Here is a 72,089-nt window from a genome sequence, read left to right on the forward strand (position 1 = left end):
GACAGCACTCCAGTTATGCGAGTCATCCCACCATGTCTCAATTATTCCAATCACCTCATACTCCTTTGACTGTGCCAGGCCCTCTAATTCCTCCATTTGTTTTTCTCAGACTTTGTTTCTCTCTTTCTCAGGTATAACAATCCTCTCATACCTGTCTCATGACAGGGGGCAGTTGGGGAGCTGTGACACTCCATTTGCGAGGGCAGTGTCTAATATGAGGTGTCCTATCAGGTTATTACAGGTGACCTGCGGCTGATCTCCCTTCCTTTGGAGGTTCTGCACAAGGTTTTGGAAATCTGTCTGGGTGCTGTTCTTGCAGGAGCATCTGGTGCTTTGGGTGAGGGTACAAGATGACTCACCCAGCGGGGCAGGAAGAGGAATGCGAGGACACCCCACTGAGCAATTAAACTTTTGTTGCAGGTGTGGGGTAACTGGGCACTTCCTGAGTGCTATCATGACTCACCTGTGTATGCTGGGGAACCTGCTGGCAAAATCCCCAGGTACAGATAGTCTCCAGCGCATCTTGGAGGTGAGCCCAATGGATTGGGGTGGGAGGCAATTTTACCAAAATGCTGGGGAGGCCTGGACAGGAGAGACTGGCTGATCCATTTTCCACTCTGTCATCCTAGCTAGGATCCCACTGGGCCTTCCTTGTTCATGGTCATCAGTTCACTACAATAGTGGGATCTTCCTGCTTCAGGGACAGAGGAAGGAGTTGGGAGTTCCAGTCAGAACTCTTCATGGTTCAGTTGAGGACAAACCCCAGGGCTTAGAGAGAGGGACCCTTAACCCACACCCCATCGTCCTCACCATGAGATCCTGAAGATGATCCTCAGAGAAGTCACTGGCTCCATCCTAGAGAAACAAGAGGCTGCCCCAGGAATCAGCCCATCTCTCCTATGGGCACTGAGATACCTGGAGGACTGTCCCCAGAGCCACTCCCTTCACCTCAACAAGGACATTAAAATAGTGAGGAGTGAGGGGTTCTGTCTCCTTGCTGCTGAGCAGTGCATCGATCCAGGCTTCAGGGGGGAGAGTATCAGACCCAACACATTGAACGGTGTCCCAGTCTAGAGAGACAGTGACAAGTTGTGTTCCGCAGGATGCACACATTGTCCTGAAAAAGCAACGAGGGGTCATGGCACCTTATAGACTAACAGAAATGTATACATCAATGCATACATTTCTGTTAGTCTATAAGGTGCCACAGGACCGCTCTTTGCTTTTGCAGATCCAGACTAACACGGCTACCCCTCTGATACTTGACATTGTCCTGGTGCAACAACCCCCTTTGAAAGCTCTGTGATCCCTGAGAAAGATATTCCCCTCTCACCACACAGCCTCAGACCTTTGAGGATGAGATGGGGCTCATTTGCCCAGCCTATTCCTGACTCTGACTCTCTCCTTCCCTCACAGCGTGTCAGCTTTGGGATCAGGTCCCAGGAGAGCCAGGGCCATAAGGTGCAGCACAGCAGCTCTGCTCCAATTCACCAGTGCTCTTCCTGAATTTGACCTCTGGTAAGCGTCCTCTGACCCCAGCCTGCTAACTTTGGCTGCAGGATCTGCTGCTGCAGGAGCTGTGGGTTAGGAGTGTTCCCCTTGAGAAGGCAGAGTCAGCGCAGGGAATTCAGGGGAAAACTGACCAACTGACAGGCCAGGAAGTCAGCAGCTGGATTTAAGTTCAGAGGTTTGAGGGTGGGACCTGCAGGCTTTCATCTCTAAGCCATGGTAAGTCATTCCCATCCTGCTGCCATTAAGGCAACAAGCCTGTAGGGGAAAGAGAGTCAGAGCTGGTACCATTGGGACATGAGATGAGTTCACCTCCACAGGCAGGATGGGGGCAGCTTGTCCCTGAGCATTTACGAGACAGCTCTTTAGAAAGGCTGTTGAATTACAAGGGTTCCAGCCCCAAGAAAAGCTGTCATTGGCCATGGTAAAGGCAAGGAGAATCCATTAGCCTGCTAATGTTACCAGGGTGGGGGTTTGGTGGGGTGAGGAGTCTGCGGCCTCCTGACCCTCAGCCAAGCGGCAGCAGGAGTCAGATTCTCCTAGCACAGTGGCGCCATCTGGGCTCAAGCTGCAAACCTAGAATAGGAACCTGCTCCCTGGAACAACGTGCTGCTTACATCCTACTACTAAGAAGACTCACGAACTGAGCATGCTCAGTAACATCTGCTGAAGCCGCTGGCCTTCATTCTGCCCTTATTAGCCAAAAGATTCTGCAAACAGCTTTTTACAGGGGTTAAACAGCAGCAAAGGGGGCAAATAGGCGAGGAGAGGCCAGGATCTGAGCAGGGGGCAGACACTGACTGGGGAGGGGGTTCAAGCAGCTGGAGGTATGGTTAAGGTAGAACCTGAAGGCAAAATCAGGGAGGGGGCAAAAAGACCTGGAATAAAACCTGTGGTGAGGTGCTGCCAGGGGGCAAAACTCTAACAAAACAGGGCCAACAGGGTAACAGTTACCCAAGTGGGCTGAACAAAAAAGCAGTCATCTAGCACTTTAAAGACAAAAAAAAAAATTTATTAGGTGATGACCTATGGTGGGGCAGACCCGCTTCAGATCTGGAGATAGTGCTGTGCTGGAAATTTAAGATACAGACAAACACAGCTACGTCTCTGTTACTGCAATGAGGGGTCCTGTGGCACCTTATAGACTAACAGAAAAGTTTTGAGCATGCTCAAAACTTTTCTGTTAGTCTATAAGGTGCCACAGGACCCTTCGTTGCTGTTACAGATCCAGACTAACACGGCTACCCCTCCGATACTTGTCTCTGTTATTATTTCTCAGTGGACTGAGACTTCTGTGTTTGACAAAAAAAAAAAAAGGTGGGGGTGGGAGTGAGGGTCCAGGGCTGGGTTCTTAAAAGGCACAGGTGTTCCCATGTCTTTCCTGAAAGCCACAGCTCCCGAAAGGCTGCAAGTTGAACCTCTCTAATCCAGAACTCTCTCATCCAGCAACATCTGTAATCCGGCGTGATTTTAGTAGCCAGGTGACCACTTAGCAGGGGTGTGGCCAAGTTTCCCAGGGTCCCATGAAGGTTATTTCCAGCCACCAGTCCTGGCTCTCAGTGTTCTGTGCTGTTATTTAGCTGTAATTTACCCCCTAAGTGTGTGTGGCGGGGGGGGGCGTGAAATGACATTTTGCAAGGGCGGGGGCCCAGCACAATCAGCTGCTGGGGCTCAGGCTGATCCATCTCATTACAAATGTTGAAATGTGTTACTGTTTTTAGGGTCTGTGTGTTCACATTGTTATACGCATTGGTAAAGTTTCTGCATTCAGCACATTTACTTCTTATACACGCCAAAAGGTTTTCTTCAGTATGAACATAACCAACATCTCCATCAGTTTGGATTGCAGTAGACAGGCGGGGGAGGAGTTGGGGGGAGCTCTGCTAAATGCAGGGAGGAAAAGTTGGACCCCCCGCCTAAAAAGTTTGCTCTCCGCTGTCTGAAGGAGAATTGGGCTCTGGTTTCGGCGGACCAAGGATCTCTTAAAGGGGGCTTGGCTCTGGATAAGTGGGCCCCAGGATCAGCTAGAGGGGTGGTGCTGTTAAGAGGGCCCCAGGCTCTGGTACAGGGGGCTTTGCGCCGGCTGAGAGTGACCCGTGATCTCTTAAAGGGGCTTTGCTCTGGTTAAGGGGGACCCACGATCGCATCTGAGGAAGCGAGTCTGTGCTCACGAAAGCTCATGCTCAGAACTTTTCTGTTAGTCTATCAGGTGCCACAGGGCCCTTCGTTGCTGTTGCAGATCCAGACTAACACGGCTGCCCCTCCGATACTTGATCTCTTATAAGGGGCTTGGAGCTTGTTATGGGGAACCCATGACCAGTTAAATGGGGCTTGGGTCTGACTAAGTGGGCCGAAGATCAGTTGAACGGGGCTTGGAACTGTTAAGGGGGACCTAGGCGCTCGGAAATGGGTCTTGGCTCTGGCGAAGGGGGGGCCCAGGATCTCTTAAAAGGGGCTTGGCAGTGGTTGTGGGATCCATGCCCTCTCGAGGCAGACCAGGCTCGTAGAAGGAGCAGGAAACTCGGTGCCGGTGAAGCGCTCGGGAGCCCCCTTAAGGGACAGGGCGCGGGCGTGGCTGGTTTAAGGCGGCCTGGAAAGCCGGTCGGCCCCTCCCGCTTGCCCTCCTCTCGGCGCAGGCGCGCGCGCGCTGTAAGATGGCCGGGCGGGGCGCCGCCATCCCGGCGCAGCTCGCGGGGAGCGCCCGCCCCGTCGGCGCCCCCATGGCGGCGGCCCCGGCGGGGGGGGAGGCGGGGGGTAGGGAGAGGGCCGCGCGCCCCGGGCCCGCTGCCCAGAGAGAAGGTGAGTGAGGGGCCGGCCGCGCGCCCGCCCCCCCGCTCGCCACGGGCAGCCCGGCGGGGAGCAGCCGCCCCCGGCAGCGCGAGGGTGGGGCCGGGGCCGTGGTAGGCCCGTGCGTGGGAAGGGCCGGGCGCGCAGAGACGGGGCTGCCCGGGACAGGAGGAGAGAGCTTGGGAGGGGCACTGGGGCAGGAGGAGAGATGAGGAAAAGGTTGGGGGGGGGGGGGCTGCAGTGGGGGAGGGGACCACAAGGAGATGGGGCATCTATATTGGAGCTGGGGCTAGTTGGAGGAAGGGGGCTGTGGTGGGGGTACACAGAGGGGTTGGGGCACACGGGAGATAGAGTCTACACTGGGAGTGGAGTTCTATGGGGTAGGGGCCCTGATGGGGGCCCCTGGAGAGATGGGGGGTCTACACTGGGGCTGCGCAGTGGTTTTGGGGTCCACAAGGAGGGTGGGGGGCTTTATTGGGGATGGGCCCCAGGGGAGATAGGGAGCTGCACTGGAGGGAGCCTCGGGGTGCTAACACTTCTGGGTGCTGTTGTAAAACAGCTATTAAAAGTAGAGGTAATAAAAGGGTGGGAGTGTTAGGAGAGGGGAGGGACTGGCGAAGGGGAGGGAGAAGCAAGGGATATTTAGGGGGAGGTCCAAGCAGTAGGTGTTGAACATAAGACCAGCCATACAGGGTCACACCACTGGTAGCTCTTGCTGTATTTGGTCTTCTGACAGTGGCCAGTGCCTGCTGCTTTGGGGTGGGTGGGACACAGCAGGTCAATTTACACAGATCCAAAAGTTGGGCCTGGACAAGAAGGGATGGAAGCCGGAGGCTAGGGACACCCAGCGCATATGGTTGTGTCCATGACCATCCTAGCTGTCCTCCATCAAAATCTTTTCTGAACCCATTTACTTTGTTCTGGCCTTCCAGTGGCAATGAGTTCCACAGGTTAGCTGTGTGGTGTGTGAAGAATACAACAGCCTGCCTTTCCTCATCATTCAGTGACCTCTGGTTCTTGTGTTATGTGAAGGGGTAAACAACACTTCCCTGTTTTGTTTTGTTTTTTTTCCAGCACCAGTCATGATTTTATAGACCTCTGTTGTGTCCTCCGTCTCTTCTAAGCTGAACAGTCCCAGTTTTTTTAACCTCATATGGAAACTGTTACATACCTCTCATCATTTTTGTTGTCCTTTTCTGTACTTCTTCCAAATCAAGTATATCTTCTTTGAGATGGGATGACAGAATTGCACATACTCGTCCGTATGTGACCATACTGTGCATTTATATAGTGGCATAATGGCATTTTCATATTATTTATCACTTTCCTGTTGGTTCCTAACATTTTTTTCAACTCTTGACTGCCATTGCACAGTCAGCAGAAGCTCTCGGACAACTGTGCTCAGTGACTGTTTGTGAAAGGCAACAGCTAATTTAGATCCCATCCTTTTGCACAGATAGTTGGGAATATACTTTCCAGTGTGATTATTTTTAACTGAGCAGTGTTGAATTTTATCTGCCATTTTGTTACCTGACCACCCAATTTAGTGAGATTCTCTTGTAAGTCTTCAGTTTGTTTTTTGGCTTGCTATCTTGAATAATTTTATATTGTGTGCACAGTTTGCCACCACACTGATTACGCTTTTCTGGATTATTTATGGATACATTTAACAGCACTGGTCCCAACATAGATGCTTGGGAAACAACACTGTTTGTTCTCCTCACTGGTATTTTCCTACTCTATCCTATCTTTTCTCTAGTTACTTAATCCATGAGAGGACCTTCATTTTTATGCCATGATTATTTAATTTGCTTAAGAATCTTGTGGACGACCTTGTCAAAAGTTTTTTCTGAATGTCCAAGTGCTCTTTCTGGCCCATCCTTTTCCACTTGTTTGTTGCTACCCTCAGAGAATTCTCTCAGATTAGTCACAGAGAGGTAGCCATGATAGTCTGTATCTTCACAAAATAAAAAAAGCAGTCATGTAGCACTTTAAAGACTAACAAAATTATTTATTAGGCAGTGAGCTTTCATGCGACAGACCCACTTCCTCAGATTTTGAGAAGTGGGTCTGTCCCGAAAGCTCATCACCTTATAAATTATTTTGTTAGTCTGTAAAGAGCTATATGACTGCTTTTTTTGTTCTGTCAGATTAGTAAGGCATGATTTCCTTTTATAAAAGGTGTGTTGACTCTTTCCTAACATAGCATGTTCATCTGCATGTCTGAGCATTCTGTTCTTTAATGTAGTTTAGCTGAAATTAGGCTCACTGGCCTGTAATTGTCAGGATTATGGTGGAGTCTTTTTGCAATCAGCATCCCATCAGCTCGCCACAAGTCAACTGATAGGCTGATTTAAGCAACGTTACATACCACGGTGGTTTTGCAATTTCATATTTGAGTTCTTTGAGAACTCTTGAGTGAATCCTATCTGATCCTAGTGACTTATTACTGCTAAATTAAACAGTTTGTTCCAAAACCCACTCTGCTGACATCTCAGCCTGGGACAGCTCATCAGATTTGTCACCTCAAAGATAGCTCACATATGGGAATGTCCCTTGCATCTTCTGCTGTGAATGCCAATGCAAAGAATTCATTTGGCTTCTCCACAACAGCCTTGTCTTCCTTGACTTCTCCTCTAACATCTTAATCTTCCAGTTATCCATTGGCCCCACTAATTGTCAGGCTTATGGGGGTAGGGTAGAAAGTCGGGGGAGAGAATGCTGTTGAGAGAAAGAGGCTAGCAGGGGTAAGAGTTGTTGCTGGCTGGGGTGGTGGAGGCAGAGAGGCTGGTGGGAGTGTTAAAAGGTAAGTGGGGGGATTTAAGGGAGGAGAAGACTGACTGGAGTGGGTACTGGAGCGGGTGTCAGGGGTGGCCACAAGAGTAGTAGCAAAAGCTGTGGTGTAGTTGCAAAGCAGGTTCAGGTGAGCTGAGGCTTTCAGGCCCTCCTGTGGGGAAGCAGAAACTACACTTTATAAGGGTTTATTATGAGGCCTCTTGGGCTGCGAGAATTTAAATGAGGGAGATTTCAGAAAACAATGCGTGAGATTTTAAATCTCAGTGAAACACACACAGCAAAAGCCTCTGTCACGTGTGAGAGAAATTTCAAACACTGCCTTGAAATACATTTATTTAACCAGTAACAGAGAGTAAGCCGTGCTAGACTAGCACGGCTTACTCTGTTACTATTCAACATGCAAGGCATTTCTTTAACCAAGGAGTCTCCCACCCTCCCAGTTCAGCAAGTCTTGTCAAAAGATCTGCATTTTGGCTCTGGGAGCATAGCAAGCTTGTAGTGCACCTAGTGTGTATGTCAGTATGTACCCTACCAGGCCTGCCAAGTCATATTCATTGGGGGAAAAGGTGATTGATGCATTTTAAGCCAGAGTTTGAAGTCTCTCCTTTGTGAGGTAGGATTTTGTTGTGTGTTTCAGTGAGACATTTAAAATCTCACTCATTCAAATTCTCACAGCTTGAGATTCACATCCGTTACATATATTGATGATGCCTAGTCTGTCTTGCGATAAGCTCTCCATGCTGCTTCTGATGTTTACCTCCCTGTAAACAGTTTTCTCATACACGCTTACGATATCCATCACGCGCGCACGGATAAAAATCATACTAAGCTGAAGAAAATGGCAGGAATGTAGCAGTGAAGTTCATCTGTGAAATAAAACATTTCCCACCCTAACAAAGTTGAAAAACAAATAGCATTTAAAACCTAAGGGAGCAATTAATAATGAACAATCTATGAATGAGAGGTTGTCGTGCTATGTTCTACTGTAAGTGAAAAGGCACCTGTTTGTGAAAGGAGAGTGCTGAAGAACAGGTATGTTATGTAAATAGAGCCAAATAGCTTGAACCTGAGTTCTTAAAAATTGTGGGAGGTAAGCTACCTGTCAGACATAGAGTTCTTCAGGAAGTGCATCTCCTCACTGCCCTACTTCTTTCAGAATTTCTTTAAATCACAGAACAAATAGGAATCACATCTTATGCATCAGACCTGTGACAGAGTCCTGAAATTTAATCTGGATTTCGTGACTTTCTGGGGCTTCCGTGACTTCTGCAATGGCTGGTGTGGAAATCTGATCAGTTTGGGGCAATTGTGCCCCTTTCTCACAACAGCAGCAGATCTTTGGGAATGGGAAAGGGCTTATGAGTGGGGAATGGGAGGAGGTGACAGCTCTGAGTGATAGCTTCTTCCCTACCTCTGCATGGCTCCCCAGAAGCAGTGGCAGCTCTAGCAGAGGTGTGGTTGGGGGACTCTGTGTGCTGCCACTGCCTGCAGGCACTTCCCTTACAGCTTTCATTGTCTGGTTTCCAGCTAATGGGAGCTGTGGCGCAGACACAGGGCAGAAGCAGCATGCGGAGCCCTCTGGCTGTGCTTCTGCCTAGAAGCTGAGAGGGAGATGTCGCCACTTCTGGGAAACTGTGCAGAACTACACAAGGAGCTTACCAGACCCCTTGTGCCAGCAGGAGTCCTGGGATGTGTGCTTCCTCCTTCCCTGAGCACCCATGGTACCCTCTGGTTCCCTTGAAAGCACATCTTCACTCCCACCCAAGATTTAGTTAGGGTATGTGATAAAAGTCATGGACAGGTCACAGACTGAATTTTTGTTCGCTGCCCATGACCTGTCCAAGATTTTTACTAAAATGCATATGACTAAAATGCAGCCTTATTGATTATGTAGAGAATCTACTGCGGAGAGCATTGTGTGTGCTAGAACATAGCTAATCACAAATAGCTTACTCCCTCATGTGGGCAGAGGTTCAACAACAGAGAGAAGTGAACCTGACATGGCATTCTTATGTGTTAATTTACGAAGTACTTGCTTAGGACATTGAGAATTAAATGAAAATGGAACTAAAGTGGTCTGACCAAATGCAGGCTAATGGTGTATAATGATTTTAATAAATTTTTGAAGATTGAATTAATGATTAAATTAACAATGGATCTTCCCTTTGTTAGTGCAAATCATCACAGATCTGCTGGCATGATGACAGACATAATACTAACAAAATGATTCCTTACAAGTTTAACAGAACTAAGTATGGGTGGTAAACTGATACTATACCTTTTTAAACAATCAAATGCTTGAAGATGAGCATTTACTCTCTTCAGATGAGTATGTCTGAGGAAAATATTATTTTGTTTTTTCATATTAAGGTCTTTTTATTTATTTATTTATGGTAAACACACAGGGCTTCAACTATCAGAGCAGTAGCCGAGTTAGTCTGTATCTTCAAAAACAAGAAGTTGTCCTGTGGCACCTTATAGGCTAATAGATATTTTGGAGAGTAAGGTTTCATGGGCAAAGACCTGCTTTGTCAGATGTATAAGGGGTCTTTACCCACAAAAGCTTATGCTCCAAAATATCTGTTACTCTATAAGGTACCACAGGACTTCTTGACTTGAACTAAAATTTTGCATTCTATATACTCATTAGCACCAAAGCCCTCAGGATGAAACATTAGTAACATACTGAAGGTATTTTGCTAGAGATTACTCCTTTGTATGAACTAGAGGGTAGAGCTGTTTGAGGGCCTCATTTCACAAATGTCCCTTCAAAAGGTTAATTTCGCAAACAGTACATTCTCCATTAAAATATCTCTTAGCAGTTATGTGCAGTAGACTTTTATATCCAGGCACCCCAGGACCAGGAGGTTGTTGGATATTCAAATGCTTTGGATAATGGAGAGGTATAACTAGCAATGCACAACACTAAAAAAAAATTAGATATTAAGAAACAAAAATTTACCAACAGTAGCGTTGCACACAGTAAACTTATACTGTATTTGCTGTATTTGTGTTTACTTTCACTACACTGGACTTACGGAAAACATAAGTAAAATTTATTTATGTTTAAAATGCCAGTTATTAGAGAGTTCCAGATGATAGCATGCCTGATATGAAAGAGTTTACTGTACTTCATAAATCTAGTTGTCGGCATAAATAATAGGAGCTGCTGATTATGTGTTTGAACATGAGCTAATAAGTGAGAGTATTAATAGTCATGTCAAAAGTATATTTACACAACTGTGACTGTCTACACTGCTTCGAAGGAAGGATAGTAATTAGGGTGTTGGGAGTTTACTAATGAAATGCTGCACTGCATATGCAGCACTTCATTAAGCAAATTCCCCCCCTGCGGCAACTTCAAAGTTTTAAACTTGGAAGTACCGGCTTGCATCTAGCTGTGGCTCACCCACCGGTACGTCGAAGTGACAGTGCAACGTCGAAGTCCGTTTACTCCTCAAAATTTTAAAACTTCGAAGTTGCCACGGGGGGGGGCGGGGGTGGTATTTGCTTAATGAAGTGCTGCATATGCAACGCATCACTTCATTAGTAAACTCCCAACACCTACTTCCTTCGAAGGAGGGTGGTAGTGTAGGCAAGCCCTATATGAATGTCACTTGTGGTAACACTTCTCCTGTATAGGAAAAGGATTCTTGAAATTGTTTTTTGAAAAATGACAGCCAGTTTTTAGCTTTGGAGACCTATTTTGGCATCTCTCCTTGCCACAACCTATATCTGAGATCTTTCATTGCATTCTTAAGATTTCAGCTCATTCTGATTTGTTGCTAGTTAAACAAAACATTGGCCTTGTCTACACTTAGGCTCTGGCCACACTTGGCCAAAACTTCGCAATAGCCATTTCGAAGATTACTAACGAGATGCTGAATTGAATATTCAGCACCTCATTAGCATTAGGACACTTCCAGCCACGGCACTTCAAAAGCACCGCTTTCAAAAGCTTTCAGCTCAGCGCAGCTACACGGGGATCTTTTTTGAAAGGACCCCACACCTTTCAAAATCCCCTTATTCCACTTACCTGAGGGGAATAAGAGGATCTTGAAGTTGGCTGGGTCCATGTAGATGAGCCACACGGTAGCAAAAAGCAGCAATTTTGAAGTGCTGCTGCCGGCAGCATGCTAATCAGGTGCTGAATATGCATTTCAGCGTCTCCTTAGTATTCTTCAAAATGGCCATTAGCATGGCCATTTCAAAGTTTCTCTAAGTTTAGATGTAGCCATTGAGTGCTAAAAAGTTTCTTTGTGGGGATTGACAGCCTCAAGCCACTTTTCTAGTATAAAGACTCAGGTTGGTATATTAGTGTCTGCGCCGAACAATTCATCTCTCCTCCTACCAAAACACGTAAGGAGCATAAAATGAGAGCTGTTACTCAGGCCACATCTACACACTATGCCAGGATCCACGTTCCGAGAACAATCCACCAACGGTTGATTTAGCAGGTCTACTGAAAACCTGTCAGATTGTTCTCCAGGGCCGTGTCTACACTAGCCCCAAACTTCGAAATGGCCATGTAAATGGCCATTTTGAAGTTACTAATGAACCGCTGAAATATGTATTCAGCGCCTCATTAGCATGCAGGCTGCCGCGGCACTTCGAAATTGATGCGGCTTGCCGCCACGCGGCTCATCCCGACGGGGCTCCTTTTCGAAAGGACCCCGGCTACTTCGAAGTCCCCTTATTCCCATCTGCTCATAGGAATAAGGGGACTTTGAAATAGGTGGGGTCCTTTCGAAAAGGAGCCCCGTCGGGACGAGCTGCGCGGCGGCGAGCCGTGTCAATTTCGAAGTGCCGCGGCCACCCGCATGCTAATGAGGCGCTGAATATGTATTTCGGCGCTTCATTAGTAAACTTCGAAATGGACATTTACATGGCCATTTCAAAGTTTGGGGCTAGTATAGACATAGCCCAGTTGACCCAGGTACTCTTGACAAGAAGAGTAAGGTAATTTAATGGGGGAGTTTCTCCCTTCTGTGCTGTAGATCCCACAGTAACTTGGCCTAGTGTATGCTGATTCCAGCTACGTTATTTGTGTGTAGGGATGTTTAACTGGTAAGCCTTGCCCTAAACAGATGAGGTTTACCAGTTATGGTTAACTGGTGGGGGCTGGAGCAGCCCCAGAGCCGCCACAGGAAAGGGGCCTCATTCAGCCCCATGGTGCCTATCAAGGGTGGGAGGCACACCAGAGCAGTCCTTGTCCATGGCAGGCCTGCACTGGGCATGTTGCAGGCAGGGATGTATACTGTACCGGGGAGTGCTGCAGGGCAGGGGCTCTCCAGCATGGCTGGAGCAGCCCCTGTTGGTGGCAGGAAGGAACTGCCCCGCCTCCTGTTTAATCGGTTAACTGGTTAAACTTAACATTTAACTGGTTAAACAAACAAGATTCTACAACCCTAGTGTAGACTTCCCCTCGTTTGTTCTAGAAGCCATTTTTAAAGGCGCACTTAGGGCTTGTCCACACTTGCCCCCAATTTCGACGGGGGCATGGTAGTCATGACCACGGAAGATGACTAATGATGTGGTGTGGAGAATATGCAGCACTTCACCAGGCTAATTTTGCCCCCGCGGCAACTTCAAAGTGTCAAACTTGGAAGTACCGGCATGCCATGTAGCTGCAGCGAAGTGCCAGGAGCTACTCGCATGCTGGCATTTCAAAGTTTGATGCTTTAAAGCTGCCATGTGGGAAAATTAGCCTAAAGAAGTGCTGCATGTTCTCCACACCACATCATTAGTCATCTTCCGTGGCCCTAATTACCATGCCCCCTTTGAAGCTGGGGGCAAGTGTAAACCCAGCCTTGGTGTAGTATGAATCTGCTAGAAATATTATTGCAATGCTAGTGAATGTGGTATCAGTCATCTGTAGGAATTCTTAAATGCTGGAAGAGAAGAAAACTACAGCAAACTCTTTCATATCTGGCACACCCCAGGGCTGGGAGGTTGCTGGATACTCAAATGTGTTGAATGGTGGAGAGGTGTCTTCCCTGATCTCTGATGCAGCTCTGCCTGCCTGCAGGCCACTTCTGCTACAGCGCAGTGGTCTCGCTCGGCTCTTCCGCCTTGTGGTGGGCCAGCAGCTCCTCCTGCTCATGGCTCAACTGGTGCAGCAGCTTGTCCCACTGCCAGGCTGCCCTTCTTCCCTGGCGGCACCTCCTCCCAGGCATCCAAGGGCCCTCACTGTGCCACTCCTTCTCCCATCCTGCCTGCCCCAAATGGTGGGCTTCCCTTCCCTGAGGTCAGTGTGCTGCTCTCCAGCTGTCTACAGCTTTCAGCAGGCTTGAGCATGCTTATGGGGGGGTCTCTGTGGCCCTGCACTAGTTGTAGCAGCCCACCGTCCCTGGCTAATGCAGCACCTCCTCCCCTAGGTGAGGCTGCCTTGTCCCAGGCTGCCAGCTAGGGGCGCCCCATTGCTGGGGGCCACCAGGCATGCACTACTCCTTGGATGGCAGCTGGATTCTGTTTCCCACGTGATCAGTGGGTGGAAAAGGAGTGGGACAGGGAGGCAGCTGTGAGCAGCGCAGCCCCCTGCAGGAGGAGGCCTAAATGCCAGGATGGTGCCTGGGTTGGTGTCTGGTGCCGGGTTTTTTTTTGAGAATACCAGTTAAAAGAGAGTTTACTGTGTGTAACAAATGCACATTGACTTTCATCTTCGAATGATTGGTATCAACAGGATATGAGAACCACAAAGCCACATGGTTCTGCCATCCAAAACAAAGTGAGACTTCCAGCAAGAGACCTCACGTGGTCTGGTATCCTGCAGTTTTTTAGAAGTTGTTTGTAAAGTAAAGTTGTTTGTACTGCTAATTCTCTAAGTCTACTTTGGGCGGCCTCATATGCAACGCTAGAAAATAACATGTAGAGTTTGCTTTTCCTTTAAGAAGTTGATTCCTGCTGTGACAACCGTGCTGTCTGTCCTAGTAACCTGAAACAATGCAAACAGATTCCCAGGACAGAAGGTACCATGTCAGCTCCTCTTTGCAGATGTCCAAGAGACCAAAGAGGCAGTATGTGATTCCAGGGATCCTGAGTAGCATGTTACAGTGGAGGTGGCTTGAGGCTGGCAAGACCTATACATTTCACTGTTATGCCAACTTTAAAAAAAAACTTAAGTTTCAGTTTGCTTCAGCTGTAATGCACTGATCCAACTGCCACTGGTTTGATTGAATATAATGTCGTATTCACTGTGGCTGCAATGATGTGTATACAAGAGGCAGAGAAATGAAAACAAAAGAACATGGACTGACATGGTGTTACTAAGGAAAATGGCGGATGAGATATGGAAATTGAGTCATTCATGGAGTAACTCTTCATGAGTAAGAGTAGATCCTTTGTTAGGAGATAACAATGATAAAAGCCTACCCCCTAGGTAATCCTAGGCCATCCTGGGCTCAGTGAGCTAACCTCGATATTGGGCTTAGGGAGGTAAATAGTCATTAAAACAGGTAACAGGTTAAATGATGAATATTGTACTGGTTAACCATTGGGATCCTGCTAGGGTTTGAGTCCTGCTACTCAGTGGGATAGAAGTCTCTTCTGCCAGGCATATCAGGGGCTGCTCCAGGCCAGCCTGCCTGCAGTAGAAGGGGCTGTGGCCACTCCAGAATGTCTGTGTCTGGAGTCATTACTGCCCATTGCATGACTGGGACCCCACCTGCCTGACATGGATGTGGCCTTGCCTGCTGCCCCAATACAGCTGGAATCATTAACTCTTTCCTCAGTAAGCGTTCCAGTAAGCCTCCAACCTACCAGGTAACCAGAGGTGTCTTAAAACTTTCTCAAAGTCTTAGCATTCAGGACCTGTCCCTACAGTTTTGTTAGGAAAAATATGAAAAAATGTCTGAAAGCTTTTCTCGTGTCACAAAAATGAATTAGTGCATTAATATTTCATTCAGAGCTTTTTTTGACAAAGGAGAATAGTAGAGTGCAAGATAGTATACAGCACAGCAGAGCCCTGAATGAGTAGCTGGAGTTTTGTTCAACAGATACAAAGAGAATGACTTTCTTTCAAGATCACAGTTCTTGGGAAGTGGTATTAAGAAGAAAAGTGTGTGGTTTTTTCCCCTCATTTCTTGCTTCTGTTCTTTGCAAACTCCACCCTTGCAAATTTGTTTTATGTTCCTTGTAGCTGCCACTCTCTGTTATCTCTGTGCATTAAGCAAAAACTATATAGACTTTGTACCTTCTGTCCTGGGAATATCAGTTTGATTGTGAAAATTCAGACTTTGAATTGAGTCTAAGATGCTTATCCTTGCTCAGCATGTAATCAAAGCTGGTTATACTTCCACATGGGGCCCCCTGCATTTAACAGTTCCAATATACGCTACTCCTTTTTCATTCAAATGGTCTCTGTTTATTTCAAACCAAAGCATTGCATGGTGGGACTTGTGGTCTTCACAGTCTGCAGTTCTGTACTGATGATGAGGCTGGCTACCATCTGCTTTATTTCATGTCAATAAGGAACAGTCCACTTCAGGAATGCTGCCAATACTGTTAATGTTCGTACATGAGACACTTAATTGCCAAAGCACATCCAGCATTTGTTTAAATCCATCTGTAATTTTTAAAAAAGAAAATTCTGGTTTTTAAAAGTCTAAAACCTCATGTGGATGTTCTCTGATCTGTCTGAAATGTTTGGTTTCAGTCCTTTTCCTAACAGAATTGTCCATCTTCTCACAACAATCAGGGATGTCAAATAGACACCTTTCTGTGTAGCTCACTAGACCAGCTGAGCTTCATCTCCTGATTTCTTAGGCTGGAGGAAACACAGCTTTCAGTCCTTTCACTTATGTACGGACTTCCATGAATAGCCAAGCAGTGCTAATGTGCAAACATTGGGGTGTGTGTGTACAGTAATCTCCCAGTACACGTGATTTCGATTTGCGCTTTACTCACGAGTTAAGTGCAAATTGAAAGCACTCCAGCCCCAGATCCCCCAGCTGCGGAAGGCAGGGGAGAAGCTCCACCACAGCGGCTGTCTGCCCACTGGACTCCCCCAGCTGGGAGAGCCTGGCAGGCAGAGCACTTCTGCAGTGCGGCTTCTCTCTGGTTTCCCCCAGCTGGGGGAGCCAGGGAGAAGCCGTGCCTGGCTCCTGCAAGACCCGGGGAGCCGATAGCCAGTCTGCCACCTTCACCCACAACTTATGCAGAATTTTGAGTTACGCATGGGTACACAGGAACACAACCCTCTCATAACTTGTGGGACTACTGTACATATACGTATATATTTGAATTTGAAAGTGATTACAATTTTGATCTTGAAAGTGCTTACTCATTGGTTTTTTAAGACAAATGAAATCTGAGCGGATGTTAAGATTTGGACTGAATATATAATGTAAGGAATTTAAATTACATTTACTTAAAAAAAAAAAAAAAGCACGATAATTCTTTCCCCTCATGGGGGCATCTAACCAAAGCTTGTGCTTTAATAGATCTATTCGTCTGTAAGGTGCCACAGGACTTCTCCTTGTTTCCCCATCTTGTTGAAGGTCTCAAAGAAATCTTTCAGTTTAACATGGTAACTATTTTGCTCATACTACAGGTGAGGAAGTACCTTTTTACACTTAAAGTGAGGTGCCTAACTATAGCATGAATTTAGATAAAGTTAGAAAATCAGTTGCATTTGAAAATCCTTGCCATAGGGAAATGTGACTTGCCCAAGGTAACAAGCCTGTGATGGAGCTGAGACTAGGACCAAGTTGTCCTAATGAAAGTCTTGTGCTTTAACCACAAGAGGATTGTTTCTCCTTTTTGAATACAACTGAGTTACAATTAATTTACCTTATTGTGTCCTATTTTGCGTATGGCTTGCGTATTTCTAGTACATCACATGCTGTAAAATGAGTGAAATGTCTTGCTTTTATCTTGTTGTCACTAATGTGCTATTCTCTTAACAGCATTAATACATCAAAATTAATATTTAAACACAGTCCATTAGCATATGCTGATGTTTATACACATATTTAGTAATCCATTTTTAACACAGTTAGTAGTCATGATAGTATTTTGGATGATGTGATTGGTAATGGGATCTGGAGCATTTCACTTCTGATCATGTTTTGAATGATGATCTGGAATGGACTAAAATCTCTTCAGTTGACGACTGTTCAGGGGTCTGTGTGAAATTAGTTGTTTTTATGGTCCAGAACTACTCTGGTTTCAGTACTAGGAGTTTACATAAACTCTTTCCAGCATTCTGTCATCCAGAGCTCTGAAATAACCAGCATTTTAACCATAAGTAAGTTTTAATTACATTTTCCATAACTGCAGTATAGTGAATTTAAATACAAATAAATACAGCAAATAGAGTATAAGTTTACAGTGTACAATACCACTGTTGTTGGTAAATAAAGTACTCTGCATACATGTTTGTTTCTTAATATCTAATCTTGTTTTTCTTTAGTGTTATACATTGCTAGGTATACCTCTTTATCATCCAGAATATTTGAATATCCAGCAACCTCCCAGTCCTGGGGCTACTGAATATGAAAGAGTTTACTGTAATTGCCACTGTTTCTTAGCTTTCTCAGCAGAAAGAAGTCATGCTAAAGAGAACTGGTCTAAATGTTTGAATGGAGGGGGGAACCTACCAAAATGTGCTCTGTGAACTGTTTGCCACGGAGCTTTCTGAAGTTGGTTAGTAACCAGTGTAAAGAGCAAGTTTGAGTCCCCGGCCATCACTTCCTCTTTCGTTGCCAACGATGTGACTCTGAGTATATGGCTGCAGAGTTTTGTGGACGAATAACTGGAAGAAAACGGTCAATACCAGCTACATTACTATTGCTATTACTATTAAATTGAGGGATTTTGGGATTTTCTCCAATACTCACCAGTCTCATTCTCCATCCATTCTACTGTAGTTTAAATAAAATTACCAACATAATTGAAACCAGCGTGGCATTTTAAGAAATAAGATGCGCAGAATTTTGCAGAATTGTAAAATATTGTGGGCAGAAGTATTTTTGGGTACACTTGCTACACTTGCCCCCCAACTTCAAAGGAGGCATGGTAATAAGGGTGATGGGAGATTACTAATGAAGTGCTGCAGTGAATATGCAGCACTTCATTAGGCTAATTCTCCCCTGCGGCAGCTTCTAAGTTTCAGACTTCAAAGTGCCGGCATGCATGTAGCCGCGTGCACTTGGAAGTGCCGCTGTCCCAGGATCCCCTGAGGAGTACACAAAGAAACTACAAGAAGTCCTGTGGCACCTTATAAACTAACAAATGTTTTGGAGCATAAGCTTTCATGGGTAAAGACCCACTTCATCAGATGCATGAGTCACGCATCTGACGAAGCGGGTCTTTACCCAGGAAAGCTTATGCTCTAAAATATCTTAGTCTATAAGGTGCCACAGGACTTCTTGTTGTTCTCGAAGATACAGACTAACACGGCTACTTCTCTGATACAAAGCAACTACAGCATCTGCTCAAGACCCTCCCTGTAAAAACACAGGAACAAATCTGCACAGACGCACCCCTTAAACCCAAACCAGGTTTATTCTACCTTCTGCCCAAGATCCGTAAACCTGGGAATCCCATCATCTCAAGCATTGGCACTCTTACTACAGGATTGTCTGGATTCGTGGACTCTCTACTCAGACCCTATGCTACCAGTGCTACCAGTTTTCTTCAAGATATCACCAACTTCCTTAGGAGACTACAGTTTATTGGTGACCTTCCTGAAAACACCATCCTGGCCACCATGGATGTAGAGGCCCTTTACACTAATATCATACATGAAGATGGACTTCGAGCTGTTAGGAACATTATGCCTGATGAGACTGAGGCACAAATGGTGGCGGAGCTTTGTGACTTTGTCCTCACCCACAGCTGTTTCAGATTTGAGGACAATTTATACCTTCAAATCAGTGGCAGTGCTATGGGCACCCATGTGGCCCCACAGTATGCCAACATTTTTATGGCTGACCTGGAACAACGCTTCCTCAATTCTTATCTCCTAGTGCCCCTCCTCTACTTGCACTACGTTGATGACATCATCATCTGGACTCTTGGGAAAGAGGATCTTGAAGAGTTCCACCGTGATTTCAACAGTTTCCACCCCACCATCAACCTTAGCCTGGGCCAATACACACAAGAGATCCACTTCCTGGACACTACCTTGCCAAATAAGTGGTGGTCACACAAATACCACCCTATACTGAAAATCCACAGACCGCTAGGCTTATCTACATGCCTCCAGCTTCCATCCAGGGCACACTACATGATCCATTGTATGCAACCAGGCACTAAGGTACAACCACATTTGCTTCAATCCCTCAGACAGAGACAAACATCTACAAGATCTTTACCAAGCTTTCCTGAAACTACAATACCCACCTAAGGAAGTGAAGGAACAGACTGACAGAGCCAGACATGTACCCAGAAGCCACCTGCTACAAGACAGGCCCAACAAGGAAAACAAGAGAACACCAATAGCCATCGCATACAGCCCCCAGCTAAAGCCTCTTCAGTGCACCATCAATGACCTGCAACCCATCCTGGACAACGATCCTTCACTCCACAGACCTTGGGAGGCAGGCCTGCCTTCACCTATGGACAGCATGTTAACCCTAAACAAATTCTCACCAGCAAGTATAGACCACAACACAGTAACTCTAAACTTGGAACCAATCCCTGCAGCAAACCTCGCTGCCAACTCTGCTCGCATATCTACACCAGCAGTATCATTACAGGGCCTAACATCAACCACACCATCAAGTGCTCTTTTACCTGCACATCTACTACTAGAATATATGCCCATCATGTGCCAGCAATGCCCCACTGCAATTTACATTGGCCAAACTAGACAGTCTCTACCTAAAAGAATAAATGGACATAAAGCAGACTTTAGGAATGGTAGCCTACACAAACCTGTAGGAGAACACTTCACTGTCCCTGGGCACTCAGTAACAGATTTAAAAGTAGCAGTCCTACAAGAAAAAATTTCAAAAATAAAATGGAAAGAGAAATTTCTGAGCTGCAATTAATTTGCAAATTTGACTCCATCAACCAAGGATTGAACAGAGACTGGGAATGGTTCGCCCATTACAAAAGTATTTTTTCTGCTCTTGATGTTCACACCTCCACATTATCATCTGACGATGGGCCACATCCCCCGATGAACTGACTTGTTTCATCCTTTCTTGATGTTCACAGCTCCACATTAACTGCTGATACTGGGCCATTTCCACCCTGACTGAATAGACCTTGTCAGCTCTGGTCCTCCCCTTTACTGAGACCCCCTCTTTAAATCCTCCTCTGAACACCCGCCTCCCTCCACTCATGCATCTGATGAAGCAGGTCTTTGCCCATGAAAGCTTATGCTCCAAAATATCTGTCAGTCTATAAGGTGCCACATGACTTCATGTTGTTTTTGAAGATTCAGACTAACATGGCTACCTCTTTGATATTTGGCACCACCATTGTTATTTGTCAGTCTTTAAGAGCCCTTCCTTGTGATTAGTGTTTACACATCCATATCTGCCATTATCACAGTATTCCTGCAAGTCTTTCCTCATAATTAGACATAGGAGGGAAGGTTGTGCCACTGCGTGGGGGTGATTTGACCAAATACTAGAGCCTGAACTCTGGGTGGGAAGGAATAGTTTTGAGACGTGGCACAACACACTGAAGTTTACCAGGCATCAGTAACACGGGTATAAAAAGGCAGTAGACATTTCTGGTGACTAGGCTGTGTCTGTAGTTCTATCAGCATTAGAACCACAGCAGTGTGTGTACTCATGAAGGGTATTGTACAGAAATGGCAAACAGGATGTGGCACCAGGGGCAGTGCTCAGTCAAGTAGAGCTGAGGTTCAGCATCGTTTGTACTATGGGGTGTTATAGTGTGATTAAAATGCCCTCGCTGAGGAGGCCTCATACTTCTTCATAGCGTGGAGCATGATCACATCTTAGGCATCAGGAACACAAACATTCTCGTTCCTATCAAAACAAAAAAGCCATCATGTGGCACTTTAAAGACTAACAGAATAATTTATTAGGTGATGAGCTTTTGTGAGACAGACCCACTTCTTCAGATCATAGCCATACCAGACTGGTGTGGCTATGACCTGAAGAAGTGGGTCTGTCCCATGAAAGCTCATTACCTAATAAATGATTTGGTTAGTCTTTAAAGTGCCACATGATGGCTTTTTTGTTTTGATAGAATACAGACTAACACAGCTATCTCTGTCACTATTCTCATTCCTGTCATCTAAACCTCTTCCTCTTCCATTCACAATTGTACATCATCACTGTGGCAAGTACACCAATTAATTATGTGCATAAGAAATCCTACAAAATACTGTTTAATGTGCCTTTAATGTTACAAAGAAAGCTGTCCTGTAGCACCTGAAAGACTAACATTATTTATTAGGTAATGAGCTTTCATGAGACCTTTAATGTGCATAGCACCTGGAAAGTATGGAGGAAGCTTAGCAATGTGCAGTTAACCAGTTTTTTGGGGCCTATTGACAAGCAATCACAGTTGGAGGACAGCTGTTCTGTTCCTTCCATTCCCCGGTGTTTTTTTCTCTCTCCTGGGCCCATTTTTAAAGTGTTTTATTAATGTATCTGGTCTGTGGTTATTCAACAATATCGGAGAAAGACAGAGCAGACTGAGTAATAGTGCATTGTTAAAAGCTGGCTTGATCCCATGCTCCCGGATTCATTAACCTCGTGGTCCCTGCACACATGCATGCTCTCTCTCTCTCTCTCTCTGTCTCTCTCTCTGTGTCTATATATATATTTGGTGCTTTTCCTCATCTGTTTCCAACTCTCTGGAACAATTTTCTCACCTTTCTGTCTCTTCTCGATCCATCTCTCGATTCCTCTCATCTTTCTGCTGCAGGACTCCAACCCCCTCTAATAACTTATCTGTTAACGTTTGATTAGTTTCAGCTCTTATACTGAAATGCCCAAATATCTGACAATTGAGTCTGCATAATTGAACTAACACTTGGATTTTTTTCTTCCTGTGTGTGAATTTCAGTTCCTTTGACACAGCTGTATTCATTTTGATATATAAAATGATACCAGTAAGCATCCATCTAGTGCATTAGATTGCTTTATCCTTAATTCAGATGCATAAAGCAGTCATTAGATAGATCTAGATAAACTGCCCAAATCTATTTGAATATATCAAGAGAATCAAACTCAGTTATTACCTCATTTTCCCTATCAGCTGTCACCTCTAGCAAAATAGGTGGATTCTGTTAGTACTGCCCTAGAAATGAAAGTCTGTATCAACAGAACAGGTATGGTATGTATAAGAGCAGGACAGGCTTCCTTCCCCCTGCTGATCTGGGCTCTGCAACCCTAGCAAGGGAGGTGTTTCTCTGAGCCTGGGCTCCAGCACTAGCTAAAATGTCTACAGTGCGGTTTTTATCCCAGAATTGCAAGTCAAGCCACTTGCCCGGGCACTGACTCTCTCAGCCAAGGGATCTCTCTTTGAAATGTAGAACCATAGATACCATATGCAACCTGGTGTTCCTGTAAAAGTTGCTTTTGTCTTCATACCCCTCCCATTATGTTGAACACCCACATGTTGTGTCTACTACTGCTTTAAACAAGAGAAAGGAGTGTTACATTTGTGCAGAACCCTGCACAAAGAGGCTATTATCCTGACTGGGTCACTAGGACTGCTGTAATACAAACCACACACTGTACTGTTAACTCTGCCTTCATGTGGCCAAAGCTTTTTGTCAGGCAGTTGTGAAAGAGGTCATCTGACTTTGTTGAAGCCCCTAAATGCTGTCATTCAAACCTGGTACTCTGGACCCTGTGACTTCTACAGGTTGAATTTCTCTACGCTTGTGCTCTCTCATCTGGCACCATCTGTAATCTGGCATGATTGTATTTAGCCAGACGACCACTTATCATGGGTGTGACCAAGTTTCCTGTGGTCCCATAAAGATTTGATTCCAGTCACCAGTCCTGGCTCTCAGTGTTCTGTGCTGTTATTTAGCTGTAATTTCCCCCTAAGTGTCTTCTGAGAGCCCAGTGGAAGTGTCACTAGTGCTGCTGGACAATATTGACCTCCCGTGGCCTGGCAAACTCTCTCAGCACTGGTCAAGTCCCACAGGTGCTAGACTAGAGAGGTTCAACCTGGAGTGGCAGCAGTGACTGACTGTACCAGCTGTAACTGCACTGCCAGCAGTTGCTTGTTCAATTATATATTCCTAAGCTTCACTGAAGTTACACAGATAAACTGCTGTTTGATTTAGGAGGTGACATCAAAAAGGGGCATTATCGGAGAGGGGTTGAGCTCTGTAGTAACCAAAAATAGTAAGCGCTAAAATCACAAGCAAGATTTATTGCTGTGTCATCTCAGACTACTGCAAAATGTCACTGAGATCAGAACAACCCGGAAAAAATGGTACTGAGGATAAATTGATCAATGATGGTGAGGCTCTCCAAATCGACTCTTTAAACATACACACAAACACATGGAAACACAAGTGAAAGTCCAGCCCCACTGAAGTCAATAATAAAATACTGATATCAACAGAGCCAGGATATTGATGTGGTATTGGAAGATGATGATGTTTAGGAGAAACTTACTTGCCCTTCTTCTTTACTTCATTCCCCACTCCTGTACTCACAGTATAGATATTTTCCACTTCTTTTTGAGCATCTGAGTGGATTTTACAAAACACTGAGCCTTACAGCCTCTGTTTGAGGGAGAGGTGAGTAAATATTACAGTCTCCATTTTACAGGGGGAAAACTGAGACAGACACTTAAATGTCCTGTCCAAGGTCACATGACAAGCCAGTAACAGCGCAGATAGGAAGTGCCATGCTGGCACATTGTCCTGCTTCTAAAAATCGCAAGTACTTCAGATGAATGTATAAGAATCTATAGTGGACATTAATGGAATAACCTATCCAGAGAAGGAGTTTCTTTGTGACCCTAGTCCGTTTCTGATGGTCAGTAAACAGGAGGGTTTATATACCTCCTAAAGGTTTTCATCTTATCTAATGTAAGTCTGGATGTTTTCCTTGGCTGTATAAGTGTCGAATAAAGGAAGACCAATCCTTTTTTGTAGGACAATTTTCTATAAATTACAAAGTTATCTGAGCCACATCCTCAAAAATTTTTTGACTTCATGGACAAAATGTTGAATTCAAAATTACACAGCTACCTCTTTGAATTCAATATTGCTGTAATTTTTCTGCTTAAGAGCGCTGTCTGATGCAAAGGTGGATAGTTTGGAATCTTTTAAAAGTGAACTTAGTTGTCATGAAAGTGTACTCTCTACTGAACAGGTTTAGCATAGGCAGTGGCAAGTATGGTTTTCCACTCAATGTCCTCACTGTATGTCAGTGGCATTTTTGAGGGATTTCTGAAAGGAGAAACAGGTCAATTCATTCTCTAGCCCACTCAGTTCTTGCCATTTCTTCTTGGAATGCCAACAGGAGTAATAAAGCACTGGTTTTGTGATGTGCTCACTTGCCTACGAATAATTGGACTAAGATTGTATAGACCACGCTGAAGAGCCTTAATATTAAATTGTCTGGATAAGATCAAATTGGAAGCTGCATCTATGCCTGAATTTTGGTCTGTATGTTTGGTCTGCCTGATCACGTTACACACTGGATAGTTGAAAGCTAGAAAAAAATCTTCTGTTATAGATTATTTCCTAATTGGCCATTACAATGTTTCTTGCATCTTCCTGTGAAATTCCTGGCATCCTGTCTCTGACAGACTCCAAAATCAGATTAGATGAACAACTAGTCTGATCTGGTATGGCAATGCCTATGTCCTAGTCATTTTTTAAATGAAGAAGGGAAGCTCACTAGTCCTAGTAAACATCCTTTTGGATGTTTGACATTTCTACAAGGAGAAACCAAGTAGGATTAGTCAATTTCCCTTTTGCATGATTTAGTAGCAGAGTGAAATTAGTAAATCAACAAGCCATGGTGTGCTAGTGTATGTGCATATAGCAGAGTGGTAAGGTGACTAGCAAGATGCATCAGTAAATTGTGTTCACCGCCAACCTGCTTTGAAAGGGGAACGAACTAGATCAAATAATAGCTCACTTCTAACTTGAATTTTTGTTGTTCTTATCTGTGATATAAGGACTGCAAAAGGACCTGTCTTAGTGCTGTGGTTGATTTACGGAACTCTTCATTCTGTGATTGAAAAAGTAAATGTTTAAGAATACTAACATGAAGCAGTTCTTGGCAATCACGAGAACAAAATGTTCACCTGCAGTTGCCCATGGTGCCTCTAATGTAAAATTAAAGTTGGCTGACATCAGAGAATAGCCAGCCAGCAGGAGTTAGCTGTTTGCCTGCACAAGAAGGGGAAAGCATACAGGTGTGCTTGATATGTAGTAGCTTTTCTCAGGGTTAGCTGTTGACACTGCAGCAGCACAGCTATATCTCTTCATGGCTATAGATAATCCACCCTCACGAGAGAGGGCAGCTAAGTTGATAGAAGAATCTGTTACCCTATCTGCATCTAGAGCATGGCTTCGGCTGGCTTAACTACATCACAAGAGTATGAATTTTTCCTGCCCCTGGACAATGTTCAATCAAAATTTTAGTGTAAGCCATATTTCTGTATGATTACCTTGAGGATCAAGACACTTCAAAACCATATCCTCTTTATTTAGCTGAAATGGACTATCTAGGAATAAGCAGAACCATAGAAATTATAAGTGGCAAAAGATCAATAGCTCAAACTTCAGTTCCTTGAAACATGAGCTATGATCGTCTTTGCACATAAAAACTTTACACCTGACTGATTGCCAGCATTCATGATAAGGAGAGTTGTAGTCTTATACTCCCAGAAGAAGGGAAAGAGGAAAGCATTTTAAAATCAAGTAATAATGTTTATTAATTTTGTGCAGCACTTAGATACCATGGCTGCAGGCATTTATTATCAAATCTAGCATGTACTGAGTCTAATAATTCAGACTTCTACAAGATAATTAAATTACTTAAACTCTGGATTGAAGTTCAGAGCTCATGCAGAAGTCCTACATTTATATTTTGACTTTTGTTTTATCCCACTGAAGTCAATAAGGGCTGCTGGGCATTTGGCACTTTTGGAAAAACAGTGCCTTTATTTCTGAACGTGGATGTGGGAATTTCAGCAGACATTTCTGAAAATTTTGGCTACAGTATTTTTAGGTGATCTTAGTGTAGTGTTGATGTCATATAGACTCAAAGCTTCTTATGTAGTCAGTATGCTTTGAAATGGTAGAAAAATGAGAATCTAGAATAAAGAAAGCTATGGTAAAAAAAAAAATGCTACTTTTACACAGATCCCACAACCCCCTACCCCCACCCATTGAATTGGATTGACAAGAGATAAAAATGCCCATTGCAAATCAGCATCTGTGTATTTCAAGCAATACAGTTTGAGTACTGTGGTTAAGATTTACAAAGCAGTCGGGAAGATTTAGACACATTTTCCACTTGTGGAAGATCTGTGTCCTAATCCCCTCACTGCCTTGAGAATCTCAACATCTGTTTTTAAGAAGTGACTGCCTATTAATAGTACAACCTCTTGTTGGCCTGGAAACTCAGGGGACCTGCTGTTCCTTATAAAAGCAAATATCAAATCAATGATTGTTTCTCGTAGGCATACAATGGTAAAATATAACTTTACAGCATCCAGTTAATTGTTTCCAGTTATAATTGATGTTCTTGAGTAGTATAGGAAAGACTGTCCAATTTTTTCTTCAAGGCTGTGTCTACACTACAGCGATCTGTCAACAGAAGTTGCTGGAAGATCTCTTCTGACAGTAAAACATCTGTCAACATATCACGTCCACACACAAAAGCAGATTGAGTGAGCTGCTCTGTTGACAGAGAGCAGCCAGGATGTCTGCTCCTCTTTCAACAGAATGGCCACCCTGAAGAACAGCAGACAGGGCTGCCTGATCCACCAGAGAGGACCCCCCAGAGTGCCACTTGGTCTTTGTTTTGACAGAAACTGTTGTCAGAGGCGTGATTCCTCATCATGGAGAGGCAAAACACTGTTGATGGAAGTGCCGAGTTTTGTCGTCAGACTGTTGACAAAGCGTACTTCCTGTGTAGGCGCTCCGAATTTTTCGACAAAACCCTCTAGATGTAGCTCAAGTGATTGCTCATGCCCATTCGACATAGGTGCGTGTGCCCACCACATGCCTTGGTGTCAGAAGATTTTCCCTCAGTAGTACGCATTGGGGAGCCAGCCTAGACATCCCCTGGAGTGGTGCATGAATGCATTGTTACATAGGGCACCTCAGGCTCCCTCTCTCCTCCCTCCCTTCGTGCTGTGCTTAGAATTGCGTGCTTATCTTAGGATTTAGTCATAGCATATTGTTCCCTAGTTTTTCCTCTGTAACTAGTTCCTGTTTTGTTAAATACCTGTAAATAGCTGGCTAGATAGCTAAGGGCATCGACTTCATCCAGACCTGTGGCTGCTCCATGGATGAACCCAGAAGAGCAAGCGTGTTCTCTGAAGGTCCACGGGGTGCTTCTTGAAAGCAGGAAACCCTCCACTCAGTTTGCTTCTGCTGTCAAATGGAAACAGTTTTCCATCTGGGTCTCCTGAGAAGGCTTAAACCCAACTGAGGCCCCACTTCCCCCCATTTTGGACTATCTGTTTTACCTCAAGTGCGAGGGAAAGGCATTAGCCTCTATTCAAGTACACTTGGCAGCTATCTCCACATTTTATCCCCCAGGTGCAGAGCCTTTCTGTCTTCTTCCATGATGTCACAGCCAGCTTTCTTAAGGGACTGGACAAGCTCTTTTCACAGATCTAAGCCCCAGATCCCCCGTGGGACCTTTAATGTGGGCCTGTGTAGACTTATGAGACTTGGCTTCTTGCTGCTTTCTGCTCCTCTCAGCAAAGTTTTCTTTTCTAATAGCCATCATGTCAGCCAGAGGGGTCTCAGGCATGGTGCTCTTGATATCTGAATGTCCTTACATGGCCTTTTTTAAGGATAAGATTCAGCTTTGGCCACTTTCTGCCTTCCTCTCAAAAGTGGTTTGGGGTTTTCATGTTAATCAGGACCTGTTTCTCCTGGTTTTCTACCCTAAGCCTCAAACAACCAACGAGAAAAGACATCTTCACACCATCAGTGTTTGTAGGCGCTTGCCTTCTATCTGACACTCTATCTGGAGCGGATCAGGCCCTTCCATGGATCACATCAACTCTTCGTAGTGTATGCGTAGCAAATTAAAGGCCTCCTGGTGTCCTCTCAGAGGATTTCCACATGGATCACTGCACCTGTCCTTATTATGAGTTAGCGGAAGTTTAGCCGTCCACTCTCATTAGGACTCATTCCACTAGGGCTCAGGCCTCTTCTACAGCCTTCCTTGCTCACACCCCCATTTAGGGTATCAGCAATATGGTCATCCATCTGCATGTTTACATCCCATTACTCCATCATGCAGCAGGCAAGGATGACACAAGCTTCAGGAGGGCTGTCTTGCAACTGGAATGCTCTCAGTGAAACTTCTTCCGGGTCCACAGACACTGTTTGGAGTCTGTACTGCTTGAGATGCACTGCTTATGTCTATTCAGCTTCCTACCCTGGTCCCCTCTGTTGGAGTTTCCAGCACAAAGGAACTGAGGCGGGGCCAGAGGTGCCCTATTTATTGCAGCTTTTGCACACCACTCACCTTATTCATGTTCACGTCCACGCACCTTCTGGGAACTGCTGAGGGAAAATCTGCCACTGGTGCATGTTGCAAGCATGCACACCTATATTGAATGGACATGAGCAACACATCTTAAAGAACAGTTATGGAAACAAGTAACTGCTCTGAACATAGAAAAAGAGAAAAATATAGCAAATGTATCCCATCAAAAATAAGGCAGTCATTGCCCTTCGTAATACTATCTCATGTATTCAGTTATATTTCAATTCAGTTTTTTAAAAAAGGAGTTCTTCATATTTATTTCCCATGGTATAGGCATCCCCTTATAGTTCAGTGCTCTCGTTAATTAGGCAGCATAAGGGGCCTTAAAGCAAACTGATGCAGCTTTGTTGAAAGTCATAATTTTTGTAGACCTATGTTGGCTTGTACTAAAGTGCACAGTTGAGAATTCATGAAATCTTGGCTTTCTTCCCAGTTCTGCATTGGACTTCTTGTGTGGCTCAGAGTAAGTTATTTTACTCTCTCCATTTGAGAGCAATGAGAGTAAATACATCGTGAATCTCCAAGTGGTTTACAGTAATTGGATTGATAGTGCTAGAGAAAAGACAAGCATGATTACAATTAAGCATCTGGCCCATGTAACCTGTGAAAAGTGTTTTGAAAATAAGTTTGTATCTGGAAATAACATTTTTGAGCCAACAAAGCATGGTGTACAGCTTGCAGGAGAGCAATGTTTGTCACGTAGCCATTGTGGGAACCCAACCCAAGAGACTGTAAGGGCCACATTTTTTAAAGGCCCCTACTCATGAATTGCAATTACAGATCAGCAGTGGATTTGTGCAAGTCAGGACTCTTCATGTGCATAGATAAATATTGGTGTACTTGCAAATCCACATGCTGAGCAAGTGCATCAAGACTTTGTTGTAGAAGCTTTTCTTGGGATTGTTAAACTGATACTAACACAGCATGAAAAGTGGCTTTATAGTCCCATTCTTCAGATTGCCATCTTGCAAGAGTCATTTTTTAGTAAGGTGACTGCAATTGTCAGTTCATTCATACATTTTTACTCCTTGTAATTTGTTTCATAGAAGTGTTCGAATATATCTAAAAACACTCTCTTTAGAGAGGGGTATTTTGACAACGCACAGGTAAGCTGTTGACTCTGTTCTCCCTAGTGTTAGCAAAGGGAATATTATTCAAAGCCATGAAACTTTTTTAGCAAGGGGTTTCCAAGCTTTTTCATAGGACTTGTCTCTGCTACAGATTAGATTGACACTAGCAGTCTATCCACTGGGGGTTGATTTAGTGAGTCTAATGAAGACCCACTGAATTGAGCTCCATTCACTCTCCTGTACACTTCAGTACTCCAGCAAAAAGAGATGAGTAAGGTGAGTTGACAGGACAGTTTTTTCTGTTGACCCCCTGAGCTGTGGACCACACAGTAAGTAGATCTGAGCTATCTGTAGATCTGATTTGAGTTGTGCTACAAAAATAACTCAAATTGCATAGCTTAGATCAACCTGTACTTGTAGTGTAGACCTGCCCCTAGTGTGGACCATTGCTTAACAGAGCATCTCCTAGACCCAATACCTCCCATCCTGTTTATGGTCATACAGGCCATCTGCTGACCCACATGGTCCTGTTCATCCTCTCTGCTGCTAGACATATTACCTAAGTATTGCATTCTTTTTTCATGCTCTCCTGGATATTCCTTTCCTGTTGATGGATGGCAGTTGCAGTTCCATTGGTGACTCCAATCCCCAAAGGGCATTGCCTCCTCCTGTCTGTATGAGAGCACCCTTTAGTGGAGACATTAAGGCTTGTTTCTTGTTTTCTCCGATCTCCTCACCAGGATTTTCAAGGCCCTGCCATCTGACTGCCTATCTGTGTCTTCTCTCCTCTCCTCCTCCACCTTCTTTCCAAGCTGTCCTCCAAACTGCACTTATCCTCTTCCGTGCTGTCCATTCAAGGCCTTGCTGACACAGAAAGTTGCCTGTGTTTAAACTGACATGTGAATTTAATTCCATTTGGTTAAACCAATGCACTCCATCATTGGGTCAGTCTTATTTCGTTTTAAGAGTGGCTTTTTTGTTATTTAGTTCAAGCACTTATCTGTACTTGAAAATTAATTCAGATTAAGCTAATGTGTGAATTTAAAGCACAGTCAACCTTGAATTAAGACAAAGTGGAATAAAATACTCTTATTCTGAGACAAGAGTGTCCACACAAGAAATAGCTACTGTGCTTTCCGTTCCTACCCGATCTAAGCTTACTTTCAAATATAGATCAGCCTAACTCAACTAGGAGCAGAGTTAAACTGAACCAGAAATCTCAAACTGAAAAAAGCATTCATGCAGGGATTTGTCACAATTTAATTAATTTAGTTTAAAAGCCAGTTTCATGTAAACTAGTGCAACTTTCCTACTTCAACAAGGCCTCGCTCCCTTCCTCAGCTTCCTTCAAACCTCTCCTTTAAAATTTGCTTCTTTTGCCAAACCTTTCCACACAGATGGTGAAATTCACACCTCCGCAGAAGGCTAGCACAGGACCTATGTATTACTTTAATCCTAAATAAGTGCCTTTTCTCATCCCTTTCAAACAGTTTCCAATCCATCTGAACTAGACTTTATTGTCTTGCTGTTTTCATAAGGTCCAGGTACACTTACTGTTTTCTATAACTAGTAGGGTTCCTAGAGCAGCAGTTTGGTGGATGTGATGGTTTAGGTAGCTTTGCAATAGTCCTTTGAAAACATAACTAGGCTCTGTGATTTTTTTTCTTTAATATATGACAGCTCATTTAATGGAACTTGGTTTCATCCTGCTGCATTGCATGTAGATGCATGAACATCAACAGTGTTTGGTATTTTTCTTAAGCAAATGAAAATCTTGTCCTACTTATTGACTGCTATTCTCTTTAACCTCTGATTTTAGGCGGTATGTTGGATGAGGCAACGAGGAAAGACCTGTTCACAGACACCTTCTGTAAAGTGTGTGGGGCTGTGCTGCAGTTTGAGTCACAAAGAATTTCACATTATGAGGTAGGACAAAGGGTTTGACATTATTTTCCTGTATAATGCTACCTATTTTTTTCAATGACAGTTGCATTGCATAAAAGTCACATACAGTTTTTGTTGTGAGTTTTCCAAGACTGACCATCATGGTTGGACGGTGACCAGAGTTGCATGCTGTGATTAGTTACTGCAGTTAAAAGGCTGTACACATATTTTAAGGAGATCACAAAGCACACAACGAACTACATATCATGCTGAAGGCTATTAGTCTTGAAATTAATAAATACCTTGGATGAATATTGTATGGCTACATCTACATTCCTCTTTCAAAAGAGGAAAATGCAAATGAGGGAAATCAAAAATGCAAATAAAGCTCTGATTTTAAATCTCGCTCTTCATTTGTATAATCTCATGCAATCTCTTATTTAGAAGAGATTTTTCTAAAAAAAAAAAAGCAGTGTAGATGGGGTTCTTTCAAAAAAAACAAAACAAAACAACCCCTTTTTCAAAGGAACCCGCTAACCCTCATTTTTTTTCACAATTAAGTGTTGTTTCGAAAAGGTGTTTGGGAGGAAAAAAAGAACCACATCTTACACTGTTTTTGTTTTTGTTTCTTTTGTTTCTTTTGCTTTTTCAAAAAAATCTCTTCCAAAAAAGTGATCACATGAGATTATGCAAATGAATGGTGAAATTTGTAAATCAGCACATCATTTGTATTTTCGATTTCCCTCATTTGTGTTCCTCTTTCAAAAGAGGCATGTAGTGTAGATGTAGCCTCTGTGTTATAAAGTGTACTTTGCCTTTGCATGGTATCCTTTATATGTTCAGAGGTACCCAAGCACTGGAATTTCTTCCAATTTCAGCCAAAGCAATACAATTTCCTTACACTCAGTCTTCACAGGATAAAGAAACTGCTTTGAGGGGTTCATTATTCTTATCTATAATAGAAACTGAGGACTTGGTCCAGCAAGGTGCTACATGTCTTTAACTCCTGTTCCTTTGAGTTAGTCAGAGGGAATGTCTGCCCTTACTGGGAGACAGTTCAATCTTCCAGACTTTGATTTCATGCATCTAGTAAAGACACACAAAATCGACCTATCTGGGGTCCGTATTTGACCTCCTGTACTTCTGCTCCTACAGGAAGTAAAGGAGGTTGACGGGAGAAATGCCTCCGTTGACCTCCCTCTGTGAAGACAGCCTTTACAGTCAACTGCAGATACGTTGATTCTAGCTTGCAATTGTTGTAGCTAGAATTGCATATCTGGAGTCAACTGTAAGGTCTAGTGTAGGCTAAGCCTGAGATACTTAGCACCTCAAAGGGATTAGGTTATAGCATGAGTTTCTCTTTTGGGATAGGTCTTTACTGACCAAAAAAAGAATGTTCTTAATTTGGATTAGTTAATTTGGGTTAAAATAGCAGTGAAGACGTGGCAATTCAGCTTTTGGCTTGGGTTATCAGGACAATTTAAAGCTTTTAAAGAAGTTTGGGATTGAACTGGAGCTGCTTACCTGAGTTAAAAATAGTCACTATGTCTTCAGTGGTAGTTTAACCCAGACAGCTAACCTGAACTAAGAACACGCCATTGTTTAATTTTTTTGCAGTGCAGACGTACCCTTTGTTGAATCTGACTCAGCTGAGGGTGCAAATAATATCTTCAAACAGGGAAGCACAAAGTGGGGGGTGACCCCCCTTGGAGGGACCATGAAATTTCCTAAGGGGGCACAGCACGATTGGCAGCCAGGTCTCAGGCTCATCCATCTCATTCAAAAATGTTGAAATATGTTACCATTTTTATATATCTATATTCACATTTATATATTGATTAATAATTTTTTTACATTCTCCAGATTAATTTTCTTACATGTGCCAAATGTTTTTTCTTTTTTTTCCCCACATACACATAAGCAAAAATTCTTTCAGTTTGGATTACATTAGGCTAAGGATACTGTCTGTCCCGTTTTAGCCAGGACAGTCCCATATTTCTGGCATCCCGACTTATTTTAACAAAAGGGCTAAGTGTCCCATATTCACTCCTCCTACTGCTGAGCTGCCCTTCCCCCAGGTCAGTACAACTGCAGCTGCAAGTACCAGGTGCTGGCTGGAGAGCATGTGTAGTATGTACATGCGTGGCCAGGGGTGCAGGCAGTGGCAGGAGAGGGAGCCAGCAGGTGGCCGTGCCACAGGGAAAGGAAGGGTATGCTGGGGTGTGGGGTAGTGTGTGTTCCCCACAGTCCTTTTTACTGCCCCTCCAGCCAGTGTGACCCTCCCCCCAAGACAGGACATGCAACCCTGTTCCTGGCTCTCCATGGCATGGGGCAGCCAGGAGCCACACCCGCAGGGCTGCAACCCCGTTCCTGGTGCCTTGTGGCATGGAGCAGCCAGGGAGTGCCCTGTCCATGGGACAGTAGTTCCCACATGGTAAGTGCCACTGGAGCCTGGGAGCTGCCTTGCAGGATGGCAGCCTCAGTTGCTGGCAGCACAGGGCAGACAGGGAGCTCCCCTGCAGCAGGGAGGCAGCCAGTTCCCAGCACCCTGCATCATGGAACAGCTGGGGCGTCCTTCGATGTGGGGCAACTGTGGAGGAGCCCTCCCTCATTCCTCCTGAGAGCAGCAGCCCCATTGCTTGGGGCAGCCTGGGAGCCCCCATTGCGTAGGGACTGCCCCCTTCTCTGCCAGGCTGCTTTTCTGGTGCTGAGTGCCTGGGCAGCCAACCCTATACCCAGGGAGGACACGCCGCCCACCCCTTCAGGCTTGCAGGCTACAGCCTTCATCCCTGGGATCCCCTACCCTCCCTGGGAAGCTGAAACCCCTATGCTCAGGGCCACCACTGGAAGGCAGTGGCCCCCCGCCACTGTGGGGCAACAGCTGGGAGTAACAAGGGTTAATCCTGCATTCCCCACATGCTACCTGAGGAGGAGAAGCCTCTGGAGCCCATAGGGCAAAGTCAGAGCCAGATGAACCTCCTGTGGGCTGGGAGCTCAAACTTTTATGTGGAGCAATAGAGCATGGCACAGGACTGAGAGGCCGGCCCTTCTAAAGAGCAGTAATCATCTGCTTGTAAATATCTTTTTAATATTTTTACCTATTATTAGTTATAAAAATGCAGCACGTCTTTTTAATGGGTGCTCAGTAGACAATACTATTTTGACTGTTTGTGTGGCATAGGTCTGATTGATTTCCGTTGAACTCACTGAAGTCCGAGCAATTTTGCCAGGTGTCCTGTATTTGGCATAGGGAAATATGGTCACCTTACATTAGACAGGTTGTGGCGGGGAGGCTTCTAATTGGAGGGGCAAAAAGTGGAGTCCAACATAAAAAGTTTGCTCACCCCGGCCAAAAGCATCACTAGTGATGTCACCATCACAAGGGAAAAGGCTGTTTTCCGTACTGGTAGCATTCTCTTAGTCAGTGTTTTAGCCAGCATCGAGCTGGAGCACAGGAGGATTTTGCTTTATTTGGTGATGTTGTAGGGAAGCCTGAGAATGTTCCTCTGAAGCAGTGGCATCCAGTTGGATAGTATCAGTTCAGAGCAGCCAAATCACATTTTGGCCAACAGGTGATTACCATGTCATGGAACATACATGCAGCTGTATTACCAGGGCAGAATGTGGTGTGAGATGGTACCTCAGAATTAAAAAGGAGCTGAAAAAAAACATAAGATCCTATTGTGAGACATAAGGGCTTTCTAGTTAAGACACAAGACTGGGAAGTAAAGCAGCTGGGTTCTAGTCTTCATTGTGCAATAGGCTTTCTCTGTGATTTTATGTGTTTTTTATGCTGTCCAAGCATTCCCATCCATTATAGAAAGCTGGAAGAGATACTTATTTCACTAAGTTGAGGATTGCCTGGTAACTAAAGACCGCTTTTAGATTTTTGACGAGGAAGCATATTATGTAGCATTATGTATTAATAAATATTATATTATACAAATAGGCTTTGTCCAGTTGTCTGTCTTGTGAAATCAATATAGTCTGTAAGTATAAAAGCAACTTTTCATAGTTTCAAAGACCATTCAATCATCTAGTACGCCCTGCTGTCTATCACAGGGCATTAACTTTCTAGCCAGTGGACAGTGTTATACTTTTCTCTGCTACCAGGAAGAGTCTTCACGTCATCTGTAAATGTTATCAGCAATGATTTAATGATCTCTTACAGATCGTTAATAAAAATGTTAAATATCATGGGTCCAAGAACCAGTCTTTGCAGGAGCCCACTATAATGCACTCACTGTATGGTGATTCCCTCCTTACAATTGCATTTGAGACCTATCAATTAGCCAGTTTTAACCTATTTAATAAGTACCATGTTGATTTTATATTCTAGGGTTTTTTTAATCAAAATATTGTAGAAGTCTGTCAGCAATGTTATCTTTATCAGCCTAATTTGTAATCTCATCTAAAAGAGTTATCCAGTTAGTTTGAAGGTATATATATTCTGTAAACCTATGTGATTGGCATTAATTACTACCCTTTGGTAATTCTTTATTAATCAAGTCCTATATCAACAGGTCTGTCGTCTTGCCAAGGATCAATGTCAAGTTATCCCATTTTATCTTTTTAAATAGTTACACCGTATTGGCTTTCTTCCAGTGTTCTGGGACTTCTTCCTCAGTGTTCCAAAAGTTATTGAACGTCAACACTAACAGTTCAGTGCACATGTCTGCCAGCTCTTTTAAAACTCTTAAATGTCAGGTATCTGGGCCTGCTTATTTAAAAATATCTGACACTAGTAGCTGCTGTTTAACATCCTCCTGAGATACTACTGGAGTGGAACAAGTGCACTGACAGTCTGATGTGATATGAGTACATCATCTGTTTTTTCCCAAATATGGAACAAACCTTTATTGGACAGTTCAGTCTTTCCCTCACCATCACATTCTACCATTTCCATCTTGTAATGGACCAATACCATCATTAGGCTTACTTGACAAATCTGGAAACCAGGTTACCCTGAGCATGTGGACAAGACCCATCTGCCAAACCTTGAAGACGATTATCTGAACCACCTCAGATCATCAGGATCTTGTGTCCAGCTGTGGCCCATCCCATATGCTTTAGAGGAAGGCAAAACAAAAGACAAAAACACAAACACCCGCTTCCCTTTGCACAAATCCAGAATACATCTGGCTGAGTGTGATTTGGGGATACAGAGGAGCAGGATTCCTTCCTGGCCTCAATCAGCTGATGCCTCGAAGCATGAGATTTAGATTAGTCATGGCCTGCAAGTGTTATGAGCATGCTGAGGGAAGTGCAGAGCGTCCTGTTCTCTCTCTGTTCCATGAAGGGGGATTCTCCAATTTTGACCAAGCGAATCTTAATGTTTGAGTAAGTCAGTCCATTTATCCTTGTTAATGGACTAGGAATAATTCTTCTTTTTCCAGGGCAAAAAACATGCTCAGAAAGTTCGCCTTTATTTCCAAATGCGCACTGAACAAGATGGTGGACAAGAGCCTGGCAAACAGAAGAGACCAGATTATGTGAACTTTCAGGTAATGTTTCCTCTTCAGACCTGTAGTTAAGATGTTAAATGAGCCCTTCATTGCTGAACCCTTGTAACTGAGGTTGCCTTTGGTTTCAGTTGGATGGGAGTGGAGCAGTGGACAAAAACAAATACTGCAGTCTTTGCAACATGATTTTTACTTCTCCAGTTGTTGCTCAGTCTCATTACCTGGGAAAAATACATGCCAAAAAGATGAAGCAATTATCAGGAGACCAACCTCAGATGCCTACACAGACCACTCAGTCACAAACAGGTGAGAACTAGAGGGGCGCTGAGTCCTACATGGTGCATATATTTTACTATCACTTCTCTGAAACAGATGAAGTGAGGCATTGATCATCTTCCCAGCTCTACTGCTCTGTGCTTTTATAGTGTATTGATGGAGTTTAGATGGGTCTACAATAAGGTGGGTGCAAAACTGGCTAGACAACCGTACTCAGAGTGTAGTTCTTAATGGTTCTCAATCCTGCTGGAAAGGTATAACAAGTGGGGTTTTGCAGGTGTCTGTACTGGGACCGGTTCTGTTGAACATCTTCATCAACAATTTAGATATTGGCATGGACAGTATGCTTATTAAGTTTGCAGATGATACCAAGCTAGGAGGGGTTGCAACTGCTTTGGAGGATAGGGTCAGAATTCAAAATGATCTGGACAAACTGGAGAAATGGTCTGAGGTAAACAGGATAAAGTTTAAGAAAGACAAATGCAAAGTGCTCCACTTAGGCAGGAACAATCAGTTTCACACATACAGAATGGGAAGCGACTGTCTAGGAAGGAGTATGGCTGAAAGGGATCTATGGGTTATAGTGGACCACAAATTAAATATGAGTCAACAGTGTGATGCTGTTGCAAAAAAAGCAAACATGATTCGGGGATGCACTAACAGGTGTGTTGTGAACAAGACACAAAATGTCATTCTTCCGCTCTACTCTGCACTAGTCAGCCTCAGTTGGAGTATTGTGTCCAGTTCTGGGCGCCGCATTTCAAGAAGATGTGGAGAAATTCAAAAGGGTCCAGAAAAGAGCAACAAGAATGATCAAAGGTCTAGAGAACATGACGTATGAAGAAAGGCGGAAAGAATTGGGCTTGTTTAGTTTGGAGAAAAGAAGATTAAGGGGGGACGTGATAGCGGTTTTCAGGTATCTAAAAGGGTGTCATAAGGAGGAGGGAGAAAACTTGTTCTTCTTGGCCTCTGAGGATAGAACAAGAAGCAATGGGGTTAAACTGCAGCAAGGGAGGTTTAGGTTGGACATTAGGAAAAAGTTCCTAATTGTCAGGGTGGTCAAACAGTGGAATAAATTGCCAAGGGAGGTTGTGGAATCTCCATCGCTGGAGATATTTAAGAACAGGCTAGATAAGTGTCTATCAGGGATGGTCTAGACAGTACTTGGTCCTGCCATGAGGGCGGGGGGGCTGGACTCGATGACCTCTCAAGATCCCTTCCAGTCTTAGCATTCTATGATTCTAAGTACCCAAGGGGTAGCCATGTTAGTCTGAATCCGCAAAAACAACAAGAAGTCCTGTGGCACCTTAGAGACTAAGGGCTTGTCTACATTAGCCCCCTTCTTTGAAGAGGGCATAGTAATCAGCCCAAGCAGGGAATAGCAGTGAGGTGCTGCAATGCATGTGCAGCACCTCATTAAGCTAATTCTTGCCCCGGGGACTTTGAAGTGCCAGCAAGCCAAGTACTGAGGGCACTTCAGCGTGCATGTGCAGCTTTGAAGTGCCCTTACTCCCAAAACTTGTAAAGGCACTTCAAAGTTGCACGGGTACTTCTAAGTGCCCACAGCTACGCGGCTTGCCAGAGCTTCGAAGTTGCTAACTTTAAAGATCCAGCGGCGAGGATTAGCCTAATGAGGTGCTGCATATTCATCTCAGCACTCTTTGCTATTTCCCACTCGGGCTGATTACCATGCCCCCTTTGAAGAAAGGGACTAGTGTAGACAAGCCCTAACAGACTTATTGGAGCATAAGCTTTTATGGGCAAAGACCCACTGTGTCAGATGCATAGAGTGGAAATTCTAGAGGTGGGTATAAATATACAGGCACCTGAAAACAAGGGATTTATAAATCAAGAGAAAGGCCAGAGTTGTTAAAGGTCAATTCAGTAAGGGAGGAGGCGGCCTACTCCCAGCAGGTGATGTGGAGGTGTGAACACCAAGAGCAGAGAAACTGCTTTTGTAGTTGGCCAGTCATTCCCAGTCTTTGTTCAGTCCTAGATTGATGGTGTCAAATTTTCAAATGAATTATAATTCTGCAGTTTCTGTTTTCGAAGTTTTTTTGTTGCACGATGGCTACTTTTAAATCTGCTACTGAGTGTCCAGGGAGATTGAAGTGTTCTCCTACAGGTTTTTGTATTTTACCATTCCTGTGTCCATTTATTCTTCTACATAGAGACTGACCAGTTTGGTCAATGTATATGGCAGTGGGGCATTGCTGGCACATGGTGATATATATTACATTAGTCGATGTTCAGGTGAATGAGCCCCTGATGTTGTGGCTGATGTGGTTGGGTCATCTGATGGTGTTGCTGGTATAGATATGTGGGCACAGTTGACACCAAGGTTTGTTGCAGGGATTGGTTCCTGAGTTAGAATTACTGTGGTGGGTTGTCTGTAGGTGAGAACTGGCCTGTCACCCACGTACTGTGAGAGTGAGGGGTTGTTGTCCAGGATGAGTTGTCCACTGATGATGTACTGGAGAGGTTTCAGGTAGGGGCTATAGGTGATGACCAGTAGGGTTCAGTTATTTGCCTTGTTAGATCTGTCTTATAGCAGGTAGCTTCGGGCACACATCTGGCTCTGTCAATCTGTTGCACTGAAGTGTGTCTGATGGTATGACAACTCGAGGCAACCGTGAAGTGAAAGAATGAAGATGATGTTACTTAATCAGGGCACCAGCAAGTGCATAGCAGAGGAGCCAGGGCCCAGCTCTTCCACCGACTGGGGCTGTAGTCAAATGTCTCCGTTTCTCCCTCTGCAAATAACAACACTTCAGTTCTGGGATATTGTGAGGGTTGATTGCAGCCCTTAGCTGGCATTATACTAATTGCTAAATTAGTGTTGCTAGTTATTCAAAGAATCAATCCAGAATCATGTAACTGTCCAGCACCTTGAACAGGTCCTAGGATTGAAACTTAACATGTCTTTCCTGGTCTCATGCCACTCGCTCAGTATATGTGTAGGAGCTGGAAGAAGGTGACTTGATGGTGAGGGAAGCTCATTTGCCTGGTGAGCCCATTCTCCTTTGTGGGATGAGAGATCCTGAGGACTATGTTCTCTCTTGAACAGTGTCATCTGGAAGCCACAGGATCGCTTTTCTGCTCTTCTCACCTTTCAGCTCCAGTTGTGCAATATTTATAATTCTGTGGTTCCATAAAACTGTTCCAGACTTTCCTTTGTTGTGCCATTAACAGGTTCCCCTCCTGGCCCTTCTGCATCTCTGGCACTACAGGAGCCCTCAGCTGAGAAGCTCTCTCAGAATCCAGATACTGAGGAGTCCACATCAGCCTCTAGCGTTGCTTTGGATTTAAATGATCCAGACAAGTACTGCAAGCTCTGCTCAGCTCCCTTCAATAATCCACTGATGGCCCATCAGCATTATGTTGGCAAGAAGCACAAAAGGAATGAAGCACGGAAGAAGATGATGGCGGAGATGGGAGATGAAGCTCTTCCTGTGGAGCCCTGTACAAATGGTAAGTAAGCTCTGGGGAATTATTCCAGGGTTGACACTGATTGTAGATGGGTGTTTGGTGTCATAAAATCACAGTTTGATTTGTGATTTGGACTTTGTTTTCTCCTTTCCCTCTGTGCCGTACACTGCTTGATTTTATGGTCTCTGAACATCTTTGCTTTGGAAAGTATTTCCTGATGACACTGAGGTCCGAGTCCAGTTCTCACCTGAACTCAGCAGCAAAGCTCTCATTGACTTTAATGGGAGTAGGATCTTATCCTGTGTGAAAGAACTGCCAGCACTTCCTACACTAGAACTCCAGAACTGGATCTGACCCCCTGAGCCCATTTATATATTCCCAGGTTTCCTTAAACGAGCCAGGCTGTGAACTTAAGCAAACTCAAGGAGTATGCTTTGACACTTAACAGTAGCCCTGTGGGGGTAGAGTGTTTGCTTATAGATAAGCTTGTTGGATTTTGGGGTGGAGTATTTACTTATTTTGCTGGATTGGAAATATTAATGCTTCAGTGGGAGAAGTGACATGACTTGGCAAGGTACAAGCCTTTCCTCCTCTGAACTCACTCAAGGCAACATGTATCACAGCTATTATGTACCACACAGAGATTTCTCTTGGCATCATCCAGCATTCTGTACTCAGATATCCTTGTCTAAGCTAATATGACTGTATTTAGACTTGATGGTCCAGTTAATATTGTGAATGCTTATACTCCATCCACATGGTTTCCGGCATAGTTATCATTCTTGTCAGCACCTAGGTACCAGGATATAAAAACAAAATACTCATCATCTGTGTCCATAAATAATCTTCTCATTATTTAGACTGTGCCCACACTGTTCTGCATGCTTTAAGGTATACTTTCACAGGCCCTGGTTTTGAATGTAACTCTAGCAAAACAAAGTCTGTTTACTGCCGAAACTTTGCATCTGAAGAAAGTGGTTAGCAGGAAATGGTCCTTATAAAATAACAGTTGCGTAATGAAGTAGGGAACTCATGATTTGCATTTTGTTTGCGATCTCTTTAACCTGCAGCTTTCTGTTCTTTCAGCACTTGGAGTTGGTAACTACATATGTCCTATATGTAACATCACTCTTACCTCTATAGAGATGTACCAGTCCCACATGCAAGGAAATAAACATCAGATTAAGTAAGTCCTTTGTCACAGTATATCTCCGGTTGCTGTACTGCTCTGCTGGCTGAAATTTGTAACAGAGCAGAAGTGGTGGAGGGGATGTATGTATTGCACAGCATCCTTTGATGGCTGCTCTGTGAAATGGCTTTGTTGTGGCACATCTATTCTACTGGTGAAAATGACCAGCAATTTAAAAATCACACTTAGAACAAAATATTACCTACCACAGGGTGATAACATCCTCTCCCTTCCTTCCCTGTTCCCCAGATCAACTTGTGGACCTCTCCACTCTCCCTCATTTTTAAAGTTTCCCAGCCTGTGGAAGAAGCCTGCACAATTTTTCCTTCTTTTTTACCACCTGGAGACAGTACTTCAATATGAAGCCAATCATACTTGTAGGGAATGGTCTGTAATGTAACGTCATCATTGCCATGGGGCCAGTTTGGATCTGACCCCGAAAATATTGAGAGCCACAATTCCCGATGACCTTCGTGAAAGTTTTTGTATGTCCCAACATCTGTTGGGGACAGACCCTTTCAATACTAAACAACATATAGAAATAATGTAGTAGAACTTAGTCATTTACAATCTAGATAGAGAAAATCCTTAAATCTCTATGTCCGACTAGTGTAACAATTTGTGGCCTTAATCTCGCTCTACATTCATATATATTATATCTGGATCCTGTAAGAGCAGGCTGGAAAGATGGAGGTTTTTTTCTTCCTTTTCCCCCCACTTTTTTCCCTTTTCCATGTCATCTAGTCATTTGCCCAGTCAGATCTGCTGAAAAATCAAGACAAATAATACTAGCACATATGTAGTGCTTTTCAAAGCATCTTCTCCTCTGTTGTTTTCTTAGGTATCAATATACAATGTGACATGCCACATCTAAATCAGGAAGACATAAGAGTCTTTACCTGATCATCTGCCATAGTTCAGAAAGGAAATGAGCCAAAAAATAGATTTGTTTTAGTAACTAAGATTTTATATCTGATTCTTGCAGGGAAACCATGGTTGTCAACCTCATCAAGAACTCAAAGAAAACATATGACTCCTTTCAAGATGAATTAGAAGATTACATTAAAGTGCAGAAGGCTAGAGGACTGGAACCTAAAACATATTTCAGAAAAACAGAAGAGGAAGAATTTGAAAACTACGAGTTAGAAGCTGTAAATGATTGTGGTGATATTGAATATTCCAGTGTTGAACAAGGACAGCATTCCAGCTTCTTCTCAGAAATATATATGTCACCACATGCCATTGAAAACAAATCACCGTGCTGGTCACCAGCTCCCAAGACTATGCTAAGAATAGAAAACGTCGCCAAGTGTCATGACAGCAAGGAATATTATTCAGAAATGCAAACACCTCAGATGACCTCTTTCAAAAAGGATAGCTATAGCCTATCATCTGCAGAAGAATCCAGTGACTGCTACAAGCACATCTCTTCGGATAATAGCACTCACTCCTATAAGAAAGGCCGAAAGCTTCGAAGGAAACATGAAGAGGGGGAAAGAAACACTGGGGAAGAGGAACACAGCAAAGAAGCCACAAAGCAGAAAAGGAAGGAAAACAGTGAAGAGACAGATTCTGGAAAGGATAGTGAAATGCAGAAGCGAAGAAAGATTGATATAAATTCAACTCATGAGAAAAAATCTAAGCACAGTAAAGACAAAAGAATTAAAGAAATACCCACTGAGAAGGAGAGTAGAAAGCACAAAAGAGATAAAAGGAAACCATTGTCTGATGGCAAAACAGAAGAAGAGATACTTTGGGATGAATCTATCCTGGGATTCTAATAGAGGTTTTGATTAACTTTATGAAGTCAGTATTTTTGTAGTCTCTCTAACCATGGTGTACTATGTTATGACTCAATTTTTTAAAAAAAACAAAGTTTTTGTCCCACTCTGTGGAAGCGAGACAAAGCCTGACTTCTGAACTCTTGGGTAGTAGGTATGAATCAGCTTTTAATAATCTCACTGACACAACAGTTGTACAACAGCATGAATTGAAAGCCAATGATCTGTTCTGGAATGTACTTCAAATATGGGTCAGTAGCTATAGTGTTTGTTTTGGGGTTTTATCAGAATGAATGGTCTCTTCCAAATCTTATTACTGGCATTAATATGGAGAATTTGATCATTCTTCTATTAGTGTACAGAATGTAGTAAAATAAATAAGTACCCAGTCCTCTCAGCCATCCCTGTACCACTTTCACTGAAGGCTTTTAAAAGGGAATGTGAAAAATATAGGGTTTTGGTTCCAATTCTTATTTGCAACTGTTATGTTTTTTTCACGCATGAGTAAAAAGCAAAAGAGTCTATTAAACATGTAAATGATTGTCAGATATATGTTGTCCAGAATATTTTTCTCATAGCTGTGATCCAGATTTTTAGTTTCAGGAAATCAGGTGAAGTAACATATGCAAAATCAATTTCAGTGAGTAATTCCAGGTTAAGTATTTTTCCCATTCTTTCTCAAGATAATTTATTTAAAATCATCAAACAATGGTGTTGTAATAGAGCTTGATTTGAATATAAGTAAAAAATGCTTGAAAAATTCAAGAACAGCAGCAGAAATAACTGGAAGTTTGGACGCTTCTGATAAATCAAAGTTTATCAGCTCTTCATTCACAATATGGAACTAGATCCTCTTGTTAGAGAACTAATGTCATGTTTGGTGCAGCCCTATGGTATATGAAATGAGTTGGAGTCCTCACACTGCCTTTGTGCTATTCTCACTGGCAGTCTCTGGTCCTGGGTTCAAGGGGCCATTGGGACTGGAACTACCTTTCACACCCCTACAAATAGTTCTTCTATGGCAGGGCGGAATCACTTTAGCAAAGGAGGAAGGTGGCACATACACTGTGTCTGCCTATGTCAGTGGTTTTTAATCTGTGGTCTATGGACCCCACTGCCTAAGATTTCCAGGGGGGTCCAAACCTTCATTTGCCATTTTCATGTGTCTACAAATGAAAGAGAGGCTGAAAATCACTAGTCTATGATATATGGGGTCTTTGGCTAAAGGAGGATTTGAGTTTCCTTTGCTGTCATTTCTTCACCTTCAGAAGCATCAAGTTGACTCTTAAATGCAGTTTTACTGTGAACAGTGATTAAATAGCTTCATGGAGCTCCTCGTTTGTTGTCTCCAGGTGATTGTAGATCAAAACATGTCCAGGTTGCATATAAAATGTTATTTTTAAAGCCAGCACTTGGAATCTGCAAGTCATGCCACATTCTTTCCTCTTAATGCAGCATCACTCATAATAGTTTCTGCAGATTAGTGTATGCCCTCAGAACACCTGTGCAGACCAGTTGTCTCTATGGAATTTATACAGGTGTAACCAAAGTGTTGGTGAGGCCTAAGAAGGATTAGAGTCCAGCTCACTCCCTCTTGACTGGGTGTGCTCTGAGTTAACAAAAATAAAAAGAAATAAATACTTCAGTCACTAAAACCATCATGTATGACTCTAAAGACATGCAGGGAGCTGATTTCCTGAAAAACAAAGTGCCATTTTGCATAGTCATTTTTCAGAGTAGAATTGTCCTACAGGAAGGCGGGAGGAAAAGTAAGACTACTCTGAAAATATTTTTTAAGTTGTCAAAATACTGAAACATTTTAATTCCTTCCATGGGCACATTTATAACTCCATTCCACAGAGTCATCCTGTATCATCTGTTGCATAGTGCTCGCTCTAGAAATTGTGGAATAGCTCAAGAGTCATTGGCTTGGCATCAGATATAGTTGAAAGACGTGGGACTCCTAAGGGAGTCATATTTACAGCATAATAAGTAAATAGGAATGAATGGTAACTAAGAGTGGTCTGTCATGTAAATGGAACACATGCTATTTGTCAAGTGTTCTCATCCAACATATGTGATATGGTTTTCTGTTTTGTAAAGAGACTTACAATTTTCTAGCCATTGATATTCTATAAAAAAATTAGGTGGTTCATATTTTTGAAAATATTTATTTGCTTGCATTTCCAAATTTGTGTCATATGACAATACATTTTTAAACAATTCCGAGCCAGTTTAAAAAAGAAATCTACTATGTATTGCAAGCATATGTTTACCATCTCTCCTGTCAACTATCTTACTTTTTTTTCCCCTCCCCAGTTGCAAAAGCATCTAGATGCTGTTTATACTAAAGGGAAGTGTGCCAATTTTAGGTTATTTTAAGTGAAACCACACAAGGATGGAAATTCTGAGGTAAGGCACAGACTAAGCCCCCGGTCCTGCAGTCAGATCTGCACCACGGGTGGACAGTGACATCTGTGTGGAGACCTGTTCCAGTCTGTCATGCTCCATGCAGACTCAGGGCTCTTCCGGTGCAGATCCGATTGCAGAATCAGGAGCTTCATCTGTAACAGATTCTTTTCTAAACCTGTATATTGCAAGGGTCTTCAGACAGCTGCTCTGTATCAACACAATAAGACCAAAGTACAGTATAGGCAGATTTCGAGTTGTAATTTCATTGGTGTGGTAAGACTGTTTGACTGTAGGTTCAGTGTGAAATAGGATAATATAATTGTTAGAACAAGAGATTGGGAATAAGGATTCCTGGATTCCATTCCTATCTCTGGCATTGGCTTGCTATGTGATCTTGCCCAATTCACTTCATCTTGTGCTTCCATTTTGCCATCTGCAAATCACATATAATAATAATTACGTTTATGGGGGATTGTAAACAACCTCAAAGGAATAGCCAGGTTAATACGTATCTGTAAAAACAATGAGGAATCCTGTAGCACTTTCAAGACTAACAGATTTGATAGGGCATAAGCTTTCTGATGACATGGGTTTTACCCACGAAAGCTTATGCCCAAACAAATCTGTTAGTTTCTACGGTGCTACAGGGTGATGCGTTTTTACACATACTTACGCATAATTATGCACTTAACCTTCCTTGCTGAGTAAGGGTCTAGGCTGTAGGCCTTTAGAAGCTCCCCTGAAGATATCTCCTAGCAGCATCTGTATAAAGTTAAGATTAAGAGGTATTCTATTTAAAATTTACTATGATGTATGAATACAATTCCCTTCAACTAGTTTCCATATCTATGTAGTTCACATTTACATAGAAGAAATACATTATATTTTCATTTCTGGGTTAGTCTAATTGCATAAGGAGTTAACCATAAATATTTCAAATGAACAAATTTTTGGAAGTTTTAAATACCAGAGTAAGACATTCATTTGACATTAAGCATTCCCAAAATTCTTTTAAGTAGCATCTGTGTTATTACCCATGTTACTGTGGTAAAAATGCTTAGCAGTATTTTAAAAATGAGGCCAAATTGGAGGGAAGTAGCTAAATAATCATTGTCAGTTAGTTCAGGGGTTTCTTTATATATTGTTTATTTTATGCTCTACTGATTTTACTAACATTTTTTAGAATGGGGAGCATATCATTCTAGCTGGCCTGAAACTTTGAGTCATGAAATGGAGCTCACCATCTGTATTACTACCAAAGTTAGTGACTGTCGGTTTAAAAATGTGTTTATCTGTCAGAGTACTGGGGTGATCAGGCTGCGATTTCAGAGATCTCTGTTCTCTTCCCAACTGTTCTAGACTTTCTGCTCGACCTTGGACAACTAACTCTCTTAATTTCTCTGTGCCTATGTTTCCCTTTTTGTAAATATGGGATGATAATAGTTTCATGCTGTTGTGGGGATAAATCCATTCATGTTTGTGAGGCATATGGACACCATGCTTATATGCTTAAAAATGCATGTAAATAAAGATGTATGTCCAGTGATGGCCAAAAATCAGGCAAATGCCACACTCATTTTCCCTTTCTGCAGAAAGTCATAAAAACAGAATTATTCCTTCTAGATCAGGATCAGCCTACAACTGGGGGCGGGGGAGGGACTCAAAACTTATTTTGGCAGTCACTCCTGTCAGATTCAAAGTTGGATCTAACCACAATCTCCAGGTAAATTTTCTGTAAATGCAGAGCATCTGAACTTCAGAAAGCTGCAGGAAAATCATGTAACCAGCTTTGCTGCAGCGCCATGCATGAGATGTGTGTGATAAATTGAAGCAGCAGTGCAGGCCTAAATTCTCAGCTTGTGATTTTGGGGTTCAGATTTAAAGAACTCTTAAAGGACTGATTTTTCAGAATATGCTGAGGACTTTCCCTCTGAAAATCAGGCTCAGGTTGGGCACATAGAATCACTACTTGCTTTTGGAAAACATAGGGCTTCAAGGCTCTCCTAGATGTGTCCCAAGTCAAACTGAACTTGCTGGTCTCATCTTAGAATGTGAGATTCTCTGCAGCATTGACTCCCTGCACAAACAGGCCCCCTCCTCTAACGAGGAAAAGGGAGAATTGCATGTCAGGGCTGAAGTCCTTGGCAGACCCATGACGTGAAACTTGCACAATGCTTTTCTGTGCATTCATAGTGCTTTCCTTGGCTCCCTTAGCCAGCTTTCAACTTAAACATTCCTCACCACTGTGCTTAATGTCACCTGATACAAGATCCCCCTCCACATACAACCAAGCTACTTGTGGCTTCATTCATGTTATCTCTTTAGGACCCACTCCTACAAGGTGCTGAGTGACTACATTTCTGCCTGAAGTCTCCAAGTACAGGACAAGAGCAATGAGAGGTAAGGTTGCTTAGCACCTTGAAATATTAGGCCCTTATAACCAATCCTGATCCTTTTGAGGTCAGTGGAAGTTTTGCAAAGTTCATCAGGATTATGCCCGAAATGTTTAAGGAACAGCGATACATACTCTTAGCGTGCCTATTGTTGTAACGTGGCAAGCAAGACTGAATTTAGCATATACATCCATGCATTAGTGTGTGAAATCCATACCCATTAAGCATTGTCATGCAGCTCTTTAAGCTAGAGAGCTCAGTACAGATCTGAATTATTAGTAGATTAAAATGTTTAAGCCATTTATTCTCATTTATGTCATGACCCCTTTGTACAACTCTGGCAGGTATATAAGTAACGTGCCCTGAAGTGAGCTTACTTTAAACAAACGTCCATTTTCCAATGCTTTGACTCCCAGAATGATGTAAAAGTGGCATATTGTAAATGAGAATCAGGGCCTCAGATGTGAGGCAGAATGTCACCCATGATCCTTACAGGCTGCTCTGTTTTTTGCATCTGTCTACTTTTTTCTAGGTTAACAGATGAAAGAAAACAATCTCCCATCCAAAGGAAAGAGAACTATGGGGCAGACCACACATGCAAACCACACTCCACTGTCTCCTCAGCCATTCATGTGGCAAAGGTGTTGTGTAAGCTCATCTGTGCAAAGGTCTGCACATGGTGCAGCTGGGCTGAAAGCAGCAGGTGCTTGGAAGGCATTGGTAAGTACAGCACTGGATGCATAAGTAGTCATGGTGATATAACTCCCCTGTTCTACAGTGTCCCCCTCCTCTTCATATGTGACAAAAAAGAAACACTAATGTTGTAAGGGGAAAAAAGAGCACCAGAATTTACTTAAGTGCTGATATCCAGTCTCTATCTTTGTAATGACTTTTTGGTCTGCTGTAGTTTTTATCCTAAGGTGGTATTTTATACCAATACAGGTTGAACCTTTCTCATCCGGAACTCTGTCAATCAGCAACAACAATAATCCGGCAGGATTGCAGTTTGCTGGATGACCACTTATCATTAGTACGGCCAGGTCTCCTGTGGTCCCAGAAAGTTTGTTTCCAGCCACCAGTCCTGGCTCTCAGTGTTCTGTGCTGCAATTTAACTCTATTTTCCCCTACATGTCTTCTAAGAGGCCACTAAGCAGTGGACGTGTTGGTAATGCTGCTAAACACTATTGACCTCCTGTGGTCTGGCAAATTCTCTCGCCTGGCACCTGTCAGGTCCTGAGGGTGCTGGATTACAGAGGTTCAACCTGTATCTATGATAGTTTGGCAGTATGGGCTGATTTTAACCTTTCCCATATTCCCCACTGGCAGGTGGATTGACACTACTTGCTCAATCCATGGAAGGGCATGAAAGACAGCAGGATGGAGGTGCATGTACATAGTCTGTTTGGCTTTTATCTATCAGAGGCAGCATAACTCTATATTTTTATAGAGACGTAGACAGTAATCCTGTATTGGGCATACAAAGGCAAACTGGAGTCCTTACTTGTTACACAGGTAAATAAATGACTTTTATATGTCTGTGCTCCCATTGAGGGGCCTTGATGTTACTGCAGTTCCCATAAATGCAGAGTTAGGGTCTTTAACGTGACCACAAGAGGAAGATGTGTGTTTATCAAGTATGATTCAGGATGCGTCTGTGGTGTATTTGATGGATTGCAGGAAATATATAATCTGAGCCCCAGATTTTGTAACCCTTGGGTTTAAATAACTTTTTTTTTAATTTAAGGACCTAAATAATGGAGTATGTTGGTTTTCAGAAATGCTGATCACGTGCAGCTCCAGTTGACTTTGCTGGAAGTTGTGGTGGCTCAGCATCTCTGAAAATCGAAGGTCACACATTTACGTGCCTACAAATTAATTTGAACTTTTTGATTTTAATAAAATCATAGCATTGGGAGGGACTATGAGAAGTCATCTACTCCAGTCTCCTGCATTCGTGGCAGGACTAAGCACCATCTCAAATATCCCTGACAGGAATTTGTCTAATCTGTTCCTAAAAATCTCCAATGGTGGAGATTCCACAATTATCCCTAGGCACTTTATTCTAGTGCTTAACCATTCTGTCAGTTTTCCAAATGTCAGACTTAGCCTCTTGTGCAGCAGTTTAAGCCCATTGCTTCTTATCCTATTATCGGATGTTAGGGAGAATAATGTTTCACCCTCCACCTTGTAACAGCTTTTAGATACTTGAAAACTATTACCATACCCCCCTCTCAGTCTTCTCTTTCCCAGACTAAACAGCCACATTATTTTAATTTTTATTAATTTTTGTTGCTCTTCTTGGGACTTACTCCAAATTCTCCACATCTTTTTTGAAACGCTGTGACCAGAACTGGACACAATACTCCCATTGAGGCCTAATCAGCCCTGACTAGAGTGGAAGAATTACTTCTCATGTCTTGCTTACAACAGTCCTGCTAAAGCATCCTAGACTGTTTGCTTTTTTTGCAACAGTGTTAGTGTTCATATCTAGCTTGTGATTCATTATGACCCTTAGAAGCCTTTCTGCAGGACTCCTTTCTAAACAGTCATTTCCCATTTGGTATGTGTGAAACTTATTGTTCCTTCCTAACTGCAGTATTTGCATTTGCCCCTGTTGGAATTTCATCCTGTTTACTCAGACCATTTCTTCAGTTTGTTCAGATCATTTAAATTTTCAGCCTATCCTCCAAAGCACTTGCAAACCAGGTTGGTATTATCTGCAAATTTTGTAAGCACCTTCTGTACCCCATTATCTAAATCATTCATGAAGATATTGAACAGAACTAATCCCTGTGGAACCCCACTTGTTATGCCCGTCCAGTATGACTGTGAACTATTGATGGCTACTTTTTGGGATCGGTTACCTGATCAGTTACATATCCACCTAATACTAGCTCTGTCTAGGACTAGGTTGTATTTCCCTAGTTTATTTATGAAAAGGTCAGGCAAGACTGTATCAAAAGGTTTACTGAAGTCTAGCTATACCACACCTATCATTTTCCCTTACCCTGAGGAAAAAGCTATCACTCTGGTTTGACAAGGATGTTACTTATCACCTCATTATCTTCCAAATGATTGCAAATATGTTCCTTAATTATAGGCTCTATTATCTTTCCCCAGCACAGAAGCTGAACTGACTGCTCAGTAATTCCCTGGGTTGCCTTTGTTCCCCTTGTTATAGGCAGGCACTGTATGTGCTCTCTTCCAGTTGTCTGGAATCTCTCCTGTCTTCCATGATATTTTCACAGATCACAGCTGAGATCAAGGGTAGTTCTGTAATGCTGCAAATGGGACTTCTTAAACTCACTCACTCTTCCATTTGTTCGTCTAGTCGGCCCATGAAAACAAGCTTCTCGCCACTTTCTGTGTTGTGCTAGCTGCCTTGGCTTGTTGTATTCACCGTGGAATAATGCTGATGCCTGCCCATGGAGTATGGTAAGTGTGGTGATTAGCCTCCTGCCCATCTTGTGTGATAGTTGTAGGTCTCTGGTAATGTTTGTTTTAGTCTGATGCACGCTGAGAAGTGTATTTGTATTAGTTTTCATGACTCACTGGATAAAGTACATGATTTCTCTAATTATTCAGATACAGGCTACAAATGATAGGTCATGCAACGATATACAAACTGATTCTATTATGTATATGCATCTTTTGAGTGCGTGCTCTGCAGGAGCATTTTTTAAAAAGCAAAAGAAGCCTATTAATTACCATTATAGTTCTGAGTGATGTAGCCAAAGTCAAGTTAGTTCAGAATTAAAGCTTGCTCCTTGCCTCTCCACATCATGGTGATGTCAGCCACATCCTTCAGCATGTTGCAGATGCAGGGCTGGAGAGGCCTGCACCTCTACTTTGATCTTAGATTGACTGGCATATTTAAAGCAGATAGATGACTCCATCCTTGATTCACACTCTTGCAAATGTTGGTGACCACAGACTGCAGTCTGAGTCACATGGACAGGTTTCTAAAAGACACTGCCCAAGTTTGAAATCAGCCAGCATGGATCAGATTGGAGGATCAAGGCTACTGTACGTATGATTAATTCCTGAGCTCAAACCTCTGGGTAGGTGGAAACTTCACTTACCTCCCCCAGTCCTGTTCATTTATGTTTAATCTTAGTTTTTTAAAAATTACTTTTATATTTATAGCATGCCTTACAATAAGATCAATAAAAAACTAACAGCCATGTAAACTTATATAAACTTTCATATTAAAATCTAATTACCTTTCCACCAATTGTGCTCTTTTTATGCTTCATTCAACTTGGACAGGAGAATGGCCTCACTGATTTCACCGTCTTCTTCTCGTCCGTTGTGGATTTTGAACACCAGTAAAATTGCTGTTGGAGTGAATGCCCAGCACTATGGGGGCGAGGTGTGTGGGATAATGTAAAACGTCCATTATTAGCAATGAACTGAATGATGAACAACCTTGGACCCCTTTCCCTGCTACTTGGAGTAGCCAGAGCAAAAGCTTATTTTTGTCACCAAAGCCAGCCCTTGTGTTTCTGAACACACACAGGGAGCAGATAGCTCCTTACTCATTGTCATTTCTACCTAGTCACTTTCCAGTATAGAGTCACACAGTTTATGCACTAGTGAGGTGCAAAGAGTTATCCCATATGCATCAGATTATGAACATCCCATCATCTGTGTTATTATTTATTGGGTAGAATGCCATATAAGTGCATTAGTTTATGAAATGTGTTAAGGGTAACACATCTCTGGTTTAAGCAGTTAATTTATAATCCAACTCCAGACAAATATAATTGGCTGGGCAATTCAGACCAAGAAAGGCAAAGAGATCTCGTTTTGGTGGGAGGAAGGGAACATAGGAGGGTGGAGGATTTGAAGGAGAAGATTTGGAGGAGAAGACGAAGGCAGGGTATATCTACACTTGCAGGAAGATTGATGCAGCAGCATTCAATCTTCTGGGGATCAATTTAGCATGCCGAGTCAGGCTGCATTAAATCAAGCCATTGGGAATCAACCATCGACCCTGGTACCCTGGCTTCTCCCATCAACCTCCGCTGTGGGGACAGCAGAAGAAGTCGATTTAGGATATGGTGACTGCTGTTATGCAATTCACATGCATAGCTGGAGTTGCATATTTTAAATAATAATATTTTTCCCCACAGTGTAGAACTGGCCTAAGTTGTTTTGGCATGTAGGCTGCATCAGCCACAAGAGTCTTTCTGAAAAAAGGCAACAAGTAAAGACTGGCAAAAGTAGATGAAAGGATCTTGGAGGAGAGAGGGGAGGGAACAGTGCAAGGATTGGAGAGCTCCTGCAAATCCTCAAAGCTTGTGGAGGAGAAATTCAGACAGGAACTGAAATCAACCCAAAAGCCGGTGAAAGGGTACAAACGGGCCTTGGAGGAGCTGGTTTCAAAATGCTGGCAGAGAAGAAACTGAGCTGCCATATCAACAAAAGAAACCCCTATTCAAACTGTTTTCTTGATACTGAAATGACTGGGTTTACAATCAGTGGTGGTTGTGTTCTTAGCTCTGTTCATGATTGATCTTACCCCCGGTTAGTTGGTGCTCCAGAAGTTTGACTACAGATGGCGGGAGGGTAATAATTCTCTTTTGGGGGAAATTTCAAGCGTCTGGAATTTATTTATTGTTCCCCATTGAAATAAAAAAAAAAATTTTCTGAACGTTTTTGTGGAAACAGAATTGTATGAGAGTGTCCATTTTCAGTTAAAACCTGAACTTTTTTGGTCCTAGACGGTGTGATGCACATTCTATTGCCTGGTGGGCAGTGACTTGGAGCGGGGAGACCACTGTTCAATCCTCTGCTCTACCTCATTGACAGTAGCATTTCATCCCAGATCACTCTAGGGTCAGGCAGGAAAGGAACTTGAATCTGAGTCTCCCACATCCCAATGTCTTAACCACTGGGCTGTAAAAGTGATTGAGATATGGTCATTGAAATTTCATTTAGTCCGAAATGTCCCAACTAGATGTACATGATTGTGCTCTACAAGTGCATACGAGGGATAGAGATTTATGACAGTACCTGGAGCTATCTCTTTAATCTATCAAAAGAAGGCATAACAAGTAGTTGGAACCTTAATGTAGACTGGAGTGGGCAAGATGTGCCCATTGCCTGAATCCAGCCCACTAAGCCAATGGGAGCTGAGAAACTGTGCAGGAAATGGATCACTGAATAAATCACTTTTTGTTCTGTACATTCCCTTCTTATGTTCTTTTGATAGTTAATTAAGAGAGAGATCCAAAGGCCATACCATTAGTTAATTCACCTCAGTCTTTAAAACATTTGAGAAAATTTAGTCATCTGCAAAAATGTTTAGAGGATTGGGCACCTTTGCTTCTTGGCTAGACTATCATTGTAAATTAGGACATTTTCTCCAATGGATTATCCTTGGTACAGTGACGTTTTCCTTCCTGTTTTCTGAAAAATGATTGCAGTGCTGTGGTTTTCAAGATGATTGATTTTTATCTTGTGTATTAAAACACCAGATTTCATTGACTTTAATAAATATTATATTTATAGATGGTTTTTAATCTACAAATAAATATTTAATTTTCCTTGGTGTGTTTGTGTGTGTTATATTTACATAACAAAGTTTTAAGTAACTATTTTAATGTTCCTATCATTGATGAACAAGTCTATGGTCTACGCTGTGATGGGCTATACTATACTCTTTGGGGCACCTCCTAAGGCCTGATGGTCCTAACCCACCGCACCCCAGGAAGGGAGCAGTGAATTAGGTACTCCAGCTGTGCTTGGAAAAAGGCTACTGAGAAACAGCCAATCAGAACACAGCAGTCTCTAATAAATGGACCTACAGGTTAGTTCCTGTCTTCACCACTGATTAAGTAAGTGAATAGCTGAATGCCATTCTAGCAAACTGGATGAGGATCTTTTTTCCGTGTGGGTTGAGCAAGAAGCTCCTATTAAGTCTAAATTATGCACTATGAGGTACACGGAATGAAACACAGGTTCCCTAAGCAAAATTACTGATTTGTAATAATTTAAAAATAAGCTTTCTGTCCCTAGCTACTGAATTCATTCAGAGAGTCATAGGAACACAGCACATGGTCCCTCTCCAAAGAGATGCCATGGAAACCTATGTATACATTACTGCCCCATTCAAACCAATGGCTTTTCTCAAAAGCTGCTTAACTCCTGAATGCAAGCTACATTTAGAGGGCATGTCTGCATGGACCAAGGAAAGTTAATCTAAGTTAATAAAAGGTGTGAATTTTGAAGTGGATTAGTTAAACTGCATCAAACTCGTGTGAACACCCTAATTCAGAATTAGTGTAGCCTTAGTTTTGATTTAGTTTAATTTCTTTCCAAAGTGAATTGTACTAAACCGAATAATCACCGCTTTAATTGTGAATAGTAGCATCCTCACAGGGATTTAGTGCAGTGTAACTAATACACTTCAAATTAATTTCTTTGGTTAATTTGGATTAATTGTCCTCAAGACCTTTAGAATTCAAGGGTTAAGACCAAACTGCTGCTGCTAACCTCATTTTTTGAATTCTTCTCTGCCTGCAGTAGTTTTTGTTTATTGTGGCCAGAATCACAAAGTACTAAAACTGGAAGAAATCTCGAGAGGTCATCAAGTCCAGTGCTCTCTACCCTTGGCAGGGCCAAGCACTGTCTAGAACAGAGCATGCTGTTGATCTGTGAATAGTAGTACAAAAGGGAAGTAAACTTGCCCTGTTGGACATAGCTACTTAACTACTGCGAGTATTTTACATGGTCATGTGGGGCAGAGGAACTGGTGCATGGCAGACTGCTTCGGGCATTAAATGAAGGAGCCTCTTTCATGCAGCCTGCTGTCTGGTGTGGTCTGGTGCAGTAGTCCCAGAAAAAATGTGTCATTTGATGTTCTTCATGGGCCTGAAGATGGTCTGATGCTTTCACTCCAATGGGCAGATGTTCACATCACAAACCTCAACAACAGGCAGCTGCAAAAAGCGCAAACAATGAGTGGGTCAGAGGGACAGAATTACCCTCTCATCCATACAGTAGAACCCTGAGATTACACGCAACTTGAGTGCACGTGTCTTGGGTTAACAGAGCTCTCACTGGTGGGCAGCCAAAGCCAGGTGCCAGCTCTCTGTCACTCAGGGGAGTGGGGAAACTGACCGGTGCTGCTGCACTACTCAGTTTCCTGGCTCCTGTGAGTGGCGGGCAGCCGGAAGCCAGGAAACTGGCCAGAGCTGCAGTTTCCTCTCTCCTGTGAGCAGCAGGCAGACCAGAGCTAGGTTCTTGGCTGTCCTCCACTCACAGGAGACAGAAAACTGACCAGCAAGACCTGCACTGGTCAATTTCCTGGCTACCCTGAGTTATCTGAAATTGACTTATGCTTAGTTGCACAGGAATGCAACTCCGAATAAGTCAGGGGTCTACTCTACAGATAGTTCCTGTGGGTCAGGTTTGAAGTGGGAGTGAAACAGTACAGGGAAAACTTAAACTTCTTCTGCCAGCTGTCCAGAGCAATAGAAGATTCCTTTCTCAAGAGCTGTTAGGCTTCCACCTTTGGTCAGAGCCAAATTCACTTCAAAAATATAAGCTAGCACGCTGCATACAGGGCTTTACTAGGTATTATAGCAACAGAGAGGTAGCTATGTTAGTCAATACTTCAACAAAACAATGCAGCAGAAATGTAGTACTTTAAAGACTAACAAAATGATTTATTCAGTAATGAGCTTTCATGGGACAGACCTTCATCAGAACAATTTCATTTCCAACATAGACTGACATAAGTACAGAGGACTGAAAAAAGTTGCAATAAAAACTGACACATGAAATAAGTTTGAAGGAAGAGGGTGAGGGGTGTGGGGATGTTAATTGTCCTGTCTGAATTCCACAGAGATTTTAATAACCTGCATCTTACCATCAATCTCAGCCTTGACTATTCTGCAAAAGAAATACATTTCCTGGATACCACAGTGCAAATCACTGATGGCCACATTGACACCACTCTCTACCGGAAACCCACTGATTGCTACACTTACCTACATGCCTTCAGCTTTCATCCAGCTCACACCACACAATCCATTGTTTCCAGTGAAGCCCTTAGATACTATTGCATCTGCTCTGGTCCTACTGACAGAGGCTGAAAACTACACAACCTCTACCAAGCGTGTATAAAACTGAATTACCCACTCAGAGAAGTAAAAAACCAAATTGACAGGGCCAGACGAATACCCAGAAACCAGCCACTTCAAGATAGGCCTAAGAAGATCAACAACAGAACACCACTTGTCATCACAGATAGCCCCCAACTCAAACCCCTGCCGTGCATCATTAAAAATCAACCATCTATTCTAGATCAGGATGTTACACTCCAGAAGGCTGTAGGTGACAGGACTGTCCTTTCGTGTAGACAACTTCCTGACCTGAGAAAAGATTCTCACCAGCAATTAAAGGCTACACCACAGTAATACTAATCCTGGAACTTTTCCCTGCAACAAACCCTGCTGCCATTTTTGTCCACATATTTATTCTGGGGATACCATCACTAGTCCTAACCATGTTAGTTACAAGATCAAAGGCACATTCTTGTGCCCTTGCAGCAATGTTATATATGCTATTATGTGCCAACAATGCTCTGGCACTATGTACATTGGACAAATGGGGCAAAACCTTTGCCAAACAATAAACGGGCACAGAGCAGACATCAAGAAACACCACACACAAAGCTGGTCAGTGAACAATGGAGTGGGCCATTCTGTTAAAGACCTGAGAATTTGTGTCCTGGAACAAAAAGAATTTAACAATAAATTAGAGTCACAGATTTGTGAGTTAGAGTTCATATTCAAATTTGACACATTAACACATGGTATGAACAGAGACATCAATTACCTCATGCATTGCAAGGACTGCTTCCCTTCCTTTGATGCTCATAATTATCTTGGACAGAACAATTAACATCCTCCCACCTCTCACCCCTTCCTTCAATCCTATTTGATTTGTCAGTTTTTATTGCAATTTTATTTCTGGTTCTCTGAAGTTATAACAGCAATGAAGGGTCCTGATGAAGTGAGTCTCTGCTCACGAAAGCTCATGCTCAGAACTTTTCTGTTAGTCTATAAGGTGCCACAGGACCCTTCGTTGCTGTTACAGATCCAGACTAACACGGCTACCCCTCTGATACCTGAAGTTACAAATGTCAGTCTGTATTGGAAATAAGATGGGTCTGGTGAAGTGGGTCTCTCCCACAAAATCTCATCACCAAATAAATCATTTTGTTAGTCTTTAAAGTACTACATTTCTGCTGCTTTCTTTAGGTATTATAGCCTCATTGCTTCTATGGTATTTCCAAACCTATGTGCACTGCTGGTTTTGACCTATAGATGGCAGCAGCCATTTGCAGTTGCAGAATCTAGGGCTTTATTAAGTATCGGAGGGGTAGCCGTGTTAGTCTGGATCTGTAACAGCAAGGAAAGGACCTGTGGCACCTTATAGACTTACAGAAGAGTTTTGAGCATGAGCTTTCGTGAGCACAGACTCACTTCATCAGATGCTTATTGTTCGCTGTAGGTTCAGCTTCCCTAGGAATGTGTATTGATACTACAAGTGAGATCCAAATCTTGGGATTTAGGAACTCAAGATCAAATTCCTATGGCTCTGCTTAGCCTAGTAACAAGCCTAAACTTGCCTTCGACTACCTGCAAGAGCTTGGGCTGTCACTTGTCTTCTCTGTGCTTTTTTGTCCATCTGTAAAATGGGAGATTTATAGGAGGTTCATAGCCTTATTCTGAAGGTGTAAATGCTCTGTATAAAGAGATAAATATTCATAGGGTAAAAAGTTTATAACTAACTTTATGCAACAACCTGTGGCACAAAGTTTGCTATTTATTATTTTGTCAAGTGAATGATAAATCAATCTACTGCAAATTACATTAAAAAATCCCATCAATTAGGCCTTTTTCTTTTTTTCCTGGGCATTTTATTTTCTGTAGAGACTATGCAATTTTTATTATGATTTGTTTGGTCAATTTTATGTGTAATTTTCATTTCCTTTATTATTACTTTTCATGAAGGTCCTATTTCTGCTCCTTAAAGAGTAACACATTTACTAAAACCACTACATAAAAGATTCCCATTTTTAAAACCTTCTGCATGCGTGCATCCCATGAGGGCTTGCAGTTTGTACTTCCTAGATGCAAGTTAGTAAAACAAGTTCTTTGAGACCATTTAAAGAAAAATAAAGCAATAATCATGAAGCAAGCAAGGCAGGGGCAGAACACTTGTTTTTCAGCCTCCACTGTTCATTACTCCTGTGTGTTCTAATGCTGTCTTCCAGAGCTGGCATTGTGGAGTCAGGATGAGAGATTTATACTGAAGCCAACCACTGGCACAACAATCTGTACAATTGTCCGCATCTGAAATGGCCAAAAGTTTCTTTGTTGCCGAAGTGAAAGTGACCAGTGAAACCTTGCAAAAGGGGCATTGTGGTCTCCTGCAGGTTGAGGGCAACAATGATGAATTGTGATGGTACTAATGATGCGAATAAGCCAACAGACAACCTTATGCATCTTCCCAGGGATTAGTCCATTTGGAATTTACTATGATGCTTCTATCTTCTTTCCTCCCTCTCTGTGTCCTACCTCGCTGGTAAAAGGTTTAGACCAGAGATCTGTTTTCTCCTGCAGTGGCCATAAAGCAACTCAGGAATTGCAGGCACTTTCCAAGTAGTAATCAGCAGCACTATAGGATTTAGTTACTACTTGGGTAATGCTCCAGACGTGCATGGCACCACAAAGATGTGCTCTGAGGAACTGACACCCTATGGCCCTAGTCTTACAATAGGCTGAGCAGACAGACCCTGACACTGACACAAAGCTGGACAGATGTCACTGGGGTTTTGACCACCTGTAGGAACTGACACGTTAGCTGGGTGAACTGGTGCAGCTCTCTTAGCACACGAGGAGGATTTGGGCGAAGGTCCTAGGGCAAAACAAGAATGGTGGTGACAAATAGCAGTAAGAATAGAAAAACCAGAAGCAAGGCAGTGCTAATGTAGCCATACAGGGGATAATGCACTGAAATAAAGGGGCACGTAAGCAACATTTGTTATATTTATGGGATTTTATTTATGGCAAATTTCATTTTAATGGGACTGGGAGCAATGGAGGCTTAGAGGCATGAGAGTCTCTAATTAACAGAAACAAAGGGTCCTGTGGCACCTTATAGACTAACAGAAAAGTTTTGAGCATGAGCTTTCGTGAGCACAGACTCACTTCATCAGGTGCTGGTCTTGGAAATCTGCAGGGCCAGGTATAAATAAGCCAGAGCAAGGGTGGGGATAACAAGGTTAGCTCAGTCAGCAAGGGTGAGGCTTACTGCCAGCAGTTGATCTGGAGGTGTGAACACCAAGGGAGGGGAAGCTTCTTCTGTATTTAGCCAGCCGTTCACAGTCTTTGTTTAAGCCTGAGCTGAGGGCACCGAATTTGCAGATGAATTGTAGCTCAGAAATTTCTCTTTGGAGTCTGGTCCTGAAATTTCTTTGCTGTAGGATAGCTACTTCTAAGTCTGCTACTGTGTGGCCTGGTGCCTCAAAGTACCAATAGAAATATGTGCCCAAATTAGCTAAGTTATTTTAAAACATGAAAGTTTAAAAAAATAGAAACCCTAATCTTCTCTCCGCATGGCAGGTCTCATTTCCACTGCTCCACTCTCTCTGGGACCATAAAGATCCTGGAAGTCCCACCTACATAACATTTCAATGTATGGGAGTTCTGTCTGTGTAGGGAGACCTAGAAGAACAGCTCTGAGAGCTGCTTGTGGAACAACATGGAGACTTTTCAATCATGTTGAAGGCTTTGCAAAAAAGCGATTGATGCTGACTTGTATAAAGGCTACATCTGCCCTTGCTGGATGTTTTCTCTGTCTCTATCTTTATTGTAATTTTAAAGAACTAATTGCTTCCCCCCATGCAAGTATCAATTGTGCTTTGAAAATACCTCTATTTTGCATTATCATTTTGAAGCATATACATTTTAACAGCTGTTCTTCAAACTAAGATTGGAGGCAAGGCACCGGATCTCGTAGTGCAGCTTTCAATATCCGCAGTCCTTGCACCTGTTCCCTGTAATAAATGAAGTCTGAGGTGCTTTTCTGTAAATCCCCAGTTTGCATCTTGTATGTTTGATCCTACCAGTAAAGAAATCTGCTTGCAAGTTTTCTAATAGGCCTCAGTTAAAATTCACATAATTTTTTACTGGATGCCTTTAATATTTTACTTACTCCATTTCTTTGACACACACCACATTTTCTGATAGTAGCCCGCATCTTTTAGGATGCAATTTCGAATTTATAATTCTTTGCCTAAAATTTAGCGTTACTTAGCTGCTTAAGTCCCTGATATGCAATGACCTACATTTTCAGGGCAAAACTGCACCTGCATAAACAAAAACAAATATTTGCCTCACAGACCACATTTCAGCTCAGAACAGCATAAAAGGAAAAGTTATTGCTTCTCTTATGCTCCCTGTTAAAAGAATGATAAATGCTATTCATTGAAATAGCAATCACTAACATCCTGACTCTTGTCTTTTTGTGTAAAACTCCCTAATTTTTTAAATGCTGCCTTTTATGGCAAGACTAAATTTTAAAATTAAAATATGAGGACTTTAAACTGAGCTGGTCAGGAATTTTACACTGACTTATTTTTCTACGTATAATTCAAATTTAGCAAAATTGATGTTTTTCTTTCTTTTTTAATTTTTTACATAGCAAAATTGAAACTTTGTTTTCTGGATCAGTTTAACGTGTGTTAAAGCAGTTGTGGTGCCCCGTTCTTCTCATTTGAGGCTGGAGAATTATTCTGAACCAATCCTGATTGTTGTGAACGTAAGCACTTCTTGAAGCATTCTATAGATAACTTCCCGTCTGATTGGATGTTTCCTTTGACTGTTCGCTATTTGTGTTATGTGATTAGTCACTGAGGACACCTGGCATTTGGAACAATTGTGTGGTTGCACTTTAGTAATTATTAATAATGCATCTGGGTCTGTCACTAGTGCATATGTGTATCATATAATGAAATGATACTTTGGTATCCTAGGGAAAGAGCCACCTAGCAGCTCGTTCTTACGGATCATTAAGAAACAACACCAGAGCAAGTAGCCTTAATGGCTTTAACCCATGCTCATTGACTCTCGTTACACTGCAGTGAAAAACTGGAGCTGATCTGAGTCAGCTGACTTGGGCTCTTGGGGGTCCGATTGAGGAGCTAGTTAACTGTATTTTGGACATTTAGGCTTGAGCTGGTGCCCAAGCCCTAGGACCCCACAAGGGAAAGAAGGTCTAAGAGCAGAGCCCAAATGTCTACAGCACAATTAAACAGCCCCACACACTTGAGTCAGCTGACCCAGGACAACCACAGGAGTCTAACTGCAGTGCAGACATACTCATAAAGGCCAGAAGGGCCCCTCATGCTCAGCTAGTCTGATCTACTGCACATTACAGGCCAGCCACCCCTGCAATAAGTCCATAACCTTCAGCTGAGCTACTAAAGTCATGAGCTCTTTATAGGTGGTTGCCGAGGGTGCTTGTAGAATCTCCATCACTGGAAATATTTAAGAATGGGTGGGATAAATGTCTAACAGAGATGATCTAGATGGTGCTTGGTCCTACTATGAGGGCAGGGGACTGGACTTGATGACCTCTTGAGGTCCCTTTCAGTTCTTGTGACCCCTGCTGCACCCAGCAGAGAAAGGTGAGAAATTACCCTGAGCGGGGGAGGGGGGCAGTTCTGCCTATCTGACCCGGGTGAAAATTCCATCCTGACCCAAACATGGCGATTAGTTAGAGCATGAGCAAGTACGTTCTCTGTTCTGCCGACCATCCTGCTAGCTCTTCTCTGCACTTGTTCTAGTCTGAATTCATCTTCCTTCCCGTGTTCTGAGTCCGAGGCATTAAAGAAAATATTAAATGAGAGAGGTCCCAAGCAGTCAGCTCTGGAAGCTGTGCACTTGTGCGGCTGCTCAGGAGAGGGTCATATGCCTCCTATCTGATTAGCAGGGCTCCCACCGCTAGGTTTTGCTTTCATGCACGGTGCACATTTGCATATGCATCAGTGCACATCAAAATGTATCCTGCACATGGTTGGAAAAGATCAGAGAGAACATTGGTCCTGAAATGAATCCTTGAGGAACTCTTCTAGTAACCTCCTGGACTGGGCGCTCTCCTTAGCAAGCACTGCCATTTGAAAATGCCTTTTCCTCTGCTGCTTTGTCCCAGTCACCAAACCTAGATACTGTAAGAAAGTTGTTGGTTGCTGTCCCTGAGAGAACACATTGGGCCTTGAAACTTGATTGGTCCTACAGGAGGATAAATGGCTAGTGTACATGGGATACAGTGGGTCCTGCTGTGAGGCTTGGTCTACGCTAGGCAGGTAAGTCGACTGTAGATATGTAATTCTAGCTACAGCAATTGCATTGCTAGCATCAACTTATGTGCAGTCAACTTACCTGGCGTCTTCACAGAGGGAGGTTGATGGGAGAAACTCTCCCATTGATCTCCCTTATTCCTCATGATATTGGGGAGTACAGGGGTTGACTGCTGCCCCCGGGTAGTTCGATCTCTACCAGGCACACAAAATCAAACTCCAGAAGATCAACCCAGAGTGGGTCAATGTTCCGCATAGTCTATATGTACCCTGAGAGTGCAGTGATTGTGAGAGAGGTGGGGGCAAAAGGGAGGGAGCATTCAGAGAGACCAGTAGGTCAGCAGAGGTGCAGCTCACCCCGGAACCAGGCCAGTTGTGTTTTTGGAGAATAATAAAACTCCCACTATGAATTTTCAAACCACTGACCATTCATGCTAAAATTCTTTCAGCTTTTATAGTTCACAAACCTTTTCACCCAGACACTGTGACCATCCAAATACACACGAATACCCAAACATACGACCCTGCAAACCATAGGCTTCTCAAGATCTCCTTTAATGTCAACAGCATTGGGTTCCCCCAACTCCCGACACACAGGTGCATGCTGCCTGCTCACGAGTAACCCAGAGAGGAAAGAAAGGGGTTATGTCTTCATGGCTCCAACCCCAAAAGGAACAGCCCCAGCGTTGTTGTGACACTTCTACACAGAAGCAGTTATCAGTCCTGTAGAATATTGTAGTACTCCCTTGGAATGGCTTGTCTAACAGGTTAACTTGTTTCCCGTTTCCCAAGTGTTTTCTAGCGGTAACACTACTCAGACCTACCTGTTGTTGATTCATCAGTAACCACCTGAACTATGGTCTTTTCACAAACTGATTGAATGTAACGTTCTATTCTGTGTTTACTGTGTTCAACCCTTATGTTGCAAACTCCCCACACAACTGTATTGGACAGGCGTCCTGCCCAGATGCATGGGGGGTGGGGAGACTATTTAAAGCTGCCCTTCCAGTTCTGTGAGATATGTATAGCTCCATGTATAACTGCCATTCTCCCAACTTTTAGATGCCTCTGTGGCGCCTTTCATAAGAGGCTGGAAAGAGAGCCTGGCCTGTATTCACCTAGCAGTGGCAGCTCCCAGCCTACAGAGGGCACTGGGTCTGTTCCCACTGATTTCTGCGATTCAGGGCTGAGCCCTATGTGTTTCAGTGAGATTCGTTTTCCATTCTCCTGCTTGGGTTGAGACCTATAATCTCCTGTAGCTTGCAGCAAAACAAAACCAACCCTGTTAGCTGAGCTATTCTGAGACAGCTCTTTGGGGCAAGGATTCTGCTGGTACCTAATCAGAGTGGCGGGGTGTCTGGGTGTCCAGACTCCAAAGAGAAATTGCTGAGCTACAATTCATCTGCAAATTCGACACCCTCAGCTCCGGCTTAAACAAAGACTGTGAATGGCTGGCTAAATACAAAAGCAGCTTCCCCTCCCTTGGTGTTCACACCTCCAGATCACCTGCTGGTAGTAAGCCTCACCCTTGCTGACTGAGCTAACCTTGTTATCCCCACCCTTGCTCTGGCTTATTTATACCTGGCCCTGCAGATTTCCAAGACCAGCATCTGATGAAGTGAGTCTGTGCTCACGAAAGCTCATGCTTAAAACTTTTCTGTTAGTCTATAAGGTGCCACAGGACCCTTCGTTGCTGGGGTGTCTAGGGGTTACCATCATGCTAACAGGAAATAACAGTAACACCTTCCTGCATTCAAATGTGCTCTCTCTGAAATATGGGGTCAGGGCAGGGCAAGTGGGGGAAGATTAACCCCATTCACTGCTGCTTTTCCAGGGCTGTCCCAGTGGCTATACCTCAATTCAGTTTGTAAGAGAATTGATTCCGAATGTTGTCTTTGCTGAAGAGATTTGAATCCCTTTTCCCTTTCATTGTACCATGGCTTAATTGTATCTAATTTCTTGCACTATTGGAACAGTTGCCTACACCCCAGTGACATTAGTCTGTGATACGCATGATCATCCAACCTGATCTCCAGTATAGCACAGCCCAGCGAATTTCTCCCACCTATTCTTGCTTTTAGGCCTGTAACTAGATTGTGTTCTTAGCTTTTAATAGCAAGTTTACGATTTGCTAATGGAACTAGCCTGGACCTTGGTGAACTAGTCACTAGAAGCCTGTGGAGAAAAGGGCTTCAGGATGACAAATCTCCCCAGCTGCCAATGGTGGGGAAGAAGAACCTTAGGCTTCCCTCACTCTGTTCATTGCAGTGCTAAAGGACTCATTTCCAGAAGTGAGGCTGACCACGCTTCTGCTCTGAGTTCTTAGTGCGTGTGTAAATATAGCACACCCCTCCCTTTCCGGCCTGTGCTGAGCTTTGGAGGTGTTCAGCTACTTCAGTAATGGAGGGACTAAATTACCTCAGCCCATGGTAGCTGTTCGCAAGCACTGCAGCCCTTACTGGGTGTGTGGGTTCCATTTGCCATGCCACCAAAAGCAAAGCATTAGCAGCAGACATTGAGGTTCAGACTCTTACACCCGCCCTGACTGAACTGCTGAGGGGTGGGAGAGAGGAAGCTGCAAGAACATGACAGGAAGTTCTCCAAGAACTGATGGAAAGTTCTGTGAGAACTGACAGGGTTCGCATTGTTAAAGAAACCACTTCCTTCACAGCCACGTGTCCATTGTACCTCTCTGGGCACTGCCAGGCCCTGCTAGCACCAAGAACCTTTGATTGCTAGTTTTTAAAACTACTTTTATGTCATCTTTCCATCTTGATTTTGCTGCCTCAATTCCCCTTACCAATTAGGCCATGAACAACCCACTGCCCTGATTCTTACACACACACACCCTACCCCCAACCCAACCTCTGCCAGAAATGGTAGGGCTGGGTCAGCCAGACCTCAGTGTTGCCTGGACTGCGTTGCACTGAGCTCTCTCCCTCCCCCACCCCCCCCACCAGTTCTCAGGACCATCTCCTGCTCTGGCAGCAATTTAAAGGGACCAGGGCTGAAAGATTTCATTCAAACTTTTTAACTGACGTTAAATTGTCTGGGATAGTGCAAGTCAAGAAGTCAAGGGAAAGGTTCTCTATTCTCGGGTTGCCATGCGGTTCCCAATTTCTCTGGGTGCGAAAGTAGTGTCACAGTAACCCAACTGCGACACTGGCAGACCGGGGGCCAGCTCATGCCACGATCCACATGTCTCCACTGAGCACAGACAAATACACCACTGGAACCAATCTGGCTCACCTGCATGTGCCTATTGTTAAAATAGGTGTTAGAATTGTAAGAATGTGATTAGGCTTTACTCTATGTTTGTGAGTTGCCGTGTGACTTAATCTCACCCATAACCTCTGTAGCCCACATTCGAAGGTGGTGGTTGAAATTTATATGAAGTCTTTGTAAATGGATCAATCACCAGACAGAAGAGAGACATTAGTTAGTGTGACGTGCTACTGTCCAACAGAAGGTGATATGTCCTGCCCCAAAAGAAAGACCCAATGACACCAGATGAACTAGAGAGGAATACTGAAAGGGACCAATGACTCTATTGTCTGCTTGTCCTGTCCATGATCATAAGACTTACAAGTGAAGACTTTGTTATTTACTGCAGTGAAAAGTTCACAAAAGATCACCTATGGCACCTTATACGCTAACATATTTTGGAGCATAAGCTTTTTTGGGCAAAGACCTGCTTTATCAGATGCATGAGTGATGCATCTCATGCATCTGATGAAGCAGGTCTTTGCCCACAAAAGCTTATGCTCCAAAATATCTGTCATTCTATAAGATGTCACAGGTCTTCTTGTGGCTTTTGAAGATACAGCCTAACTCAGCTGCGGCTCTGGTACTATTCACAAAGATGTTGTTTACTCTCTATCTCACTGCCACCATGAAGATCAGACCTGCAAGTGAATTCCTCCCATCAGCTGAGTTTGCAACTTGAAGCAGAAGCAGGGAAGGGAATAAAAACCCTTTGCAAAGAGGAGCTAGAGTTCATTGCTGCTTGAATTCTGGAGGGCACAGATTATTAGGCATAAAAAAAAATCCCCAATGCTTAGCCTGAGTTATCCCTAAAAGACAGAGTGTGTTTGCTTATTATATTGGATAACTTTTTGCAACTTAATATAGGAACTCATTTGTGTATATCTGTGTTTACCTGCTGTAACCTTATAAACAACATTTCTTTTTCCTATATAATAAACCTTTAAATAATTTATTATAAAATTGTCCACAACCCTTATCTTTAGTGAAGTACAATTATGTTGGGGCTGTGATTTGTCTTTCAGGACTGTGAGTAACCAGAATATTGCTTTTATTTTATTTTATTGCAGAATATTTTTTCTCTCAGTTCTGATCCAGGATCTGAAGAAGTGGGTCTTCCCCATGAAAGCTCATTATCTCATAAATAATAGTGTTAGTCTTTAAGATGCTACAGGACAGCTCGCTTTGTTTTGTGAAGTTAGAGACTAACATGGCTACCCCTCTCAGCATACTGCTGTGATGCTTGGGGTAAAGAACCATCTAGCCCAAACAAAAGCTCAGCAGGTTGGTCAAAACAGGTTGGAATATCCAGTGGGGTTTTTTAGTGAAAGCTGGTTCCCCATCCCCCACCCCCAGCCAATTCCATGGCTGGGGCTACCAAGGCGCCAGTACTCAGTACCAGCAAGTACCGTCACAGAAAAAAAAGCATGGGGAATACCCCAGAGGAGTGGCTGTTGATTCCATGTTTTGGCTGTTACAGTACCTGTGGGTGTTGTGCCCTGTTTCCTAACAGGCAGTCCTGACGGTTCTTGCACTCTTCAGTCACTGCAGGACTTAATACCATTTTTCATCCATCAGCTCACGCTACAGAGTAGCATGAAGGACTGCAAGTCTATATGTAGTAGAGTTGGTTGAAAATTTTTAACGTTTGCGTCCTAAAAAAAAAATTGCCCTGTTTTCAATAAGCAAAACTTTTTATGAAAACGTGGCTACACTGTAGAAACTTTCCATTTTTTTATTATCAAAATTTTCCAGTTTCTATTTGTGTCCATTATGTGAAGAAAATATTTAACAAAATTGTTTCCATAATGTCTTTAATCAAAAATCCAGTTTTGTTTTCAAAAGTTTTGCAACAAAAATTATTAAAATGTCATGAAAAGGGAAACATTGGCAAAGTCTAGGAAAGTGAATTATATTTTGATCCCGGACCCTAAGACCAGCTTTGAAATTTTTGTAAAATCATTGCCCGTTTTTCTGTCAGCTCTAAGATGTTTCTCAGCCCCCCAGTAGGAGAGAAAGGGACTGGTGTTATAAAAATAAAATTCCCATGACTGCTTTTATTTTGTTTTTTTGAAAACGTGGAGATCCAGAAGTGTAATGGTTGCAGCTGAAATCTCTCCCCACAGAAAACAGTGAATTCATCTGGAGACACTGGAATATTAAAAGCATAAATATTGACTGATACAAACCTATCAAAGCCAGAATTTCAGAGTACCGCTGTTGCTTTTATATTCTAGCACATAAGCCATATAGTGGCATGCTGAATACAGCAACAGCCAGGCTCAGCGAGGTGAGCTTTAGCAGAATTTCCTTACTTTTGTGGCTTTGTCAGCCACTAGATGTGTTTGAGGTTTTCTGCTCTTGTTTTCAAAACTTCCTGTAATTCTTTTAATGCCTCTGGTATCTGGATTATGGAGAATAAGTATCACCTTCAGTATTATCCAGGTCCAAAAGAAAAATGCCCTTTGTAGGCCATTAAAAGGCTATTTTATCTCATACCAAAGCTTGAGTAGGTAGATACCTACTACCTGCTACCTCATACAGCTAGTCAAAATTTTCATTCTTTGAAAAACCTCATTTTTCTAATAAGCATTAGAAGTCAGTAATTTTTCTTGGGGGGGGTGTTAATTAAAAACTGAAAATCTAACATCTTTTGACACTGAAAACACAAAGTTTATTTTTGCACTTTTTTTTCATCCATCGGGAAAATGGAAAAATAAAAAAATTTAAAAAAAGGAGAAAAGGGGTGAAAGAAACTGAAATGAAAAACATTGAGAGCATGGAAATTTTTCACAAACCATTTTTGACCATTTGTGTCGAGAGGATGAGGCAAAGAGAATTCAAGGCCCAGTCCAAAGCCAGTTGACATTGAAAATTTCCCACAGACTTCAATGGGCTTTGAATTAGGCCTACAGTTTGGGTGACCATATGTCCCATTTTGGCAGGTATGGCTCCTTTTTAAGCACACTCTGGGCCACCCGGACTTTCTGACAAATCTTGGCACTTGTCCCTTTTGCTTTCCTGACTGATCATCAGCTACCGAAAGCAAACTGGACACATGGCCGGTTTTGAAAAAAATGTGTGGGGCAGGGCTCCTAGTGGGGCTCGGAGGAACATGAGGTGAGGGGGTAAGCAGCAATACCAGCCCTGAACAGGAGGGAGGCCTCAGGAGAGCAGCTTGTGTCAGACCAGCCCCAAGTTGGCTGGCAGCAGGGAGTCTTGAGCCTGCACTGCCAGGAGGGAGTCAGGGGGACTCAGGTGGTCCCAAGCAGGTAGGCAGCAGGGGGGTGCAGGCTGGGGGGGGGCCGTCAGGCCAGCCTTACTTGTGTAGGGACAGAAGAGGAGGCCCCTGGATTAGCTCCACATGGGCAGGAGGCAGAGACAGCTAATGGTGCTGGGTGGGGGCCGGGGGGAGACTCAATGCATTATCTCATTTTTCCTTTGGGAAAATATAGGCACCTGATTCACAGTGCCTTAGAAAAACAAGCTGCTAAGTGGAAAAGGTCTGTGCCCAGGAATGACTTTGTAAGGAAAGAGGTACCGGCACTCAAGCAATTTTTCTTTTACTCTCAGAACTGCCATGGCAAGCCCAGCGGTGCTGGGGCTATGAACTGCCAAGCCCAGAGGCACCAGGGCTCAGCCCAGACAAGCCCTGGCAGCGAATTAAGCTGGGTAGGATGCTGTGGGATTTTTCTGGTGGCCTGGTTTGGTCCTTCATTGTTGGATTTGATAGGAAATGCACGTTACATGAACCGAAGTCTGAGCACCTTAAAGTTAGAGGTCACTGGCTGCTCTTGAATGACAAATGGTTAAAAGACACCTAGTCGTGTGCTCCAATAAGTTACTCAATGTGAAGCACACACATGTAAATGCACCTAAGTTCTCAGTCTAATACAGTACTCAGGTGGCCCCCCACCCGCTGCCCCCCAACCCCAGGGTTCCTGCAACTGGCAGTGCTGTCAGGGATCTGCCCCCCAGCTGGCTCCTAGCCGTGGGGCTGGTGCGGTCTCCCTGCCATCAAGCCAGAGATCCCTGCTGGGACTACCAAGGTGCCAGTACAGCGTACCAGCCCATACCAGCAGAAAAAAACCCACTGCTCTAATATCAATTAATATTTGTGCTTTTAGGGGGCCTGACACAATCCAGTGAAGTCAATGGGAGTCTTTCCATTTCTCTCTCAGTTTTGGCCAAGTGCATTTCACCCTGTTCTACATTTAGGTGCAGACCCTGGAAATAAGACTTTGTTCCCCTGGCTGTTCTTGCTCACAGTAAAAACAGGGCAGAGGGCTTGTCAGAAAATACAGCTGACAGGCAAGCCCTGGGCAAGGCACACCATCTCTGCACGGAGCCCTCCTTTGTTCTGATCTTCTGCCAACCATCTGGCAGCTGCTTTCTGAGACTCCCTGAGGAATGTCATCCCTTCTCCTCCCATTGAAACCTGTGCCCAGCCGCCTTCACACAAGTTTTGGACGGTTTGGGGTGTGATGGGTGTGCAAGCCCACCACTGGAGCGGGTACAGGGAACCAGAGTTGCTGAAAGACATGTCTAGCTCCCTGACATTGTGAAACAGATATGAGTCTGACCTCATGTACTGTTGTGTAAAACCAGTGATGTCTCTGAGTTGCTACAAAATTCCTGGGTGCCAATAGGTTGGAGTGCTAGGAGCTGGAGCACATAAGTGTGGGAAGAAGGGGTTGATGGCTGAGACCTTTTGCCTGCTGGAAAAAGTGCCTATACGCAAACCTATGTGGAAATAGCATTAAATTTCATCTTCCCCTGCTGCAGAGAATCCACAGTCCAGGTCA

General features: G+C 43.3%; 1 protein-coding gene across 6 annotated transcripts; it reads left to right on the top strand.

Moving 5' to 3' along the window:
- The first annotated feature begins 4,163 nt into the window (after positions 1–4,163).
- Positions 4,164–55,147, top strand: KRCC1 (lysine rich coiled-coil 1). 6 transcript variants are annotated; one of them, XR_012645308.1, is made up of 13 exons: positions 4,164–4,308; positions 31,632–31,738; positions 37,093–37,200; positions 37,290–37,464; positions 40,627–40,905; positions 41,950–42,049; positions 43,038–43,987; positions 48,571–48,645; positions 49,171–49,358; positions 49,965–50,150; positions 51,291–51,344; positions 51,970–52,073; positions 52,908–55,147. XR_012645308.1 is itself a non-coding variant. In XM_074992264.1 (7 exons), the coding sequence occupies exons 1-7, from the start codon at positions 4,164–4,166 to the stop codon at positions 43,831–43,833; spliced, it is 1,710 nt and encodes a 569-aa protein (XP_074848365.1). In that variant the 3' UTR covers positions 43,834–46,521. The 6 variants fall into 6 exon arrangements, 1 of the variants encoding a protein (XP_074848365.1); XR_012645310.1 differs by lacking the exon at positions 51,291–51,344 and having other exon boundaries at positions 52,908–53,010; positions 53,774–55,147; XR_012645307.1 differs by lacking the exon at positions 51,291–51,344.
- Positions 55,148–72,089: the final 16,942 nt, after the last annotated feature.

The sequence above is a fragment of the Carettochelys insculpta genome, chromosome 4 (assembly GCF_033958435.1).
Source record: "Carettochelys insculpta isolate YL-2023 chromosome 4, ASM3395843v1, whole genome shotgun sequence".
Taxonomy (NCBI): Eukaryota; Metazoa; Chordata; order Testudines; family Carettochelyidae; genus Carettochelys; species Carettochelys insculpta.

Coding starts and splice junctions, on each gene's coding strand:
- KRCC1 (XM_074992264.1), top strand. CDS start 4,164: ATGGCCGGGCGGGGCGCCGCCATCCCGGCGCAGCTCGCGGGGAGCGCC. Junction 37,201..37,289: donor CAGATTATGTGAACTTTCAG/GTAATGTTTCCT, acceptor CTTTGGTTTCAG/TTGGATGGGAGTGGAGCAGT. Junction 37,465..40,626: donor GACCACTCAGTCACAAACAG/GTGAGAACTAGA, acceptor TGCCATTAACAG/GTTCCCCTCCTGGCCCTTCT.